The sequence below is a fragment of the Trachypithecus francoisi genome, unplaced genomic scaffold, assembly GCF_009764315.1.
Source record: "Trachypithecus francoisi isolate TF-2019V2 unplaced genomic scaffold, Tfra_2.0 Lachesis_group9, whole genome shotgun sequence".
In the NCBI taxonomy this organism is placed as follows: domain Eukaryota; kingdom Metazoa; phylum Chordata; class Mammalia; order Primates; family Cercopithecidae; genus Trachypithecus; species Trachypithecus francoisi.
In genome coordinates, this window is record NW_022681474.1 from 51,424,754 (window position 1) to 51,496,842 (window position 72,089).

General features: G+C 43.4%; 1 pseudogene; it reads left to right on the forward strand.

Moving 5' to 3' along the window:
* The first annotated feature begins 8,480 nt into the window (after nt 1–8,480).
* Nucleotides 8,481–24,495, forward strand: LOC117082249 (annotated as a pseudogene).
* Nucleotides 24,496–72,089: the final 47,594 nt, after the last annotated feature.

Sequence of the window (72,089 nt, forward strand, 5' to 3'; positions counted from 1 at the left end):
ATATTTCCTAGATTTTCTTCTAGGGTTTTTTACACTTTTAAATATTAGGTTTAAGTCTTTAATCCATCTTGAGTTAATTTTTGTATATGGTATAATGAAGTGGTCCAGCTTCAATCTTCTGCATATGCCTAGCCAGTTATCCCAGCACTATTTATTGAATAGGGAGTCCTTTCCTTATTGTTGGCTTTGTGAAAGATCAGATGGTTTTAGTTGTGTGGCTTTATTTCTGGGTTCTCTAGCCTGTTCCATTGGTCTGTATGTCTATTTTTGTACCAGTATCCATGCTCTTTTAGGTATTATAGCCTTATAGTATAGTTTGAAATCGAGTAATATGATCACTCCAGCTTTGTTCCTTTGCATAGAAAGCTTTGAATATTCAGCCTCTTTTTTGTTTGTTTCAAATAAGATTTTTTATTTTTAAAAAATTCTGTTAAAAGTGTTGTTGGTAGTTTGATAGGAATAACATTGAATTCGAAAGTAAATTTCTTTTGGTAGTATGGCCATTTTAGCAATATTGATCCTTCATATCCATGAGTGTGGAATGTTTTTCTGTTTGTTTTTGTCATCTCTAATTTTTTTTTTAGCAGTGGTTTGTAATTCTCGTTGTAGAGATCTTTCACCTCCCTGGTTTTCTATGTTTCCAGATATTTCATTCTTTTTGTGACTATTGTGAATATAATTGTATTTTTGATTGGATGTTGTTGGTGTATAGAAATGTTACTGATTTTCATACATCTATTTTGTATGCTGAAACTTTGCTAAAGTTCTTTATCAGATCTAGGAACCTTTGGGCAGAGACTGTGGGCTTTTCTAAGTATAGAATTATATCATTTGTGAAGTGAAATTGTTTGACTTCCTCTCTTCCTATTTTGGATGTCTTTTATTTCTTTCCCCTGCCTGATTGCTCTGGCTAGGACTTTCATTATTATATTTAATAGGAGTCGTGAGAGTAGATATTCTTGTTTTGTTCTGGTTCTCAGAAGGAATGTTTCAGGCTTTTGCCCTTTCAGTGTGGTGTTGACAGTGAGTTTGTTATAGATGGCTGTTATTATCTTGAGGTACATATCTTTGATGCCTAGTTTTTGAGGGTGTTTAACATAAAGGGATGTTAAATTTTATTGAAAGCCTTTACTGCATTAATCTTAATAAATTCATGTGATGAATAACATTTAATTTTATATGTTGAACAACTGTGCATCCCAGGAATAAAGCCTACCTGATCATGGTGGATTAGCTTTTCTGATGGGCTACTGGATTCAGTTTGCTAATTTTTTTGAGGATTTTTGCATCTGTGTTCATCAGGGATATTGGCCTGATAATTTCTTTTTTATTCTGTTTCTGGTAGTTTTTGGTGTCAGGATGATATTGGCCTCATAGAATGAGTTAGGATGAAGTCCCTCCTCCTAACTTTTTTGGAATAGTTTCAGTACGGCTGGTACCAGCTCTTCTTTATATGTCTGGTAGTATTTGGCTGTGAATCCATCTGGTCCAGGATTTTTTCTGGTAAGCTTTTTTATTATTGATTCAATTTCAGAACTCAGTATTGCTCTGTTCGTGGTTTTAATATCTTCCTGATTCAATCTTGGGAGGTTGTATGTTTCCAGGAATTTATCCATTTCTTCTGTGTTTTCTAATTTGTGTGCATAGAAATGTTTATATTAGTTATCTAATTGTTTCATGTATTTCTGTGGCATCAGTGATATTTCTTTAGTCATTTTGTATTGTATTTATGAAGATCTTTTTTCTTTAATTAGCAGTCTATCAATTTATTCTTTCAAAAGTCATTTTAATTGGATTTTTGTACAGTTTTTTTAAAAATCTGCATTTAGTTCAGTTTTGATATTTCTTGGCTTCTATCTTTGGGGTTGATTTGCTCTTACGTTTCTGGTTCCTTTGTATATCACCAGGTGCAATGGCTCATGCCTATAATTCCAGCACTTTGGGAGGCCAAGGCGGGTGGATCACCTGAGGTCAGGAGTTTGAGACCAGCCTGACCAATATGATGAAACCTTGTCTGTCTCTCCTAAAAATACAAACACTAGCTGGGCATGGTGACACAAGCCTGTAGTCCCAGCTACTCAGGAGGCTGTGACAGGAGAATTGATTAAACTTGGGAGACAGAGGTTGCAGTGAACTGAGATTGCACTACTGCACTCCAGCCTGGGTAACAGAGACTGTGTCACAAAAATAAATATACAAATACAATAAAATAAAAAGATACAATATCAGGTTGTTAATTTGATATCTTTCTAACTTTTTAATGTGGGTGTTTAGCGCTGTAAACATTCCCTTTAACACTTGTTTTTAGCAGTTTCCCAGTGATTTAGGTATGTTGTATATTTGTCTCTATTAGTTTCACTTAATTTCTTGATTTTATCCTTAATTTTATTCTTTACCCAAAAGTCATCCAGGAGCAGCTTATTTAGTTTTTATTAAATTGTATGTTTTTGAGAGATCTTCTTGGTATTGATTTCTATTTTTATTGCACCATATTCTGATAGTGTGGTTGGTATGATTTTGATTCGTTAGAATATGTTGAGAATTACCTTATGGCCAAGTATGTGGTGGTCAGTTGTAGAGTATGTGTGATGTGCAGATAGTGTATTCTGTTTTTGCTGGATGGAGTGTTCTGTGAATGAGTGTTAGTTCCATTTGGTTAAGTGTCAAGTTTAAATCCTAAATATTTTTGTGAGTGTTCTGCCTTGGTGAATTGTCCGGTACTTTCAGTGGGGTTTTAAAGTCTCACAGTATTATTGTATGGTTATCTAAGTCTCTTCATAAGTCTCTAGGAACTTGTTTTATGAATCTGGATGTTGCAGTATTGGGTGCACACACATGTATATATGTGTGTGTGTGTATATATGTGTGTATATATACAAATTTATGCATATATATATTTAGGATAGTTAAGTCTTCTCATTGAATCAACCCCTTATTATTGTGAAATGCCCTTCTTTGTCTTTTTTGATCATTGTTAGTTTAAAGTCTGTTTTGTCTGAAATAAGAGTAGTAACTCCTCCTCTTTTTTTTTTTTCTATTTGCTTGGTAGATCTTTCTCCATCTCTTTTCTTTGAGCCTATGCATTTCCTTGCATGTGAGATGGGTCTCTGGAAGACAGCATACAGTTGGGTCTTGGTTCTTCATTTAACTTGTCGCTCTGTGCCTTTTCAGTGGGGAATTTGCCCATTCTTTTTCAAGGTTAATACTGATATGTGCAGGTTTGATCTTGACATTGTGTTGTTAGCTGTTTGTAATGTAAACTTGATTGTGTATTTACATTATAGTGTAAATAGCCCATGTACTTAAGTGTGTGTTTTTTTTTGTTTTTGTTTTTTTGTTTTTTAATATGGAGTTTCACTCTTGTTGCGCAGGTTGGAGTGCAGTGGTGTGATCTCGGCTCACTATAACCTCCACCTCCTGGGTTCAAGTGATTCTCCTGCCTTAGCCTCTGAGTAGCTGGGATTACAGGTGTGCACCACCACACCCCGCTAATTTTTGTATGTTTTTTAGTAGAGATGGGGTTTCACCATGTTGCCCAGGCCCTTAGTTGTGTGTTTTTTTTTTTTTTTTTTTTTTTTTGTGGTAGCCAGTAGTAGTTATTCATTTCCATGTTTAATACACCCTTAAGAATCTCTGTTATTTATTTATTTATTTATTTATTTATTTTTGAGATGGAGTCTCTCTCTGTTGCTAGGCTGGAGTGCTTTGGCACTGTCTCAGCTAACTGCAACCTCTGCCTCCCAGGTTCAAGTGATTCTCCTGCCACAGCCTCCTGAGTAGCTGGGACTACAGGTGAATGCCATCACATCCAGCTTTTTTTTTTTTTTTTTGTATTTTTAATATAGATGGGGTTTCACCATGTTGGCCAGGATGGTCTTGATCTCTTGACCTCATGATCTGCCTGCCTCAGCATCCGAAAGTGCTGAGAATACAGGGGCGAGCCACCATACCTGGCCAAGAATCTCTTTTAAGGCAGGATGATGTAATGAATTCCCTTAGCATTTGCTTGAAAGGATCTTTTCTCCTTTGTTTATGAAGCTTAGTTTAGTGTGATTAGATTCTTGGTTGAAGTTTGTTTTCTTTGAGATGCTGAATATAGGCCCCCAAATTGTTTTTGTTTTGCATGGTTTTTTTTTTTTTTTTTTTTTTTTTTGAGATGAAGTCTCGCTCTGTCGCCTGGGTTGGAGTTCAGTGGCGCGATCTCGGCTCACTGCAAGCTCTGCTTCCCGATTTCACACCGTTCTCTTGCCTCAGCCTCCTGCGTAGCTGGGACTACAGGTGCTTGCTATTATGCCCGGCTAATTTTTTGCATTTTTAGTAGAGACAGCGTTTCGCCGTGTTAACCAGGATGGTCTCGATCTCTTGACCTTGTGATCCGCCCGCCTTGGCCTCCCAAAGTGCTAGGATTATAGGCATGAGCCACCGTGCCCGCCCTTGTGTTGCATGTATTTTTTCTGGAAGGTCTGTTGCTAGTCTGATGGGGTTTCCTTTATAAGTGACCTGCCCCTTCTCTCTAGTTACCTTTAATATTTTTTTCTTTCACATTGACCTTGGAGAATCTGATGACTGCATGTCTTGGGGATGGTTATCTTGTATACTATATCCTGGGGGTTCCCTGAATTTTCTGAATTTGAATTTTATTTTATTTTATTTTATTTTATTTTTTTTTTTTGAGGCGGAGTCTCGCTCTGCCGCCCAGGCTGGAGTGCAGTGGCCGGATCTCAGCTCACTGCAAGCTCCGCCTCCCGGGTTCACGCCATTCTCCTGCCTCAGCCTCCCAAGTAGCTGGGACTACAGGCGCCCGCCATCTCGCCCGGCTAGTTTTTTGTATTTTTTAGTAGAGACGGGGTTTCACCATGTTAGCCAGGATGGTCTCGATCTGCTGACCTCGTGATCCACCCGTCTCGGCCTCCCAAAGTGCTGGGATTACAGGCTTGAGCCACCGCGCCCGGCCCTGAATTTGAATTTTAAACCTCTCATGGAAGGTTAAGAAAATTCTCATGGACAATATCCTCAAAAATGTTTTCCAAGTTTCTTGTTCTCTCTCCCTTTTTTTTAGAGATGCCAGTGAGTTGTAGATTTTGTGTCTTCATATATTCCCATATTTATTAAAGGTTTTGTTCATTTAAAAAATACGTTTTTCAGTTATTTTTGTCTGAATTAATTCAAAGAATTGGTGGTTGAGCTCTGAAATTCTTCCCTCAGCTTGATGTAGTCAGTTGTTAATATTAATGATTGTATTACAAAATATTTTTTGTGAGCTTTTCAGCTTTATCTGATCAGTTTTGTTCCTTCTTAAGGCGATTTTATCTCTCATCTCTTGAATAGTTTCACTGAATTTTTTAGATTCCTTGAAATGGGTTTCAACTTTCTCCTGATTCTTGATGATCTTCATTGGCATCCAGATTCCGAATTCTCTGTCATTTCAGCGATTTTATTCTAATCAAGAACTATTGTTTGGGAGCTAGTGTGGTCATTTGGAGACACTCTGACTTTTAGCATTGCCAAAGTTGCATTGTGCTGGTTTCTTTTCATTTGTGTAGGCTGATGTTTCTTTAACTGTGTTGTAATTTCAGTACAGTTAGCTTGTTTTACTCCTTGATGTTTTCAGAGGCCCCAAGACTTTGCAAAGTGTCTTTGAGGCTGAATTCTTGTCTTTCATTTCACAGGGGGACATATTAGCAAAGTATTATTGGTGTTAATGTTTGAGCTGCAATTGAGTAGATGGCCCGTAAGTGTAATGGCCGGCGGATAGGCTCTTGGCAACACTGGTCCTCTGTATTTTCTTGTGTTTGCAGCCATTCCCCTTTTCAGTGCTGTGAGAGTGGGGGCTCCTCCTCCACTTGAGTACTAGCCACAGGTCTTGGCTTGGCACTCCCAGGCTGGCATCATAGCCCTGGGGTTAACTCAAGTTTTTGATTCCCTCCCCAGCTTGGGAGCAGCAGGGATGGGGACCTTGGCCTTGGCAATGGCAGAAGGCCTTTCACTTGTTTCTTGGGGTACCACCTCAGAGATATGCAGACCTGCTGCCAATCAGATTGATCAGTCAGATATGGAGCAGCTACGTTGTGGGCCCATGCTGGGACCCCTGCCTGGTAAAGAGCAGGGGATTTGGGGCCAATAGGGAAGGACTGGGCTCCCCTCCATCTGTTGGCTGTGGCCTGCTAGAGGCGTGAGCAAAACACTCAGGCTGTTTGTTTCTTCCCCAGCCTGAGGGCAGCAAGGGCAGGATCACTGCAGCAGTAATGGCAGAAGGGTTGTCAGTTGCCTCCGGGAACTCCAACCCAGAGAGACACAGAGCCTCTGTCAGTGAGAATGTTCAGCCAAGGGTGAGGTGGCTGCACTGTGGGCTTAAGCCCAGGGTTCCACCTGGTGGAGAGAAGGGAGCTAGAAGCCCACAGAGAAGAGAGACTGGGCTTCTCTCCATCTTGTGGTTGTGGCATGCTGGAAGTGCTGGCAAAGCAATCAGGGTCTTCATTCTTTTCCCAGACCAAGGCCAGCAGTAGTGGTACTGCTACAGTGGTAATGGCAGGGAGCCTATGGGTTGCCTCTGAAAGCCCCATTGTGGAGAGATGCAGAGATGGCCACTGACTGAAGTAACCCATGGGAGTAGTCGGGGGCAGAATGGCTGTGCTGGGGGCCCACGTCAGGAGACTCTATACAGTGAAGAGTAGCAGGGAAGGGGACCCACGTGGAAAACAGTTTGTCCACTTCTTCTGTAAGGTAGCTGTGGTATGCTGGAAGCCTTTAATAGTTCTTGGGCTCTTCAGTTCTTCCCTAGCCTACAAGAGGCAGAGCCTGGGGCCATGGCAATTGCAGAAACAGCAGGCTTGTCAGTTACCTCTGGGAGCTCTGTCTGCAGAGTTGCAACCAGCCCGAGTGCTTAGGTGGGGGCTAAGTGGCTGTGCTGGGACCCAGGCCAGAGGGCATTTCCAGGCGAGGTGTAGTGAAGGTGGGGCCTCTATAGGAGATAGAGACAGGAGGTGGGTCTGCTCCTCAGCACTGTAGGTATGACCCCTATCCTGGGGGCATATGAGAGAGCCTGTCCTCCCCTAGTGGCAGAGCTTTAGCAACTGGCACTATTGTGGTCAGGAGTCCAAGGCCCTTAGGATTCCATGTGGCTCTGACTGGAGGGTCTGCCCAGACTCCATGCAGCTTTCTGTGTCAGTTGCGGAGCCCTGTGGGGAAGGTGTTGGGGGATTTTCTGGGCCCAGGATTTCAAAGATCCATAGCAGAAGGGTGAGTCACCAGCAGTTCTTGCTTACTCACCATTTTCCTGCAGTGGAGAGCCCCTCTTAGCTCAACACCAATTCTGGCTCGGTGGCTTTCCTGTTTCACTCCTCTCTGCTCTTTGTGGGTCACATTTCTTCCTTGATAAATTCTCCATTTTAAAACTTTACATACATTTATGGAATACAAGTGCAATTTTGTTACATGCATAGATTGCATAGTGCTATCAAGGTTCATCTATAGCATTATCAGAATTTTATTTTTTTAAAAAGATTTATAGAGATGAAGTTTTGCTATGTTGCTTAGGCTGGTCTCGAACTCGTGGGCTCAAGCTGTCTGCCTGCCTTGGCCTCCCAAGGTGCTAGGATTAAAGGTGTAAGCCACCGAACCTGGCTAGAATTGTTTTTTCTTTGTATAGCTGAATAATATTCTGTGTATGTGTATATCACATTTTGCTTATCCATTCCCCTATTTATGGGCATTAGGGTTGGTTGTACCTTTTTCACCATTGTGAATAATGTTGCTGTGAACACAAGTGTACAAATACCTGTTTGAGTCCTTGCTCTCAGTTCTTTTGAGTATATACACTGAAAGGGAGTTGTTGGATCATATGATAATTCTATGCCTAATATTTTAAGGAACTGCCAAACCATTTTCCACAGGGGCTGCACCATTTTACATTCCAAAAAGCAATGCATAAAGGTTCCAGGTTTTTGATATCCTTGCTGACAGTATTTTCTGTTTATGTGTTATATATTTATAGTGTTTGAAATTCATTTGAGGGTCTCTGCTGTTAACAAAATGTTACAGGTTTTTTTCAAAGAGAACAATATGCTGTATTATAAAGAATCTCACATGTTACTTGATGCCTGTGATCTATTTCTTTTTAGTAAAAAGAGGAACTTATCTCCACCCAGCCTCAGTCCACTGCACCCACTCTTTGCTGTGTCAGGATGTGCAGGGGAGAAAAGGAGCTTGGCAGCTCTGTCCTGTGTTGAGCTGTGGTAGCCCATCACTGGGTTGTAAAGCACCTCTCCTCCTCCTCCTCCTTGGGAGAAATTTCACTGATTGACTCAGCCATCTGGATTTATTTTGGGTGTAATGTTGATGTAATTTTATTGAACTAACACTAGGTAGAAAGTTAGGGGATGGATTCTCTAGCTGGTGACAGTTTTGTACATCAAATCAAGTACATAATTTCTGAGTCTTATTTTTTCTCTTAGGCAAGAAAACTGTAAATTTGGCAGCCCATGGGAGACCCTCGAACCCTTGAATGTGGGTGTAGGACACCAGATTTCTACCACTCACTTTCTGATTTCTTCCCTTGCACAAATATCATGGCCCAAGTAGCAATGTCCACCCTGCCTGTTGAAGGTGAGAAGTCTTCACAGAGCAGGATGGTGGTGACATTCCTCATGTCAGCTCTTGAGTCCATGGTGAGACCTTCTATTCTGACATTCCATAGTTGGGTAGGACTGGGCTATAGATAAAGTTGATTTGTTTTTGTAGAATATATAATTTTATGTTTTTTTAGTTTTAAGGAATAGTTTTTTTCTTGAATAGTAGTTACAGATTTAAGCCTTTCAAATCACATTTTATTACCATACTTCAAAATGTTTAGTTTTTATTTTATTTATTTATTTAGAGATGGAGTCTCACTCTGTTGCCAGGCTAGAGTGCAGTGACGCGATCTTGGCTCACGGCAACCTCCGACTCCCTGGTTCAAGCAATTCCTGCCTCAGCCTCCCAAGTAGCTGGGATTACAGGCACATACCACCACGCCCAGCTAATTTTTGTATTTTTAGTAGAGACAGGGACTTCACCATGTTGGCCATGAGGACCTCCATCTCCTGACCTAGTGATCCGCCCACCTCAGGCTCTCAAAGTGCTGGGATTACAGGTGTGAGCCACCACAGCTGGCCCAGGTTATTTAATTTTTACATTTAGTCTCAAATATTTTTCTATGATTATTTTAGGCAGTCATTTGTTTTGCAACTGTTAACTTTGAAATTATGTATAATATTTTTGGTTACTCGGAATGAGTTTGTATACTAGAGAATGATGCTAGAGTTTTATTGTATCTATATGTAGAAGATTCCCAGAATTTGAGGCCATCAGGGCATCTTTACTCTTTTATATCTATGTTTTCTTCTGCTTACACATTCACTATTGCATTAACCACCTGTTTCCAAAGCTGTTTACTTTTGTTTGTTTGTTTGTTTAAGACGGAGCCTCACTGTGTCACCCTGGCTAGAGTGCAGTGGTGCGATCTCAGCTCACTGCAGCCTCCACCTCTCAGGCTCAAGTGATTCTTCTGACTCAGCCTCCCTGGTAGCTGGGACTGCAGACATGTGTCACCACACCTGGCTAATTTTTTTTTTTTTGGTAGAAATGGGGTTTCACAGTGTTGGCCAGGCTGGTCTTGAACTCCTGAACTCAAGTGATCTGTCTACCTTGGCCTCCCAAAGTGCTGGGATTACAGGTGAGAGCCACCACACCTTGTCAATCTTTCCTTCAAAAAAAAGCCCATCATATGCATAATTACAATGAAATATTGAGTGCTGATTATATAGTTTTTATTTTTGTGTTACTATCATAGTAGTTAACAGTTTATCATATTTTTATAGGTAGGTAGCTGGAAATAGTATTTATTTTAAAAAGTATCAGGCTAAGGTATTTTCTATTATTCTTTTACTATTTTTTTTTTTTGAGTTGGTGTCTTACTCTGTTGTCCAGATGGGAATGCAGTGGTGTAATCATGACTCGCTGCAGCCTGGACATCCTGGGTTCAAGTGTTCTTTCCACCTCAACTTCTGAGTAGCTGGGACTGCAGGCATGTACTACCACATCTGGCTACTTTTTTTGAGTTTTAGTAGAGATGAGCTCTTACTATGTTGCCCAGGCTGGTCTCTAACTCTTGAGTTCAAGCGATTCTGCCTCAGCCTTTCAAAATCCCGAGATTACAGGCATGAGCCACTGTTCTGGCCTAGCTAATTTTTAAGCTTTTTTGTGTAGATGGGGTTTCCTTATGTTGCCCAGGCTTGTTTCAAACTCCTGGGCTCAAGCAGTCTTTCTGCCTTGGCTTCCCAAAGTGTTGGGATTACAGATATGAGCCACCATGCATGGCCTTAGGTATTTTCTGACACATTAAATGTAAATATTTTAAGGAGGAGGAGCTATGCATTTTCTTCCTCTTAAGTGGTTGGAAGGTATTAGATAGTGCTTAACCTCACAGAGCTCTGTGTGACATAGTTTGTGGATGCTTTTTTTTTTTTTTTTTTTGAGACACGATCTGACTCTTTCTTTTAGAATGGAGGGCAGTGGCATGGTCGTATCTCAGTGCAGCCTTGACCTCTTGGGTTCAAGCAATCTTCCTACTTCAGCCTCCCAAAGTGCTGGGATTATAGGCTTGAGCCACTGTGCTTGGCCACCTGTTTTGTTTCCTTAAATGGAAATTATTTTTGCATAATTAAAATTTGCATTAAAAATTGTTTTAAAAACTTGATAAAATTATCTCCTTAAAGATATTTTAGAATGGTTAGTGGTTGTATGCTGTTATTTTATTAATGTGACTTGTTTCTGCCTTGTGATCATAAAACCAGCCAAAATTTGTGACTGTTAATGTTAAATAAAAATTTAGAGATGAAATGCTGTTCTGTTGTTGATAATAAAATAAAATAAATAAATTTTTTTAAATACAAATTTCTACATAGAGTACCATAGGGTCATTTACGTCCTTACAATTTCTTTGTAGTCCCTTTATCTTTAGCATAGGCATTTCACTATTCTCAGGCTTTATCTCTTCCTCCCCAGCATTAGTAAGACCATTTCTCCTCCTATTCCTATTTGTATATTACACAGTATAATTAAAGGTGTAGGAACTATTGAGTTCTTGACTGGCTTGTCAGAATGCTAAACAGACCTAGGCTGACTTCATCTCTTCCTTGGCTGGTAGACTTCTTTTGTCTTATCCGTGGATAGTACATGAATCTTGATTTGCTCTTTCATAAACTGCCTTTGCTGACAGGATTGTTTAAGTGTGGATAGTGAAGCGAAAATGCACCCTCACTTACCACAAGGTAAGTAAATAATAGTTCCTTACAGGAGAGCAGCCACAGCACATTTCATGTAAGTGCAATGGAAGGAAATTACCGTGCCCTATCATTCTTCACGCTGGGGCACTGTTGGCTCACTTCTAGGCCAGAAGTTCTCTAGCATAGCTTTATTATAGTTCAAAAGATTTCTGATCACCTTGCTAGCTGCTAAATTAGTTACTGAAGATAACACTTTAAAGCAATATTATGCAAAAATAATTTCCATTTAAGAAATTAGAGGGTGATTATTGCACAAATCAAAAACAAATAGTGGGAAGCTTATAGTTTTCAACAAATGATACTGAGAAAATAGGGTATTTGGTAAAAAATAAAAAAACTTCAATGTATAGTCCTCATCATGTGATGAGTTCAGTCTGGGCACGGTGGCTCACACCCATAATCCCAGCACTTTGGGAGGGCAAGGTGGGTGGATCATTTGAGGTCAGGAGGTCCGAGACCAGCCTGACCAACATGGTAAAACCCCGTCCCTAGTAATAATAGAAAAAAATTAGCTGGGTGTGGTGGTACACACCTGTAATCCCAGCTACTCAGAAGGCTGAGGCAGGAGAGTTGCTTGAACTCAGGAAGCAGAGGTTGCAGTGAGCCAAGACCATGCTAAAATAGTTATACTAAGACACATTTTAAAACTAAATCAAAATATAATTATTGTGTAATTATTTAATTCCATAAATGGCTTTTCTATGCCTAAAATAAGTGATGTACGTGTATGGATCAGTAGGAAAATACACTAACACATTTGAAAAATAGGCAAAGGATATGATAATTTTCAGAAAATTATGCTACAGTGCTCTTTAATTTTAACAACACTCAGTGGAGTATGTTTATGATAGTAAGATACCCCTTTTCAAGGTTTCTGGAAAAGTTGCATGGTAGCATTTGCTAGGATATTATGAACCTTATTAGGAAGCGAATTTTAGTAAATTTTGAATATATGGAGTATTTCCTCTCAATGTTTTTTTTTTCTTTTGGACTCTCATGTCTCTGATTCTTTTGAGAAAGTCATTCAAGATGTACATATTTTGTTCCCAGTTTATTACAGTAGTGTTCTTTTTAAGAGGGAAAATTGGAATCACTGACCTTTGAAATAATGTTAGCACTAAATGAATTATGGTATATACATAAAATGGAATACTATATACTCTACAACATTTTTAAAGAATATTTAATCCTAGAAATATACTTAGTCAGTAAGTACTCACCTAAATGTGATTCTGGCTATGTGTAGATGTGGGAGTACTTCTGGAGGAAGGAATTACGTAGTGAATGCTGTAACGTGAGTTCCAAACCCTTCTTTGAATACTGACGGCACTAATTTCCCCAGCTGCTGTAAGTGTTTGAGTCACCTTGCCCACCCTTGCGCCGAGGAGGGCCACATTGGCTTCTGAGCTCTTGGTGCAGCTGCATCCCTGTTCAGTGCTTCCCCTGTTCATTCCTGCCCGCCTCCCACCTCCAGGGTGCTGTTACTGACAGTGCTCCCAGCAAGCATGTGTAAAATCTGTGTCTATTTCTTGGAGAATCTGAGCTATAATAGATTAAAAGGGATTTCTGCATTTTTTTCTTTTAAATTCTGTGTTGTCTTTTGTTTAAAATCAGACAAAAATCTATTTAGGAAGAATAGTACCTTTAAAAATGCTGTTAGATTTGTGTTAGATTTTTTAATTCATCTAGCAGAAATGGTGTTTTTAAATGTCTGCCTTTAACGTTTGCTGTTTGTATTGTTTAAAGCACTGATTAAGTTTAAGGCCGAAGTGACCTGCATCACAGTTTACAAAACAGATGTGTTTGCCTTCAGAACTGAAGGATGGAGGACATAGTTTTTTTCAGTACCAGAAAGGATATTTAAATAGATTTCATAAAATATTGTAAGCATTTTTTTTTTTTTTTTTTTTTGACAGAGTGTTGCTCTGTCGCCAGGCTGGAGTGCAGTGGCGTGATCTTGGCTCATTGCAGCCTCCACCTCCTGAGTTTGAGAGATTCCCCTGCCTCAGCCTCCTGAGTAGCTGGGACTACAGGCACACGCCACACACCCAGCTAATTTTTTGTAATTTACTAGAGTTGGGGTTTCACCATGTTGGCCAGGATGGTCTCAATCTCTTGACCTTCTGATTTGCCCCCCTCAGCCTCCCAGAGTGCTGGGATTACAGGCATGAGTCACTGTGCTAGGCCAGCATTGTGTTTTTATCATTTTTTATTGTATTAATTCTAAACCTAAATATTTATATATATGTCATTTTCTTCTAAAGCAGAATGAGGTTTAAACTATAAAAGATTTCCTCCCTCCCTCCCTCCCTTCCTTCCTTCCTTCCTTTTTTTTTTTTTTGAGACAGACTCTCACTCTGTTGCCTAGGCTGGAGTGCAGTAGCATGGTCTTGGCTCACTGCAACCTCTGCTTTCTGAGTTCAAGCAATTTTCCTGCCTCAGCCTTCTGAGTAGCTGGGATTACAGGTGTGTACCACCACACCCAGCTAATTTTTTTCTATTATTACTAGGGACGGGGTTTTACCATGTTGGTCAGGCTGGTCTCGGACCTTCTGACCTCAAATGATCCACCCACCTTGCCCTCCCAAAGTGCTGGGATTATGGGTGTGAGCCACCGTGCCCAGACTGAACTGTAAAGGATTTTCTGAAATGTTCATGGAGACATTTCAGAATACTCAAAAGGAATCACAGTAGTGGTAGTATGTCGGGGTAAATACTGAAGAGTTAAGAAAAATGGAAAGTGTTAATTGTATGGGGTTTCTTTCTTGGTTTTACTCTGGATTAATGAGACACATTAGAGAGAAGGAATGAAAGTAGAGAAATTTTGAATAGATTAAAAGTTCTTACTCGGATAATGAGTTCTTTTCTAAGTAAATATTTGGTGTATTGAAAACAAGAAATTCACTTTGCAAATGAGTTTGTTTAAGGAAGATGCAAAATTAAACAGTTCTCCTCAGCTCACTCAGTGGAATCACCTTATCAGAATCTTCAGTGGGTTTTGTAATCCTCATTTAGAGAAGCGTTGAGCTTATTTGACATTGGAACATGGGCTTAAAATTTACTATAGGGTGTTAGTACTTACGACCTTTCACAGTATGACAGTTTTCCTGTCTTCGTGTAACTGAACACTTAATAAAGTTTCATGTTAACTGAGTGGTACAGCATTTTCTTAAAAACATAGAAAGGAAACAAAAAGGTAGGGTGCCTATAGGCACAGAATACATACAGGCATACCTCATTTTTTGAGCCCTGCAGATACTGCAGTTTTTACAAATTGAAGATTTGTGGCAACGTTGTGTCAATCAAGTCTATTGTGCCATTTTTCCAACAGTGTGTGCTTGCTTTGGTTTTCTGTGTCACATTTGGTAACTCTTTACAATATTTCAAACTTTTTCATGATTGTTATATGTACTGTGGTGAGCTGAGATCAGTGAGCTTTGATGTTACTGTTGTAATTGTTTTGGGACTCCATGAACGCACCCATATGAGATGGCAAACCTAATTGTTGAATGTTGTGTGTTCCCATCATTTTCTCTCCTAAGGCCTCCCTAGTCCCTGAGGCACAATATTGAAATGAGGCCAGTTAGTAGCCCTCAAGTGGCCTCTAAGTGTTCAAGTAAAAGAATAGTTGCAGGCTGCTCACTTTAAATCAAAAGCTAAAAATGATGAAGCTTAGTGAGGAAGACATGGTGGCAGCTGAGAAAGGTTGAAAGCTAGGCCAGTTTGCCAGGTGGTGGGTGCACAGGAAAAATTACCAAAAGAGATGAGAAGTGCTGCTCCAGTGAACACACAAATGATAAAAAAGCAAAACAGCCTTATTGCTGATATGGAGAAACTTTGGGTGGTCTGGATAGAAGATCAAACCAGCCACAATATTCCTGAAAGTCAAAGCTTAATCCAGATCAATGCCTTAACTCCCGTTAATTCTGTGATGGCTGGGAGAGGTGAGTAAGCTGCAAGAGAAAAGCTGGAAGCTAGTAGAGGTTGGTTCGTGAATTTTGAAGAAAGACACAGTCTCTATAAAAGTGCAAGGTGAAGCCTAAAGTGCTTGATGTAGAAACCACGAGTTCTCCAGAATATCTTGCTGAGATAATTCATGGAGATGGCTACGCTTAAGAAACAAATTTTTAATGTAGACAAAATAGCCTTATATTGGAAGATGCCATCTAAGATTTTGCTAGCTAGAGAGAATTCCATTGCTGGCTTCAAAGCTTCAAAGGACAGACTGAGACTCTTGTTAGGGGCTAATGCAGCTAGTGACTTTAATTGAAGCCAGTGCTCATTTATCATTCCAAAAATTCTAGGACCCTTAAGAGCTATGGTAAATCTGCTCTGCATGTGCTCTGTCAGTGGAACAATAAAGCCTGGATGACAGCACATCTCTTTATAGCATTGTTCACTGAATATTTTAAGCCTACTTTTGAGACCTAAATCCCAATCTTTTCTGGGATTTAGAGAAGTGCTGTTGAATAGAACTAGATATAATGTGAGTCATTCACGTGATTTAAACTTTCTAGTTATGACATTAACATTTGACACCTTTCAAAATATTACTGCTCATCAGCACTGCACCCAGTCACTCTGAGAGCCCTGATGGAGGTGTACAAGGAAATGAATGTCCTTTCCATGCCTGCTAATGCAGCATCCATTATGCAGCCCATAGATCCAGGAGTAATTTCAACTTTCAAGCCTTAGGATTATTACTATCTTCTTCTTTTTTGAGAAGATCATCTCACTGTCACTCAGGCTGGAGTGCAGTGGCACAATCACAATCACGGAAGCCTCAATCTCTTCAGGCTCAGGTGGTCCTCCCACTTCAGCCTGCTGAATAGTTGGGACCACAGGTGGTGCACCAGCTAATTTTTGTTATTTTTTTGTAGAGGTGTTTCGTTTCCATGTTGCCTAGGCTGATCTCAAACTTCTGGGCTCAAGTGATCTGCCCACCTTGTCCTTCTTCAGAATTTGAGATTACAGGTGTGAGCCACTGCACTCAGCCTTCAAGTTTTATTCTTAAAGGAATACACTTCGTAAGGCTGTATCTGCCACACAGTGATTCCTCTGATGAATCTGGGCAAAGTAAATTAAAAATCTTCTGGAAAGGATTCACTGTTTTAGGTGCCATTAGGAACATTTGTGATTCATGGGAGTAGACCAGAATATAACAGGAATGTGGAAGAAGTTGATTCCATCCCTCATGGATAACTTTTAGGGATTCAAGATTTCAGTGGAGAAAGAAACTGCCGATGTGGTGGAAATAGCAAGCGAACTACAATTAGAAGTGGAACCTTCAGATGGGACTACACTGCTTCCATTTTATCATCAAATGTGAACAGATAAGGAGTTGCTTCTTATGATGAGCAAAGAAAGGGATCTCTGAAATGAAATCTATTCCTGGTGAAGATGCCGTGAATATTGTTGAAATGACAACAGAAGATTTAGAATATTGTGTAAACCTCCTAAAGCAATGGCAGGCTTTCAGAAAACTGACTCCAATTTGGAAAGAAGTTCCACTGTGTATAAAATGCTATTCAATAGCATGACACCACTGAGAGATCTTTCAAGAAAGAAAGATTCAATGTAACTTTTAAATGCATTGGGAAACCAACAAATTTGTGTGACTTCACTTTATACTTGCATGATTGTGGTGGTCTGGAATTGAACCTACAATATCTCCTACAGATGCATATATGCCACTAAGGTATAAACTTGAATTTCTGTTGTCAGATTAGATTCAGTTCATAATAAATTGAGATTACCAGTGAATAAAAAGTTTTGTTAATTCACTAATTTTAATTCCCACTAGAATTTTAACTTCTTTAAAAAACTATCCCAGCACTTTGGGAGGCCGAGACGGGCGGATCACGAGGTCAGGAGATCGAGACCATCCTGGCTAACACAGTGAAACCTCGTCTCTACTAAAAATACAAAAAACTAGCCAGGCGAGGTGGCGGGCGCCTGTAGTCCCAGCTACTCGGGAGGCTGAGGCAAGAGAATGGCGTGAACCCGGGAGGCAGAGCCTGCAGTGAGCTGAGATCCGGCCACTGTACTCCAGCCCGGTGACAGAGCCAGACTCCGTTTCAAAAAAAAAAAAAAAAAAAAAAAGTATTTAAAAAAACTATCCTCTGCCACTGTATCCCTCCCCCAACCTCCTGTGTTATAATCTTCCAAGCTTTTATGGTAGTAACCTATTTTTAAAATTTTGTCAATAGTGTAATTTTGAGAAATGTTAAGGCCTTGATTATGAGTGTATGTTTCTTTATACTAATAATGCTGTTTTGATTGTGTATGTATCAGCTGCCCTCTGTCCTACAGATACCATAACCCTGTCAGTAGCTATGTTTATTCTCCTCATCCTGTGCTGCCTGGCTTACGTGGTTCTCCGGTGATTATAACTAAGTATTAGGGGAGTTGTCCTCAGTTGTGAGTTGTAGTCCTTGCCCATCGGTATTTGTACTTTGTTTACATTGTTAATAATTTGATACCATGAAGAATGGTTTTTTAAATCTAATTCTCAAATACCTTTTATTTTTTTGCAATAGTGTTTTCTGAAACATAATCCATAGGTTCATGAGGCAGTTGTAGAAATTCTTCAGGAGAATTCTAAGCTCTTTTCTGGGATTTAGAGAAGTGCTGTTGAATAGAACTAGATACAATGTGAGTCATTCACGTGATTTAAACTTTCTAGTTATGACATTAGAGAAGAATACAGAGAAACTTGTGAAAATCATTTTAGTGGTAACTTTAACTTAATGTATCTAAAATATTTCAACATGTAATCAAAATGGAAATTATTGAGATATTTAGAATACTTTTTTGTATCAAGTTTTCAAAAGTCAGTGTGTATTGTACACTTACAGAACATAAGTTTGTACTGGTCACATTCCAAGTGTCACATGTGTTTAGTGGCTATTGTGCTGGACTTTGTAAGCCTAGAATTTGTTTTCTGATGATGATCTTCCCGTGTTTAAATTTTTAGCCAATAAATTGCTCTTATTTTAGGTTTTTATTTTAAAAGCACTCTTTAAAATCTTCCCCATTTTTTTTTCTTTTCTTTTATTTTTTTAAACAGGGTCTCTTTCTGCGACCCCAGCAGCTGGAGTGTACTGGTGCAATTATAGCTCATTATAACCTTAAACTCTTGGACACAAGGAGTCCTCTTGCCTCAGCCTCCAGAGTAGCTAGGACTACAGATGTGCACTGCCATACCTAACTAATTTTATTTATCTTTTTTGTAGGGATGAGTTTTTCATATGTTGCTTAAGCTGGTCTTTAACTCCTGGGCTCAAACAATTCTGCCTCAGCCTCCCAAAGTGGTGGAATTATAGGTGTGAGCCACCTCACTTGATGTATTACTTGTTTGTATAACAAATCACACATTTTAGAATACAGGAAAAATTATTTTTACTAAAAGCCAAATAAAAAGATAATAGATAATGGCTATGCACCTTTTTATTATTTTTTACAGGTGTTGAAGAGGAAGAAAAGGTTGCAAAGATGTGTAAAATAAAGTCTGCAATCCAGGTGTATCAGATGGTGTAGATGCTGTAGAAATGGCAACCCTCAGAAAAACAGTTGAGGACTTTTTCTGCTTTTGCTATGGTAAAAGCAATATACTTAAATTTTCTAAAAGATACATGATGTAATAGTGGTATGCCATTGATTTAACAGTCATGTAACACACATTTTCACAAACTGAATGAATGAGGAATAACCTTACTTTCCACTTGCATTTTGAAGGAACCCAAGAAGAAATATGCCAGGGTAGGACGATCTTAAAGAAAGACAACAGTGCAAGAAACCAGCCATCGCTCTCTCCTTTTGTGTAGTTTTTAATGTCAAATATTTAATATACTTTTCATTTTGGCCCTTTGGATTGGTGTCAGGTTTAGAACTTCTTACATGGGTATAGGGTGCTGTCGTATTAGCTAATTTTAAAATCACACATTACAACAGATTATGTATGCCTTTATTAAACCACAATCAGTAATGATTTTGTGTTTTTTGGTGTTTTTTATTATACTTTAAGTTCTAGGGTACATGTGCACAACGTGCAGGTTTGTTACATATGTATACTTGTGCCATGTTGGTGTGCTGCACCCATCAACTTGTCAGCACCCATCAACTCGTCATTTACATCAGGTATAACTCCCAAAGCAATCCCTCCCCCCCGCCCCCATGATAGGCCCCGGTGTGTGATGTTCCCCTTCCAGAGTCTGAGTGATCTCATTGTTCAATTCCCACCTATGAGTGAGAACATGCAGTGTTTGGTTTTCTGTTCTTGCGATAGTTTGCTGAGAATGATGGTTTCCAGCTGCATCCATGTCCCTACAAAGGACACGAACTCATCCTTTTTTATGGCTGCATAGTATTCCATGGTGTATATGTGTCACATTTTCTTAATCCAGTCTGTCACTGATGGACATTTGGGTTGATTCCAAGTCTTTGCTATTGTGAATAGTGCTGCAATAAACATATGTGTGCACATGTCTTTATAGCAGCATGATTGATAATCCTTTGGGTATATAATGGGATGGCTGGGTCAAATGGTATTTCTAGTTCTAGATCCTTGAGGAATCGCCATACTGTTTTCCACAATGGTCGAACCAGTTCACAATCCCACCAACAGTGTAAAAGTGTTCCTATTTCTCCACATCCTCTCCAGCACTTGTTGTTTCCTGACTTTTTAATGATTGCCATTCTAACTGGTGTGAGATGGTCTCTCATTGTGGTTTTGATTTGCGTTTCTCTGATGGCCAGTGATGACGAGCATTTTTTCATGTGCCTGTTGGCTGTATGCATGTCTTCTTTTGAGAAATGTCTATTCATATCCTTTGCCCACTCTTTGATGGGGTTGTTTGTTTTTTTCTCATAAATTTGTTTGAGTTCTTTGTAGTTCTGGATACTAGCCCTTTGTCAGATGAGTAGATTGCAAAACTTTTCTCCCATTCTGTAGGTTGCCTGTTCACTCTGATGGTAGTTTCTTTTGCTGTGCAGAAGCTCTTTAGTTTCATTAGATTCCATGTGTCAATTATGGCTTTTGTTGCCATTGCTTTTGGTGTTTTAGACATGAAGTCCTTGCCCATGCCTATGTCCTGAATGGTATTACCTAGGTTTTCTTCTAGGGTTTTTATGGTTTTAGGTCTAACATTTAAGTTTCTAATCCATCTTGAATTAATTTTCGTATAAGGAGTAAGGAAAGGATACAGTTTCAGCTTTCTACTTATGGCTAGCCAATTTTCCCAGCACCATTTATTAAATAGGGAATCCTTTCCCCATTTCTTGTTTTGGTCAGGTTTGTCAAAGATCAGATGGCTGTAGATGTGTGGTATTATTTCTGAGGGCTCTGTTCTGTTCCATTGGTCTATATCTCTGTTTTGGTACTAGTACCATGCTGTTTTGTTTACTGTAGCCTTGTAGTACAGTTTGAAGTCAGGTAGCATGATGCCTCCAGCTTTATACTTTTGACTTAGGATTGTCTTGACAATGCGGGGTGTTTCTTGGTTCCATACGAACTTTAAAGTAGTTTCTTCCAATTCTGTGAAGAAAGTCATTGTTAGCTTAATGGGGATGGCATTTAATCAATAGATTACCTTGGGCAGTATGGCCATTTTCACGATATTGATTCTTCCTATCCATGAGCATGGTATGTTCTTCCATTTGTTTGTGTCCTCTTTTATTTCACTGAGCAGTGGTTTGTAGTTCTCCTTGAAGAGGTCCTTTACATCCCTTGTAAGTTGGATTCCTAGGTATTTTATTCTCTTTGAAGCAATTGTGAATGGAAGTTCATTCGTGATTTGTTTGTTTGTTACTGGTGTATAAGAATGCTTGTGATTTTTGCTCATTGATTTTGTATCCTGAGACTTTGCTGAAGTTGCTTATCAGCTTAAGGAGATTTTGGGCTGAGACAATGGGGTTTTCTAAATATACAATCATGTCATCTGCAAACAGGGACAATTTGAGTTCTTCTTTTCCTAACTGTGAATACCCTTTATTTCTTTCTCTTGCCTGATTGGTCTTAGCCAGAACTTCCAACACTATGTTGAATAGGAGTAGTGAGAGGGGGCATCCCTGTCTTGTGCCAGTTTTCAAAGGGAATGCTTCCAGTTTTTGCCCATTCAGTATGATACTGGCTGTGGGTTTGTCATAAATAGCTCTTATTATTTTGAGATACGTTCCATCAATACCGAATTTATTGAGAGTTTTTAGCATGAAGGACAGTTGAATTTTGTCAAAGGCCTTTTCTGCGTCTATTGAGATAATCGTGTGGTTTTTGTCTTTGGTTCTGTTTATATGCTGGATTATATTTATTGATTTGCATATGTTGAACCAGCCTTGCATCCCAGGGATGAAGCCCACTTGATCATGGTGGATAAGCTTTTTGATATGCTGCTGGATTCGGTTTACCAGTATTTTATTGAGGATTTTTGCATCGATGTTCATCAGGGATATTGGTCTAAAATTCTCTTTTTTTGTTGTGTCTCTGCCAGGCTTTGGTATCGGGATGATGTTGGCCTCATAAAATGAGTTAGGGAGAATTCCTTCTTTTTCTATTGATTGGAATAATTTCAGAAGGAATGGTATCAACTCCTCCTTGTACCTCTGGTAGAATTCGGCTGTGAATCTGTCTGGTCCTGGACTTTTTTGGTTGGTAGGCTATTAATTATTGCCTCAATTTCAGAGCCTGCTGTTGGTCTATTCAGGGATTCAACTTCTTTTGGTTTAGTCTTGGGAGAGTGTAAGTGTCCAGGAAATTCTCCGTTTCTTCTAGGTTTTCTAGTTTATTTGTGTAGAGGTGTTTATAGTATTCTCTGATGGTAGTTTGTATTTCTGTGGGGTTGGTGGTGATATCCCTTTTATCATTTTTTATTGCATCTATTTGATTCTTCTCTCTTTTCTTCTTTCTTAGTCTTGCTAGCCATCTATCCATTTTGTTGATCTTTTCAAAAAACCAGCTCCTGGATTCATTGATTTTTTGGAGGGTTTTTTGTGTCTCTATCTCCTTCAGTTCTGCTCTGATCTTAATTATTTCTTGCCTTCTGCTAGCTTTTTAATGTGTTTGCTCTTGCTTCTCTAGTTCTTTTAATTGTGATGTTAGAGTGTCAGTTTTAGATCTTTCCAGCTTTCTCTTGTGGGCATTTAGTGCTATAAATTTCCCTCTACACACTGCTTTAAATGTGTCCCAGAGATTCTGGTATGTTGTATCTTTGTTCTCGTTGGTTTCAGAGAACATCTTTGTTTCTGTCTTCATTTCGTTATGTACCCAGTAGTCATTCAGGGGCAGGTTGTTCAGTTTCCATGTAGTTGAGTGGTTTTGATTGATTTTCTTAGTCCTGAGTTCTAGTTTGATTGCACTGTGGTCTGAGAGACAGTTTGTTATAATTTCTGTTGTTTTACATTTGCTAAGGAGTGCTTTACTTCCAACTATGTGGTCAATTTTGGAATAAGTGCAGTGTGGTGCTGAGAAGAATGTATATTCTGCTGATTTGGGGTGGAGAGTTCTGTAGATATCTACTAGGTCTGCTTGGTGTAGAGTTGAGTTCATTTCCTGGATATCCTTGGTAACATTCTGTCTCGTTGATCTGTCTAATGTTGACAGTGGGGTGTTGAAGTCTCCCATTATTATTGTATGGGAGTCTAAGTCTCTTTGTAAGTCTCTAAGGACTTGCTTTATGAATCTGGGTGCTCCTGTATTGGGTGCATATATATATAGGATAGTTAGCTCTTCCTGTTGAATTGATCCCTTTACCATTATGTAATGGCCTTCTTTGTCTCTTTTGATCTTTGATGGTTTGAAGTCTGTTTTATCAGAGACTAGGATTGCAACCCCTGCTTTTTTTTGGTTCTCCATTTGCTTGGTAGATCTTCTTCCATCCCTTTATTTTGAGCCTATGTATGTCTCTGCATGTGAGATGGGTCTCCCGAACTGATGGCCAGACAAAGCTCTGGAAGCTTTGTCTCAGGGGTGTACCCAGCTATGTGAGGTGTGAGGTGTTGGTTTGCACCTAGTCAGGGATGTCCCCCGGTTAGGTTACTTAGGGGTCAGGGACCCACTTGAGCAGGCAGACTGTCCGATCTCAGATCTCAGCCTCCATGCTGGGAGATCCACTGCTCTCTTCAAAGCTGTCAGACAGGGTCATTAACATCTGCAGAGGTTTCTGCTGCTTTTTTTTTTTTTTTTTTTTTTTTGCTATGCCCTGTCCCCAAAGATAGAGTCTACAGAGACAGGCAGACCTCCTGGAGCTGTGGTGGGCTCCACCCAATTCAAGCTTCCTGGCTGCTTTGTTTACCTACTTAAGCCTCAGCAATGGCGGACACCCCTCCCCCAGCCTCGCTGCCGCCTTGCAGTTAGATCTCAGACTGCTGTGCTAGCATTGAGGGAGGCTCCCTGGGCATGAGACCCTCTGGGCCAGGTGTGGGATATAATCTCCTGGTGTGCTAAGACCCTTGGTAAAGTGCAGTATTAGGGTAGGAGTTACCCGATTTTCCAGGTGTTGTGGGTCTCAGTGTCTAAAGGGATTCCCTTCCCCATTGCACTTCCCAGGTGAGGCGATCCCTCCCCCTGCTTCAGCTCTCGCTGGTTGCGCTGCACTAGCTGACCAGCACCAATTGTCCGGCACTTCCCAGTGAGACGAACCCGGTACCTCAGTTGAAAATGCAGAAATCACCCGTCTTCTGTGTCTCTCGCGCTGGGAGCTGGAGGCTGGAGCTGTTCTTATTCGGCCATCTTGCTCGCACCAATTTTCTTTTTTAATCTTATCATTTAATGACATTTATCTGCCTTTCACCTCCCCCAGGGAAAGTTTAGAAAAATCCACGGTGGTACCTGAACCATGTGAGGAGATGCTATGAGACCAGTCAGCTGTGGTAGTACAGGGGCTTCCAGAAGATGTTGCCGTTAAACATCCTGAGAATTATTACCTTGCAGCCCTAAAATAGATTTTCAAGAACACAGCAGGGATTTCATTTATAATTAAGAGGTGAGGTGCTTTCTCCCTTTGTGCCCATCAATGGTTTATTCATATAAATTTAAATATTCAGCTTATGTTAAATTCTTGGTTAGCAAAAGTCATTTGAATTTATGCTGTTAATCATTCTGTGTATTCATGTTTAGTTTTATTATGTTTTGTTTTATTGCAGACCTTTCTTAGGGCCAAAGAAACATCTAGGTTAATGATTGCTTTGCTTCCTTGATAGCTGGCTGACTTTGTAATCCCATTTTGCTAGATTTCAATACACGTTAGTGGTGTCTCCTTTATTTTCTTTGAGGATACGATGTAAGACATTTTCAGATGGGCTGCTTAGATGTTTACATAATCCAAGAAAGGTTTGTTGAGCTGAAAAAGTAGAGACTTATTTTTTGTTTTCAGCACTATTTGTTGTTTTCTATGTAAGATCATAGATCTGCCCTCACTTCCCAGCATTACGAGTAGGATTAATTGACCTAATGTCAGTGAATAAGCAAGGCATTATTGGGCACAGCATTGGGTTAGGAGGGGATACATAACTCTATATAAGCATTATGACTTTAGCATGCTGGGAGTCTAATGGAAGAGAGGAAAGTTCATAAAATGACCATGGCAAGAGCCTCACATCGCTACTGTAAGAATAGTTCTGAGAAAGTGCTGTGGTGTTCATTAGAGGTTGGATTCCTTTATAGTTCAGGAAGAATTTCATGAGGAAGAGGGAATTTAGATGAGCCCTTGGAGGATGAGAAGGATTTCAGTTTCATTTAGGGAAGTCTAGACATTTCATTTGAAGAGAAAAAATGATTAAGAGTCGTACTCTTTGGAGCCAGAATTTTTTTTTGACTTTTCAAAGTAAATAACCAGTATCATTGGCATACTCTTTACAATGTAAGGATGAAAGGGAAAATAGTATGTACATAAACACACCCAGTTTATTTTCTGTTTACCTTTGTTTTATTCTCATTGTAGTGAAAAGGGTAATTTTTAGCACCTTTATGGAAGTATAATTGATGCACTATAAAATTCACCTGTCTCAAGTGTATAATTCACTGATAGTAAGTTTACAGTCTTAAAATTTTTTAGAAAGATTTCACAGACATCACAATCTAATTTTAGGATACTTTCATTATCCCTATCTCTGTTATTTCATGAATTATGGTATAGAAATGGAATGCATAGTGTGTTTACTATTGAAATTAGCTTTTTTCACTGAGCATAATTCACTTAACACTCATTGGGCTTGTTGAGTGTATCAGTAGTTACTTTTTATTGCTGAGTGTTAAATATTCTATTATATGAATATACTGTCTGTTTATCCAATCATCACTTGATAGATATTTCTGTTTTTTTCATTTTCTGCTATTAAGAGTAATGCTACAGTGAACGTACTTTAACAAGTTTTTGTCTGGACGTATACCTTAGTATCTCCTATATATATATATATATATATATATATATACCTAGGAGAGTAATTACTAAGAAGTGAGTAAATTTACACTGAACTGTTAAGAAACTGACCAGCTGTTTTCCAGAGTGGCTGTACCGTTTTCTATTCTATCAGCACATTATGAAGGTTGCAGTTTCTTTACATTGCTGCCAACTTACTGTCTTCTTGATGTTAGCCATCGTAATAGGTATGAAATGGTATCTCATTTTGGTATGATTTTTTTGTTTTTATTTCTCTAGTGACTACTAATGTTGTGTTATCTTTTAGTTGTTTTGGATTTTTTTTTTTTGGATTCTTTTTGTTTTTTTGAGACAGGGTCTCGCTGTGTCACTCAGGCTGGAGTGCAGCTCAGTGCATCTGTAACCTCCCTGGCTCAGGTGATCTTCCTGCCTAAGCTCTGGAGTAGCTGGGACTACAAGTGTACACCATTTTACCTGGCTAATTTTAAGATATTTTTTGGTAGAGGTGGGGTTTCCACATGGTGCCCAGACTGGTCTTAAACTCCTGGACTCAAGCAATCCACCCGCCTATGCTTCCCAAAGTGCTGGGATTACCATTTTGTGTTACCTTTCAATGTGCTTATTCGTCATCTATATATAAAATATTATTTGGAGAAATATCTATTTAGATCTTTTTTCCATTTTAAAATTGGGTTTGTCTTTTTATTTTGAGTCATAAGATTTTTTTTACATAGTCTTGATATAAGTTCCTAATTGATTGATAATTTGTTAAAAAAAATTTGTGTGTGAGCCAGTGTCAGTCTTTCATGCAGGCTGTAGTGTAGGATTTGGAAATATTTTCTCCAGTTCTAACAATTCTGCATTATTCTTAATATGTAATTTGTCTTCTCTGCTTGGTAGTACTTTTTGAGGCAGAAAAGTTTTTAATTTTGATAGAAACCAGTTTATTCTCTTGGCATTTGTGCTTTTGACTTTATATTTAAGAAACCATTGCCTAACCCAAAGGCATGAAGATTTTATTTTATTTTACTTTTTTTGGTGACATGTCTATATAAAAAGTTTTCGGCCCTTTTAAAAATTGAGGGTTTTTTCTTGTTTTATATGCTATAAGAGTACTTGATATATTCTGGATACAAGTCTTTTATCAGAAATAAGATTCTGCACATAGTATTTCTGTCTGTGGCTAGCTGTCTCACTTTCTTGGTGGTGTCCCTTCTAGCTCAAAAGTTTTGTTTTGGAGAAATTCAGTTTTTCAGGTTTTCCTTTTATTGCTATGCTCTTGGTGTTGTATCTAGAGAATCTGTCCAACCTAAGGTCGCAAAGGCTTAGACTTAGATTTTCTTCTTGAAGTTTATAGTTTTAGCTTTTATGTTTAGGGGTATGATCCATTGTGAGTTATTTTTTGCACATATCGTGAGGTAAGGGTTTAATGTCATTGTTTTGCATGTGGTGTACCAGCAGCACCTGTCGAAAAGAGCATTCCTTCTCCATTTAATTGCCATAAAACCTTTTTCAAAAATCAACTCCTGGTCTCAAGTACTCCACTCAACTCCACCTTCCAAAATTCTAGGATTATAGGCATGTATCATGTATATTCCTTTAATATAGAATTTATAGCTTACATGTTCCTTTAAGCTGTATAACCTGCCTTTAGGTTATATATGAGGTCCAAAATTTTAATCATATGAAACACAATTTTACATTGTTGACAAATAGTTGATGTCTCTGAGTTTAATCTCTTGTAGAGGAGTTTTCAATTGTGTTATATCTGAATTCTCACTGTTGCAGATCCTGGCATTGTGGGGCTTTTAACGTTGCTTTACATGAGTTCAAACGTTACCTTATGGTTGTGTGTGGTGGTTCATGCCTGTAGTCTCAGCACTTTGGGAGGCTGTGGCATGTGGATTGCTGGAGTTAAGGAGTTAAAGACCAGCCTGGACAACATGACAAAAACCCATCTCTACAAAAAAACAAAAAACAAAAAAACAAAAAAAACCCACAAAAATTAGGTGTGGTACTGCAAGTCTATAATCTCAGCTGAAAGGTTGAGGCAAAAGAGTCGCTTGGGCCCAGGAATTGGAGGCTGCGGTGAGCTAAGATTATGCCATTCCACTCCAGCCTGGGCAACAGAGCAAGATTCTGTCTCTACAAAAATAAAATAGTACATTCTTTAGTGAACTTCAGATTTAAGATTTATCCAGAAACATAGGATGATTTTATTTAAAAAGCTAATTCATTTTCTCATATTGTTGAACTAACTAGAAATAATATATCATCTGGGTATCTAATGAAAAAGCAGCAGAAATCTAACATCATTGGTTGGAATATTACTTCTTCAAATGGATAAATTGCAAATTTTTCTCTTATTCTGTAGTTTATTCTGATGATAGTTTCTTCTGCTGTGCAGCAGCTGTTTAGTTTATTTAGATCCCATTTGTGAATTTTTGCTTTTTGTGTAATTTCTTTTAGAGTTTTTGTCATGAAATCTTTGTTCGTGCATATGTCCTCAGTGGTATTGCCTAGATTTTCTTCTAGGGTTTTTATAGTTTTTGGGTATTGCATTTAAGTATTTAATCTGTCTTGAGCTAATTTTTATATAAAATGTAAGGAGGCAGTCCAGTTTCAGTTTTCTGCATATGGCTAGCCAGTTCTCCCAGCATCATTTATTAAATAGGGAATTCTTGCCTTATTGCTTGTTTTTGCTAGTTATTGAGGGTCAGATTGTTGTAGGTGTGTGTTTTTGTTTTTTTTTTTTGTTTTGTTTTGTTTTTTTTTTGTTTTTTGAGTTCTCTATTCTATTCCATTGTTCTATGTGTCCTTTTTCTACTAATAGCATGCTGTTTTGGTTACTGTCGTCTTGTAGTATAGTTTGAAGTCAGATATGCTTCCACGTTTGTTCTTTTTGCTTAGGATTGTCTTGGCTATTCAGGCTCTTTTTTGGCCTCATGAATTTTAAAATAGTGTGTTCAAATTCTGTGAAGAATGTCAATGGTGGTTTAATGGGGATAGCCTTGAATCTATAAATTATTTGGGGCAATGTGGCCATTTTCACGACGTTGATTCTTCCTGTCTGTGAGCATGGATGTTTTTCTATTTGTTTGTGTCCTCTCTGATTTTTTTGAGCAGCAGTTTGTAGTTTTCCTTGAAGAGGTTTTTCAATTCCCTTGTTAGTAGCCGGATTTTTAGGTATTTTATTCTCTTTGTAGCAATTGGGAATGGAAGTTCATTCATGATTTGGCTCTCTGCTTGTTTGGTGTTGGTTATAGGAACGTTTGTGATTTTTGTACATTAATTTTGTATTCTGAGACTTTGCTGAAACAGCATTAACATTTTCTTACACAGCCATGGTCTTATCACATCTGACCAAATTTATGATGATTTTTTTGATATGAGCTTATATGAGGTTTTTAGTCAAGTTTCCTCTCTTATTTGAATAGTATTTCATTTCCTCCTTTATGTGAAAAGTATTGCTTTAAATATGGGTCTAAACAAACATGATATATTAACTTTGGTTGTTATGGCTCTTTTAATCTCAACCAGCCTTTGCTAACCTTTATTATTTTACATTCCATGAATTCAATGTGGAATGTTTTCTTTAAAATGGTATGCTCGCTAGGTTGAAGGGGTAAAGAACATTAGTCTCGTGTTTATAGTGCAGATGAAAGTGTAGCCTGAAATGTGCCAGTGTGCAGCAGCCAATGGAGTAGGGTTATTAGGGCCAGGAGCAGTTAGTAGCAACAGGCTGCTTCCAGGTTGTAGTTAGGTTGTATTCTGTATTGTCTATCATGCTTTTCTTTCTCTTTTTTCTTCCTGAGGATACTGAGCAACAAAGATCAGGGTTTTGAGATTTTAGAGCTGTTAAGATTATCTTAGGATCGGGACACTTAAATCTGCCAAACTCTGGCTGTTAATGATGGGTCATTTCTGCTTGTCTTTGCTGTATTGCCTATTTCAATATTTAGTAAGTTTATTTCTACAATCTTTCCAATTAAAAAAAATTGACGTGCCTTGCTTTGTATTGTACTAAAATCTGATTTCAACATATAGTCTCTTGAATTGCTTTAATTTTGTTCAGTTGAAGAATTGGGGAGCACCGAAGCCAAGGCTGTCCTGTACCAACAATTTGAGGCACACCTGAACGATCTGTGTGTGGAAGGACTACCAGAAAACATTCCTTTCAGAAGTCCCTCATGGCATGGTCTCAAGGATGGAAAATGTTGTTCAAGTGGGCAGTCAAATTAAATTTGTTATAAAAGGTAAGATGATAATCTGAAGAAACAAATTCGATGTGTTCAGTAGGAAAAGATTAATTTGATGAAGAAAGGCCTCTGGTTCCCCTCTCATCACAACTAATCTATATTTGATAATTAACTTTTAGATTCATTTATTAAACAAATATTTATTTAGTATAAGCATCAGATGTGCAAAATTGGGTCTAACAAGAACCCTGTGCTTGGGAGACTTCATATGAACAAAAATGCAATAGAGAATTACTGAGCATTTTGTGGGGAGAAGGTGAGGATGGCACACCGAGATCGGTCACTTGTGCATACAGAAAAGAGGGGAGGTGTTTTAAATAAGAAAATCATCTAAGTATGCTTACATATTCACATTAACTCACCTGTTCTGTGTAGAGTAAGGAGTGCCATGTGGGCGTGGTGGGACTGCATCAATAGACTTGGGTAGCTATGTGGAGGAAGACCTCAGATTCTGTGAAAACAGTGGCAGTCACTAAATGGTCTCGAAGCAGATCCCTCTTAAAATAATTTGGTTCTGCCCTTTAGAAAGGTTATTCTGGTTTAATTTTGAAGGGTAAAAAACTGGGTAGTTTGAGTGTAGGGGGTAGAAACAGAAGGCCTCTCTCTACTTACGGAAAGAGCGTTGAAGGGTAAATATTGCTTACTCATCGGAGTTGTGCATCTGTGTATGTTTGTTGGGACTGAGTTACAAGGGAGAGGAAACATTTAAGATGATACAGCAAACTGCTTCTGCCTGTGCTGTAGTACAGTTTAAGATTCAGAAACATAATTGAGCTGGTTGGGGAAAAGTGGCTTTTGCATATTTATCTTAAATGTAACATGACTTTGGAGACATTTAGGTAGTCTCACCTGAGTGACTGAAAATTGCCATTTTCAAAACAAACTCAAGTCACCATAATGATTTTTTAACTAAAATGAAGGCAGAATGAACCATATTTCAAAATAATTGGCAATGAACAGCTGTATGAGAAAGGCCTGTGAGTTGCTTCTAAATGCTTTTTTACTAATATCAACTGTATTTTTACAGACAGGAACTTCTGACTCACAGTACAACAGAAGTTACTCAGCCAAGAACAGATACACCAGGCAAATAGTTGTGAAATCTTTTTAAAAGCACAGATCAATAATTTCTAAGATTTTAAAAATTACTTTAATCTTTTAAAATTATGGAACTCTTCCTGCCATAGTCTCCCCAAAAATTCTTTTGCAGAAAGTCAATATTAGCACTCCTTGATACATCAATATGATCACATGCAGTTTGGGGATAACTCAGGCTTTGAACTTAGACTAATGCTATTCAAGAGAAATACAGCATGCACCGCAAATGTAAGCAACATATGTGACTTTAAATTATCTAGTTCAATTCTATTGTAAATACACAATGAAGTATTTCACGTTCCCTATTTTACGTGCATATATTCTTTGACAATTGGAGTGTCTTTCATACAGTGTGTTTCAGTTCCAAGTTAGCCACATTTTAACCACTCATGGATTGCAGCTACCATACACATTTAGACCTTAATGTTTCTTAATATGCACCCTGCTCCTGAAATGGAAAATACTGTAACTCTCTGGTATGCACACTAATACCACAACCTAATAGAAAAGATCTAAAAAGTCTCCATTGAATGAATGACATTATTTTATTATAGCTCTAAGTTTGGCTTTATTTTTTCCCACTTTTTGTTTGCCATTAAGTAGTGTCATAGTGAGTGACCACAATTTGTAGATTGTCTACCACCTTAGGAACTTTTGTTGCCACGAACCAACAAATAGTCATATCCTGTAGTGTGAAGTGTTACGTTGTCAGGCAGTAAGTGTTTGGAATTGTGTGAATTTAGTATGTGTATTAGGTTTTTACAAATTTATGCAGTTAGTCATTCTGATGAATACTAAGGTGAACAAGGATTCTCAAGTTCGGTTTATAGGTGTGTCCTAAAATACTGCTCTTTCAGCTTTCACAGTACCTTGGAGAAATTTGTGATGGTCATTGTGCCAAGTAGATTTAGTATGTATAATGAATGGAAAGTGGTTGAGAAATTCTGTACTAGAGTAACAAAATTATCCTGTTCGAGGAGCCCTGCAGTGGAGAAGATGAAGTCAATGCTTAACGCATAGGTTAATCTACTCAGCATGCTTTTGATTTGGGCAAAGAATCAAAGTATTGAAGAAGAAAATGGGAAGTGACATTTTTTGCTCTCAGCCAACCTCCCAGCCAAGCAGCTACTCATCCAACCTCTTAGTAAACCTCTGAGACACTCTCAGTCAGACAGTCTTTTGGCCAGCTCCACAGCCAGCCAGCCTCACGGTGAGCCTCCCATGCAGCCAGTGTTTTGAATAGCATTTTAGCAAGCCTCTTGCCCAGTGAGAAAACCTGGAACTTGGTCAGCCTTCTAGCCAGCCTCTTGGTTTAGCCTCCCATGCAGCCAGCCTCTAGGCCAGCCGCCTAACAATCCAGCCTGACACCCAGGCTCTTAGCTAGACTCAGCCTACCAGGCTCTCAGCAAGCCATTTAGCAAGAATTTAAAGCAGGCTCTCAGACAGACAGACTCTCACACAGGCTCTACGCCAGCCTCCTAGTTGGCCAGCCTCTCATCCATGTTCTTGGCAAGCCTCCCAGCAAGCATCTGTTGGCTTCCTAGCCATTTAGCCTGAAGACCAGCCTCCCATGCAGCCAGCATTCCAAAAAGTGTTCCAGCAAGCCTCTCTTCCTGCCATAAAAACTGTCATTCGACCAGCCTACCATGCAGCCAGGCTGTAGTCTGGCCTCCAGAAAAACGGCCTGCCACCCAGCCTCCTAGGCAAATTCATCTTGCCAGACACTTGGCATGCGTTTCAGGAAGCATGTAAGGCAGTCTGTCGCACAGACTCTCACACTGTCGCCCAGGCTCCCAGACAGCCAGCCTCTGATCCAGCCTTTCAGAAAGCCGCTAAGCAAATCTCCCACCCAGCCTGCTTCAAGACCAACCTCTTATGCAGCCAGCGTTTTTAACAGCCATCCAGCAAGCCTCTTGCATAGCCAGACAGTCTGCCACTCTGCCAGTTTCCTTGCCAGAATCTGGCTTAGCCTCCTATGCAGCCAGTCTCTAGGCCAGGCTCCTAACAAGCCAGCCTTCCATTCAACCACTTAGCCGGAATCAGCCTGCCAGGATCTCAGCAAGGCTTTTAGCAATCATTTAAGGTAGCATATCAGACAGAAACCCTCTCACACAGGCTCTCAGCCAGCATCCTGGCCAGTCAGCCTCTCAGTAGGCCTCTAAGCCAGGCTCCCAGCAAGTGATCCTCAAGATTGCCATTCCATACAGTCAGCGTCTCAGCCACCCTCCTAGCAATGCTTTCATCCATCCAGCCTAACTGCCTCTTGGCCTGCCTCCTAGCCAACCAGCCTGCTGGCCAGACTATTAACAAGCTTGTCAGCCATTGAGCCTCTCAACAAGCCAGACTTTTATTTGGCCTTTGAGCCAGACTCCACATGCCAGGCTCTCACTGTGTCTGAAGTTGGTTCCTGCCAGTGGGTTTGTGGTCTCACTGACTTAAAAAATGAAGCCACAGACCTTTGTGGTGAGTGTTTCAGCTCTTAAAGATGGCACAGACCCAAAGAGTAAGCTGTAGCAAGGATTATTTTGAAGAGTGAAAGAACAACGCTTCCACAGCATGGAAGGGAACCTGAGTGGGTTGCTGCTGCTGGCTGGGGTGGCCACATTTTATTCCTTTATTTGTCCCTTCCCATGTTGTGTTTCTGTTGTATCAGAGTGCCTTTTTTTCAATCCTCCATGCGATTGGGTACTTTTAGGATCCTGCTGATTGGTGTGTTTTACAGAGCACTGACTGGTACATTTTACAGAGTCCTCATTGGTGCATTTCACAGAGTGCTGATTGGTACATTTTACAATCCTTTTGCTGGCTACAGAGTGCTGATTGGTGCATTTTTACAGAGCAGTGATAGGTGCATTTTACAATCCTCTTGCTAACTACAGAGCACTGATTGGTGTGTTTTACAGTCCTAGCTGCAGAGTGCTGATTGGTGTGTTTACATTCCTCTTACAAGACAGGAAAGTTCTCCAAGTCCCCACTCGACCCAGGAAGTCTAGCTGGCTTCACCTCTCAATGCTCCCTCTAAACAGAACACCCCAATTGCTGTTGGGAATTGGGTGATGACCACTCTAGCTACTTCCTGCTGGACAGGGGTGAAGAAGGAGCCCTGCAGTTGTAGTGTCCTCCAGAAGGGAAATCTCTAGGCCAAAGGACCAGTGGGTCAATCTCAGGGTCCTTGGTAGAAGTTGTGCATTGAGCTCATTTGGGGTTCCATTTATAAGACCATCTGTAGCTTGATGGCCTTGATCCTGGAGGAAACAAATTCGACAAGGAGGTTAAAAATGCAAGGCCCAAAGGTGAGTAATAGCAAGATGACTGTCATGGGACCTAGAATGAGGAGAACCCATGTTGCCCAACTCTAGAGATTGGTATTAAGAGTTTGAGAGGCGTCTGATTTCAGAAGCCTTTTCCTGTGAATGCCAGGCAGTGTCTCGTACTATCCCTGATTGGTGAATGTAAAAGCAATACTCTTCCCCTAAGAAGGTTCAAAGTCCTCCTTTCTCAGCAGTGAGGTGGTCTAGGCCTCTGTGGTTTTGCAGAGTCACTGCTGCCAAATAATCTGTTTGAGGTTTGTAGAGTAAGGATAGATTTTGTTACTTCTTGCAAACTGAGAAATCCTTTGAGAGTGTGTGGTAGTAGGATAGTGAAGTGAACAAACTTGCTATTCCGATTCCTGTAGCAGTAGTCATTCACAACCCTATAAGTAGGGGTTTTAGTCCTACACTGATGGACTTTAGCCTTGAGGGGCACTGATAGGGTCTGATTTCCTGGTGCAGTGTCAATGTTGGGACTTAGCTAAGGTGCAGGTGCCTGTCCAGTTGGTGGGGAGGCAGATATAGGTTGAAATTCCACATAAGAATTTCATGCCTTGACTGGGTAGGCAGAACTGGTTGTGTATGTTAAAAGGCTTTTGGTGTGTGGGTTAGTTGTTTTCATTTTCCCATACTCCTAGAGTACTTCCTGAGGTAGCTCCAGTGAGTGGCTAGAAAGAGGTGTTGGGAGCAAACGGAGTGACTCCTTGTGTTCTATTTTCCCATTGGAGAAAAAAACCATTTTGTATCTTAGTAGGAACCATTCAAGAGAGTGATTGAGAGTGGATGAGAAGGTATTCATTAGTGGTGCGGACGCTGCTGCAGGTGGTCCAGGGGTTACTGGTCATGCAGGGAATATGTTTACCATTACAAAACCCAGACTTCGTTAAGCAGGGAGGAGATGATAATTCTTAGGGGCCGTGAAAGTGGACAGGCCATCTGAATGGAGCTGTTTGGATGACTTGGAAGTTACTGTGATCACTTGGGGTTTGAAATTGTAGGGTATAATTACACTGATGGGATAGTAGGATCCCCAGGGACAGGCCTGATAACAGGTTGCACTGGATGCATAAAGGGGCTTGGAATGTTAAGATGATATTAATGGCTATAGGGCCATGTATGGGCTTTTCATTGCTTGTGTATTAGGTGAGGTTGGAAATGTAAGAGTGTAAAAGCTGCGTTGCACATCCTGTTAGCGTATTTTTGGTCCTATCAGAGATGGGGAAGTCAGCTAACGATTGCATATTTAGAAGTTGGAAAGGGTCTTTTCCTTCATAGTTGGGGTGGTAGGTTAAGTCAGTAAAGACCACTTCCTGAGCTTTCTCTTGTCTTGAAGGGGAAGGGTTCTATTAAGTTTGTAAAGGTATCAACAGACCAATAAGTATTGAAATCCCCTTGATTTAGGCATATTGGTGAAGTCTAACTGCCAGTCCTCTTTGGGATAGTGCCCTATTTTTTGTTCCCCAAGAGAGGCCTTACAGTGGACCAAGGGATTATTTGTTTGGCACACCTCATAGGCTTTGACTATTTGCAGGATGGTCCAGAGGAGATTTAGCCCTGTAAATAGGGATTTGGCCATTTGATGAGTATTCTCAATGCCCATATGAAAAGTTTGGTGGAGGGTCATAAGACCTTAAATACTTAAGTATTTTCCATTGGCTGGCTTTGGGTATGAGTATTTTTCCCTTTTCTGTTGTTAACCACCCCAAGGGGAGAAAACTATGCGTCCATGAAACTTCCCATTCTGTTTCAGTTGGGAAATACTGGGACTTAATCTCTTGGAGAGGGTTGTTCCACACCAAGGGTCCTTCCATACGTATTTCTAATGGGAGGTTCTGCCTGGCAGCAGTTTTGGCTTCAGCGTCTGCCCAACGGTTTCCTTCTGCCTTTTCTCCTTCACCTTTTTGATCGCTTCAGCTGTGTAAGACTGCTACTTCCTTGGGTTTTTTTCACTGCGTGCAATAACTCCATGATTTCTTTGTGGTATTTAATGGGGGTTCCCCCAGAGGCTCGGAACTCCCTTTCTTTCCATATTGCAGCATGGGCATATAGGAATAGATAAGCACTTGATATCTGTATATGCATTTATTCTTTTTTCCTTTCTTAGTTCTAGGGCTCGGGTAAGGGCCACTAGTTCTGCTAACTGGACTCTGGTCCCTGGGGGAAGAGGCTTATTTTCAAGTACTGTTACATCACTAACTGTGGCATAACCTGCCCTTCATATCCCATTCTCCACGAATGAACTTCCATCAGTATATAGGTTAAGGTCAGGATTAGCCAAGGGGATTTCTAAGATCGTCTCGGGTTGCGTAAGTCTGGGCTACAATTTGTTGGCAGTCATGCTTGATTGGCTTTCCATCCTCTGGGAGAAAAGTGGCAGGGTTGAGGGCTGCACATGTGCCTATTCGAAGCACCGGTCCCTCAAGGAGTAGTGCCGGGTATCTAAGCAGGTGATTGTCTGATAGTCATAAACTTCCTTTGGCACCTAGTGTGCCATTTACATCATGAGTAGTCCAGACAGTGAGATCCTTTTCTTGTATTATTTTGATAGCTTCTGATACTAAGACAGCCACCACCACAACTACACATAAACAGTGAGTCCAGCCTTTTGCTGCTACATCCATTTCCTTACTTAGGTATGCCACGAATCTGACTATGGATTCCAAGAGGTATTCCCGCTCTCTCTGTGACATATAAAGATAAATTTTGTCCTGTGGGAAGGCTTAAGGCTGGAGCTTATACTAGGGCCTCCTTTAAAGTTTTGATGGCTGTTTCTGCCTCTGGTTCCCATTCTACTAGATGAGTATTTGCCCTCTGGGTCTCCTTGATTAGAGTGTAGAGTGGCCTGGCCATCTCGCTGTATCTGGGGATCCATAGTCAGCAAAAGCCAGTGATCTCAAGGAACACCCACAACTGGTTTTTTTGTTTGTTTGTTTGTTGTTTTTTTTTGTTTGAGACGGAGTCTCGCTCTGCCACCCAGGCTGGAGTGCAGTGGCACAATCTCGGCTCACTGCAAGCTCTGCCTCCTGGGTTCACACCATTATCCTGCCTCAGCCTCCCAAGTAGCTGGGACTACAGGTGCCTGACACCACGCCTGGCTAATTTTTTGTATTTTTTTTTAGTAGAGACGGGGTTTCACCTTGTTAGCCAGGATAGGTCTTGATCTCCTGACCTTGTGATCCACCCGCCTTGGCCTCCCAAAGTGCGGGGATTATAGGCGTGAGCCACCGTGCCTGGCCCACAACTGTTTTTATGTCTTAGGGTGAGGATAAGTAAGTATGGCCTGTGTTCATTCTTTGCTGAGGGCACTAGTTCCCCTGGCTAAGTGACGCCTAGATATTTAACTTGTTACAGGCAGAGCTGGACCTTCGATTTCGATGCCTTGTACCCTTGATTAACTAGAATGTTCAAGAGATTTAGAGTAGCCTGCTGGCATGAGGCTTCCAAACTGGCAGCCAAAAGTAAATCATCGACATACTGAAGGACCAGAGTGCCTGTACTTGAGAAGTGGCCTAGATCTTGGACCAGTGCCTGACTAAACAGATGAGGGCTATCCCTAAACCCTTGGGGCAAGACCGTCCATGTGAGTTAGGATGTATGGTCTGTGAGATCCTCAAAGGCAAAGAGAAACTGGGAGTCAGAGTGCAGGGGAATGCAGAAGAAGGCAAGGTCCAGAACAGTAAGCCATTCTGATTCCTCTGGTATTTGAGAGAGCAGGGTATAGGGGTTGGGTACAACTGGATATAGAGGAATTACTGTCTCAATGATGAGTCTAAGATCTTGCACTAGTCTCCACTGACCCATTTGGTTTTTTATTCTTAGAATTGGGGTGTTGCAGGGACTGTTGCATTTTCATACTAAGCCTTGAGCTTTTAAATGTCTAACAATATCCTGTAATCCTTTGTGAGCTTCAGGCCATAAGGGATATGGCCTTTGAGAAGGAAAAGTGGTGGAGTCTTTTAGCCTGATTTGAACCGGGCAGGCATTTTCTGCCCTTCCAAATTGTCCTTCCAATGCCCAGACTTAAGGGTTGATTCCTTCCTCAAGTAGGGGAGAACAAATGGGTAACTTTTCACCTGTATTCATGTAGATAATAGCTCCAGCTTTCGCTAATATGTCCATCCCTAATAAGGGTGTGGGACTTTCAGGCATAACAAGAAAGGCGTGTGAAAAGAGCAAAGTCTTCCAATTACAACTGAGGAATTGGGAGAAATAAATGGTTACAGGCTGTCACAGGATTCCTTGGATAGTAACAGACTGCAGGGACAGCCGTCCAGGGCAGGAGATTAACACTGAGAACGCTGTGCCAGTGTCCAGGAGGAAGTCAATTACCTGGCCCTCAGTGGTTAAATTTACCCAGGTCTCAGTGAAGGTGATAACATGAGCTGGTGCTTGCCCTGGGAACCCTCAGTCCTGTTGTTGGATCATCTGGTTGGGGCTTCTGGCCCAGAGAACCTTTGTCCTCTAGGGCAGTGTGCCTTTCAGTGATTGCCTTGGCATAGTGGACATGGGCAAGGGGGTGGCTTGTTTCTCATTGGACAGTCTTTTTTAAGTGTCCTTGCAAACCACACTGATAACAAGCCCTACCGGATAGTTGGCCTACTCAATTTTCTGTCCTCTCTGAACCACCAAGGTTGGTTTGTCTGAGGGCCATGACTAAGGCTGCAACCTTTCTCTGATCTTGCTTTTCCTTTTCAGCCTGTTTCTCTTTGTCCCTGTTATAGAACACCAAGGTGGTTAGGTTTAATAATACTTCCAGATTTTGTTCAGGGCCCAAGGCTCACTTTTGGAGCTTTCTCCTGATATTTGTGGCTGATTGGGTAATAAACTCATTTTGAGGATCAGTTGACTCTCAAAGGAACTGGGTGATAGGGGAGTATATTTTCTTACGGCCTCCCATAGCCGCTCAAGGAAGGCGGAATAATTTTCTTCCTTTCCCTGAGTTACAGTGGACATTATTGAATAATGCAAGGGGCTTTTTCCTAATTCTCCTTAGTCCTTCTAGAACACCGGTCAACAGATGTTTGTGACTCCAATCCCCATGATCTGAGTCTAGGTCCCAGTGGGGATCCATACTGGAGATGGCTTGCTGACCAGTAGGGAATTTCTCCATTTCTTTGGCTGTCATTTTGTCATTTACTTGGATAAGATACCAAGTATCTCCAAACTCAGGCTGCAGCTAAAGCCCCGTTCTTTTCACAAAAGACCAGGATTTGAATCATCTAACAATAGCATGACATCTCCCTAAGTGAGGTCTAAGGTTTGCTCTAGACCCTGTAGGACATCTATATACCTATCAGAATCATCTGAAAACTTCCCCAGGTCTACTTTCATCTGCTTTAAATCAGAGAGGGAGAAGGAGATTATGTACCCTGGTTGGGCCAAATTCCCCTCACTCTGCAGCTTGAAGGGGACATGATCAATAGCCCAGAGGTTTTGTGGTCCCTTAGAGATTCTTTGCTTGTTTCCTTCTGGGTGGGGGAGATTAGAGGTCGCTTATCATTAATAGGAGCTGTAGGAAGGCTAGGATATAGAGGTAACTGAGAGGTCCTGCTGTGGAATGTAAACCACAAGCTTTGCATAGTTGTGGATATACTTCAACGAAAAGAAAGCTTGGACATAGGGTACTTCATTCCATTTGCCTGCCTTCTTACAGAAAAGGTCAAGCTACAGGGTATGGTTGTAATTTATACTTCCCTCAGGTAGCCATTATGACCCATCAGAGAGAGAATTGGGGCCAGCCATAGTGAAGAAAAAAATGAGCCGCTTCTTTTTCATGGTTTGTGTGTCAAATTGGTCCCCAGTGCTTAGGATGCATTTTAAGGGTGAGCCTTGTTGATGCCTGAGTGTACCCCATCTGAAATAAAAAAAAACACCTGTGATTTTTTTTTTTTTTTGCACTGACCAAGAACTCGCAACGGTCCCTGGACCCTTGTGTTCAGAGTAGTGGAGCTCACCAAAGCAGCAGCGGAAACACTAGTTTTCCTCCTAGACCACAAAAAGGACTGAGGAAGGTATGATTTAATGGCCCTTACTGATGCATTCTCAAAAACCTGCATCCTTGCCTTTCTCTTAGACCACAAAGAGGACTAAGAAAGTTCAGTTTAGTGGCTCTTACCGACGCATTCTTGAAAACCTGTTAGAGTCCTAAGCATTTTCTCCTGTTGGTATTGGGACCTTACCCTTGTCCTATAAAGATGATGTGCTTCAAAATGGAGTGGAGGGCCACTACCTTGAGGGGGGAAGGGATCTTCAGGATTGAAGAGTGACACCTTTTATTCTCATTTCTTATCAAATGAATAGGAAGGATATCCCAATTTTGGAGTTTGTAATTTCTGAGGCTCCCTGTATTCTAGCTTCGGAATAGCCTTTGTTAGGTCTGCTAGTCTGAGGAGGGATCCTAAAAGGATAGATGGTCACCCCAGTGGGCTTTGGCCAAAAGTTGTGTTTTTCTGATTGGTGATCCCAGGTGCCTAAGGAAGGGAACAGAGTGCCAGAATTGATACTAGAAATCATCCTTATGGGATAAACTAGAAAAGCACCAGAGACAGGGCGTGGTTTTTAGAAGCAGGACTAGCCTTCTAGAAGAGAGGCAAGAGGAAGTTTGTCTGACAAGCGTTAGGACCCAGGAAGCAAGTGTCCAGATAGATAGATGAGCAAGTCTCGCTTGGGTGATTTAACTTTGAGAGTTCTGCTGACGGCTGCAGGGTCAACCAACTTTTTGTCAGGACTCTGGAGCTGAGTGGCTTTCCTCTGTTGACCCTCGGCTCAGCCCGGAAGTGCAGAAAAAGCAGAAGGTGGTTCCAGGCAAACTAAAGCTCCTGGTTCAAAGAGTCGGGGTTGTTAGAGAGCCCTTTCCCAGAAAGCCTGACATGACGTGTCTTTAGTCCAGCAGCCGCACTAGTCACTTCTAACTAGCTAACAGGTGCCCAGTGTTTAACCCCCGAATTCAGAGTAAAAATAGAACAGAATAACAAGTGAAAGGGGTCCGATGGTACTCACCATGTGACAATGTCCTGGTCGAGCCCCCAAGATGTGTCCAGACTTGGTTCCTGCCAGTGGATTCTTGATCTCGCTGACTTCAAGAACGAAGCCACAGACCTTCACGGTGTTATAGCTCATAAAGATGGCAAGGATTCAAAGAGTGACCAGTAGCAAGATTTATTGTGAAGAGTGAAAGAACAAAGCTTCCACAGCATGGAAGGGGACCTGAGCAGGTTGTTGCTGCTGGATGGGTTGGTCAGCTTTTATTCCCTTATTTGTCCCTCCCATGTTCCATTTCTGTCCTATCAGAGTGCCCTTTTTCATTCCTCTCTGTGATTGGTTATTTTAGGATCCTGTTGATTGGTGCATTTTACAGCACTGATTGGTATTTTTTATGATCCCCTTGCTAGCTACAGAGTGCTAATTGGTGCGTTTTTACAGAGCACTGATAGGTGCATTTTACAATCCTCTTGATAACTACAGAGCACTGATTGTATGTTTTATAATCCTAGCTACAGAGAGCTGATTAGCGTGTTTTACAATTCTCTTGTAAGATCAAAATGTTCTCAAAGTCCCCACTTAACCCAGGAATTCCAGCTGGCTTCACCTCTCACCAGCAGGGCATTTAGTATGCCTGTAAGGCAGCCTACCAGCCAGCCAGCCTCTCATCCAGCCTCACAGCAAACCTCAGCCAGGCTTCCAGTCAGTAGGCTTCAAGACCAGCCTCTCATGCAGCCAGGACCATGGCTAGCCTCCCAACAAACCTCTTGGCCATCCAGGCTGCCTGCCTTTTGGCAAGGCTCCTAGACATCCAGCATGCTGGCCAGATTCTTACCCAGCTGCTCGGTCATCTAGTCTCTCAGCAGGCCTGTAAACCATCCTCCCTTGCAGCCAGACTCAAGAGCAGAATCCCACACAGCCAGTGATTCGAAGCAAGCTTTCTTGTGCAGCCGGACAATGTGCCACCTGGCCAGCCTTCTAGCCAGCCTCGTGGGTAGCCTTTCATGCAACCAGTCACTAGGCCAGCCTCCTAAACAGTATGCTTTTTATTCATTCTATTAGCTGGATGCAGCCTCCTAGGCTCTCAGCAAACCTTTAAATAAGCCTTTTAGGCAGCCTCTCCGAAAGATGGACTCTCAGGCAGGCTCTCGGCTGTCCTTCCAGCCGACCTGCCTTGCATACAGCTTCTCTGCAAGCCTCTCAGCAAAACTTTAAGCCAGACTGCCAGCCAGCCAACCTTAAGACCAGTCTCACGTGGAGCCAGAATCTCAGGCATCTCCCCACCAAGCCTCTCAGCAAGTCTCTCAGTAAGCCCCTAAGCCACCCTCCCAGCCAGCCAGCCTCAAAACCAGCCTCCCACATAGCCAACATCTTGGCCATCCTAGCAGAAGCCTATTGCCAAGCCAGACAACCAGCCACTCAGTCAGCCTACTGCCCAGCCTCTCAGTCTGCGTCCCATTCAAACAGTATCTAGGCCTGCCTCCTAAGAAGCCACTCTTCCACCCCACCTCCTAGCCAGAACCCAGTCAGTTTCTCAGCAAGGCCGTTAGAAAGACTTTAAGTCTGGCTGTCAGACACACAGCCTGTTGGTGATTCTTCCAGCCAAGCAACCATTTATCCAGCAACTCAGTAGAAGTCTCTAAGCCAGCCACCTAGACAACCAGTTTCAAGAACATCCTACCATGAGGCCAGCGTTATGAACAATCTTCCAACAAGCACATTACCCAGCCAGCCAACCTGCTACTCAGACAACCTCCTAGCCGTCCTGTCAAGTAACCTTTAATGCAGCCAGCCAGTGGACAGCCTCCTAACAAGCCAGCCTTGCATTCAGAATCTTAGCTAGATTCAGCCTGTCTGGATATCAGCTGGCCTTTTAGCAAGTGTTTATGGCAGCCTGTCAGCCTCTCATTATACAGGCTCTCAGCCAGCCTCATCCAGCCCGTCAGCAAGGCTCTACGCCACTTTCCAAAACAGTCCCTCCCAAGACCGGCTTCTGATGCAGCTAGCGCCTTGGCCAGCCTTCCAGCAAGCCTCTCAGTAATTCTGTTAGCCAGCCGCTTAGCCAGCTAGCTTCAGAACCAGCCTGCCATGCAAACAAGGTCATGGCCAGCCTCCCAGTATGCCTCTCAGGGAGCCTTTAGGCAGTCTCCTGACTAGCCAGCCTCAAGACCAGCTTCCCTTGCAGCCAGCATTTCAAACAGCCTCAGTGGGAGTGAAGGAAAAATCATCAAAAGTTTGGGGTTGCCTACAAGGTGGGGTGGTCCCTCCGCCCTGCAGAACTCCCCAATCCCAGGCCTGGGGGATCTACCTGGGAAGAAGGCCGAGACCCCGGGGTCCAGGATTGCCACCCTGCCACCGCCCCACTCCTCTACCTGCTCCCTTCGTTTCCAGGCCACCCACAACCCAAGCTGAAGGGATGATCCTCCTTCAGCTGTCACCACCTCCTGCAACCCTAGCTCAGGCAGGGCATGGCACCTCTTCTTCACATCTCTTATGTTCAGATCCGTTGTCTTCATCTTTACCATCATCCCCTGCAGCTTCCAGCTGTACCCTCAGGAGGCAGCTTTGTGGATCTTCCTGAGTTCTCCATAGTGGATTACTTAAGAGTCTTTTGTGTAGACCAGTTGACTGAAGGCGCTTGGGTGCTCTGGACTCATCACGCCCTTGACAGCAGCGGCAGAGAGCTTCTCCATGGCCACTGCCACCTGTTGAGAGCTTGTGCCTCCTTCTCACCCTTTCCCAGGTGGCACCACTCATCCTCGTCTTTCTCATCGACACACCCGGCCTGATACCAGTTGAAATCACAGTCTGGCAAAGCCCTTGGACACTCCAGTCTCTTCTGGGAGAATTTCCTTGAGCACAGCCATTAGGCTTTCACAGTACCTTGCAGTCACCCTCTAGGCCAGCTCCTAACAAGCCAGCCTAACACGCAGTCCCTTAGCTGGACAGCCTACCTGCCTCTCAGCAAGCCTTTTAGCAAGAATTTAAGGCAGCCTCTCAGACAGCCTCTCCCACAGGCTCTCCAGCAGCCTGCTAGTCAGCCAGCCTCTCTAGGTTCTTGGCAAGCATCCCAACAAGCCTCTGTGTCGGTCTCCAGTGAGTTAGCCTGCAGACCAGCCTGCCATGCAGTCAGCATTCCGAATAGCCTTCCAGCAAGCCTCTCCGAGACCCTGCCAGAAAACCCATCATTTCGACCATCCTTCCATGCAGCCAGGCTCTAGTCCAGCCTCCAAAAACAGGCTTCCAACCCAGCCTTCTAGCCAAATTCATCTTGCCAGAGTCTTAGGAAGTGTTTTAGGAAGGATTGAAGGCAACCTCTCAGACAGCCTCTCACAAAAGCTCTCAGGCTCCCAGCTAGCTAGCCTCTGATGCAGACTTTCAGAAAGGCTCTAAGAGAATCTCTCATCCAGCAGCTTTCAGACTAACCTCCCATGCAGCCAGCATTTTTAGCAGCCATCCAGCAAGCATCTTGCACAGTCTGCCACTCTACCATTTTTGTTACCAGCCTCTGGGTTAACCTTCCATGAAGCCAGCCTCTAGACCAGATTCCTGATAAGCCAGCCTTGCTTTCAGACTCTAAGCCACATTCAGCCGGCCAGGATGTCAGCAGGACTTTCAGCAAGCGATTGCGGCACCCTGTCAGACAGAACGTCTAACACTGGCTCTTGGCCAGCCTCCCAGTGAGCCTCTCAGCAAACCTCTACACTGCTTTCCAAGACAGTCCTTCACTAGAACAGCCTCCCATGCAGCCAGTGCCTTGGCCAGCCTTCCAGCAAGCCTCTCAGTACTGTTAGCCGCTTAGCCAGCCAGCTTCAGAACCAGCCTCCCATGCCACCAGTGTCGTGGCCAGCCTTTTTGTAAACCTTTGAGAGCCTCTTAGGCAGCCTCCTAAATAGCCAACCTCAAGATCAGCCTCCTTGCAGCAGCATTTTGAACAACCTCAGTGGGACTGAAGGAGAAAGCAGTGAATGTTAGGGTTGCTTTTAAGCTGGACTGGTCCCTCCACCCTGTAGGGCGCCCCCATCCCAGGCCTGGGGGGACTACCCGGGAAGAAGGCCCAGACCCCAGACCCAGGATTGCTTCCCTGCCACCGCTTCACTCCTCCACCTGATCACTCTGTGCTCGGGCCCCCCATGCCCCACTCTGAAGGGACGATCCTCCCACAGCTGTCATCTCCTACAATCCCAGCTCAGGTAGGGCATGGCACCTCTTCTTCGCATCTCTTATCTTCAGGTCCATTGTCGTTTTCACCATCATCCCCTGTAGCTTGCAGCCATGGCCCGGGAGACAGCTTTGTGGATCTTTGTGAGTTCTCCTTAGTGAATGACTTGAGTCTTTGGTGTAGACTAGCTGAATGAAAGTGCTCAGGTGCTCCAGACTCATCCATCCTGCCCTTGACAGCAGCAGCAGATAGCCTCTCCATGGCCACAGCCAGCTGTTGAGAGCTCGCATCTGCCTCTTGCCATTTCCCAGGCCCCACCCCTCATTCTCGCCCTTCTTCATCGACAAACCCGGCCTGACACCAGTTGAAATCACAGTCTGGCAAAGCCCTTGGACACTCTGGCCTCTCCTGGGAGAAATTCATTGAGCAGAGCTGTTAGGCTTTCACAGTACCTTGCAGCCAGTTACTTGGCCTGCCTAACAAGCCAGCCTGACACCCAGCTCTTAGCCAGACTCAGCCTACCAGGCTCTCAGCAAGCCTTTTAGCCAGAATTTAAGGCAGCTTCTCAGACAGACAACCTCTCACACAGGCTCTCTGCCAGTCTCCTAGTCGACCAGCCTCTCTAGGTTCTGGGCAAGGCTCTGTCGGCCACCTAGCCAGCCTGCCATGCAGTGAGCTTTCTGATCAGCCTTCAAGTAAGCCTCTCCTCCTGCCAGAAAACCCATCATTCGACCATCCTTCCATGCAGGCAGACTCTAGGCTGGCCTCCAGAAAACCAGCCTGACAGCCAGCTTCCTAGCTAAATTCATTTTGCCAGACTCTCAGGAAGCATTTTAGGAAGCATTGAAGGTAGTAGCCTCTCAGACAGACTAGACGGACTCTCACACAGGCTCTCAGACAGGCTGTCGGACATGCAACCTCTGATATAGCCTTTAAGAAAGCCTGTAAGCGAATCTCCCATCCAGGCAGCTTCCACACCAACCTCCCATGTAGCCATGGTTAACAGCCATCCAGCAAGCCTCTTCCACTGTCAATCTGCCACTCTGCCACTTTCCTCGCCAGTCTCTCAGACTTCCATGCAGCCAGCATCTAGGCCAGGCTCCTAACTTGCCAACTTTGCATTCAGATTCTTAGCCAGAATCAGCCTGCCAGGATCTCAGCAGGCCATTTACCAAGTGTTTACGGCAGCCTCTCTGACACAGAGCCTCTCACGTAGGCTGTCAGCCGAGCCTCCCTCCAAGGCAGCCTTTCAGCAAGCCTCTATGCCACTTTCCAAGACACTCCTTCACTAGACCAGCCTCGCATTCAGCCAGCCCTTGGCCAGCTTTCCAGCAAGCCTCTGTTAGCCAGCCGCTTAACCAGTCAGCTTCAGAATCAGCCTCCCATGCCACCAGTGTCGTGGCCAGCCTCCCCGTAAGCCTCTCAGCCCCTTAGGCAGCCTCCTGACTAATCAGCCTCAAGACCAGCCTCTCTTGCAGCCAGCATTTCAAACAGCCTCAGTGAGAGTGAAGGAGAAAGCAGCGAATGTTTGGAATGTTTGGGGTTGCTTTTAAGGTGGCCTGGTTCCTCTACCCTGCAGGTGCCCCAATCCCTGGCCTGGGGGGCATGCCTGGGAAGAAGGCCTAGACCCCAGGTCCCAGGATTGCTGCCCCGCCACCGCCCCACTCCTCCACTTGCTCGCTTCGTCCCTGGAACCCCCACAACCCATGCTGAAGGGGCGATCCTCAAAAAGCTGTCACCTCCTCCTGCAGCCCCAGCTCAGGTAGGGCATGGTGCCTCTTCTTCATATCTGTTGTGTTCAGGTCCATTGTCTTCGTCTTCACTGTCATCCCCTGCAGCTTCCAGCCGTGTCCCCAGGAGGTAGCTTTGTGGGTCTTCCTGAGTTCTCCACAGTGGATGACTTAAGAGTCTTTGGTGTAGACCAGCTGAGTGAAGGTGCTTGAGCGGTCCGGGCGCATCACACCCTTTACAACAGTGGCAGAGAGTCTCTCCATGGCTGCAACCACCTGTTAAGAGAGAGCCCCTGCCTCCCGCTTGCCTTTCCCTAGCCCCAGCTGCTCGTTTTTGCCCTTCCTCACCACCATACCTGGCCCCACACCAGTAGGAATTGCAGTTTTTTGAAGCCCTTGTACACTTTGGCCTCTCCTTGGAGAAATTCGTTGAGCAGAGCCGTTAGGAGGCTGGCCTAGAGGCTGGCTGCAAGGTCCCATAAAAGCCTAACCAGCCAGCCTGACACCCAGGCTCTTAGCCTAACTCAGCCTACCAGGCTCTCAGCAAGCCTTTTAGCCAGAGTTTAAGGCAGCCTCTCAGACACACAGCCTCGCACACAGGCTCTCTGCCAGCCTCCCAGCATGCCAGCCTCTCAGCAGCCTCTATGCCTTTCCTAGACAGTCCTTCACTAGACCAGCCTCCCATACAGCCAATGCCTTGGCCAGCCTTCCAGCAAGCCTCTCAGTAAGTCTGTTAGCCAGCCGCTTAGCCATCAGTTTCAGAACCAGCCTCCCATGCCACTGATGTCGTGGCCAGCCTCCCCATAAGCCTCTCAGAGAGCCCCTTAGGCAGCCTCCTGACTAGCGAGCCTCAAGACCAGCCTCCCTTGCAGCTAGCATTTCGAACAGCCTCAGTGAGAGTGAAGGAGAAAGCAGTGGATGTTGGGGGTTGCTTTTAAGGTGGCCTGGCTCCTCTACCCTGTAGATGCCCCCATCCCTGGCCTGGGGGACATGCCCGGGAAGAAGGCCCAGACCTTGTGGCCCAGGATTGCTGCCTTGCTGCCGCCTCACTCCACCTGCTCACTTCGTCCCCAGAACCCCCAAAACCCACGCTGAATGGGCAATCCTCAAACAGTTGTCGCCTCCTTCTGCAGCCCCAGCTCAGGCAGGGCATGGCACCTCTTCTTTGCATCTCTTATGCTCAGGTTTGTTTTCTTTGTCTTCACCGTCATCCCCTATAGCTTCCAGCTGTGTACCCAGGAGGCAGCTTTGTGGATCTTCCTGAGTTTCCCACAGTGAATGACTTAAGAGTGTTTGGTGTGGAGCAGCTGATGGAAGGTGCTTGGGCAGTCCAGGCTCATCACGCCCTTGACAGCAGCGGCAGAGAGCCTCTCCATAGCTGAGGCCACCTGTTAAGAGAGAGCCTGTGCCTCCCACTCACCATTCCCAGTCCCAGCTGCTTGTTTTTGCCCTTCTGTGCCACACCTGGCCCCACTCCAGTAGGAATCGCAGTCTGGTGAAGCCCTTGGACACTGTCTTCTCCCGGGAGAAATTTGTTGAGCAGAGCCATTAGGCTTTCACAGTACCTTGCAGTCTCCTAACCAGCCAGCCTGACACCCGTCTTAGGTGGACTCAACCTATAAGGCTCTCAGCAAGCCTTTTAGCAAGAATTTAAGGCAGTCTTTCAGACAGAAAGCCTCTCACACAGGCTCTCTGCCAACCTCCTAATCAGCCTGCCTCTCATCCAGGTTGTTTACAAGCATCTCAGCAAGCCTCTGTGTTGGCCTCCTAGCCAGCCAGCCTGAAGACCAGCGTCCCATGCAGCCAGCATTCTGAACAGTGTTCCAGCAAGCCTCTCCCCCTGCTGTCATTCGACCAGCCTCCCATGCAGCCAGGCTCTAGGCCAGCCTCCAAAAACCGACCTGGTACCCAGCCTCCTAGGCAAATTCATCTTGTGAAACTCAAAAAAGCGTTTTAGGAATCATTCATCTTGTGAAACTCAAAAAAGCGTTTTAGGAATCGTTGAAGGCAGCCGCTCAGTCTCTCAGACTCTCGTCCAGGCTCCCAGACAGCCAGCCTGTGATCCAGCCTTTCAGAAAGCCTCTAAGCAAATCTTTCATCCAGCCAACTTCCAGACCATCCTATGCAGCCAGTGTTTTTAACAGGCATGCAGCAAGCCTCTTGCACAGCCAATCTGCCGCTCTACCAGTTTCCTTGACAGCCACTGGGTTAGCCTCCCATGCAGCCAGCCTCTCGGCCAGACTCGTAACAAGGCAACCTTGTATTCAGACTCTTAGCCAGATTGGGCCTGCCAGAATCTCAGCAGGCCTTTTATAAAGTATTCATTGCAGCCTCTCAGCCTCTCACAAGGCTCTTGGCCAACCTCGCAGGGAGCCACCCTCTCAGCGAGCCTCTATGCCACTTTTCAAGACAGTCCTTCACTAGACCAGCCTCCCATGCAGCCAGCACCTTAGCCAACCTTCCAGGAAGCCTCTCAGTAATTTTGTTAGCCAGCCGCTTAGCCAGTCAGCTTCAGAACCAGCCTCCCTTGTCACCAATATCATGACTAGCCTCCACATAAGCCTCTCAGAGACTCCGTCAGGCAGCCTCCTGACTAGCCAGCCTCAAGACCAGCCTCCCTTGTAGCCAGCGTTTCGAACAGTCTCAGAGTGAAAGTGAATGTTAGGGGTTGCTTTTAAGGTGGTCTGGTGCCTCTGCCCTGTAGGTGCCCACATACCTGGCCTGAGGCACATGCCCGGGAAGAAGGCCCAGACCCTGGGGCCCAGGATTGCCACCCTGCTGCGGCCCCACTCCTCCACCTGCTCGCTTTGTCCCCAGAACCCCTACAACCCATGCTGAAGGGGGCAATCCTCAAAGAGGTGTCACCGCATCCCGCAGTCCCAGCTCAGGCAGGACATGGCACCTCTTTGCATCTCTTATGCTCAGGTTCGTTGTCTTCATCTTCACTGTCATCCCCTGCAGCTTCCAGCTGTGTCCCCAGGAGGCAGCTTTGTGCATCTTCCTGAGTTCCCCACAGTGAATGACTTAAGAGTGTGTGGTGTAGAGCAGTTGACTGAAGGTGATTAGGCCGTCCGGGCTTGTCATGCGGTTGACAGCAGCAGCAGAGCGCCTCTCCATGGCTGCAGCCACCTGTTACAGGAGCCTGAGCGTGTTCCTCACCTTTCCCCCAACACAGCTACTTGTTTTTGCCCTTCTGCGCCACACCCGGCCCCACTCCAGTAGGAATCGCAGCCTGGAGAAGCCCTTGGACACTTCAGCCTCTCCCACGAGAAATTTGTTGAGCAGAGCCGTTAGGAGGCTGGCCTAGAGGCTGGCTGCAAGGTCCCATAAAAGCTTAATCACCCAGCCTGACACCCAGGCTCTTAGCTGAACTCAGCCTACTAGGCTCTCAGCGAGCCTTTTAGCCAGAATTTAAGGCAGCCTCTCAGACACACAGCCTCGCACACAGGCTTGCCGCCAGCCTACCAGCTTGCCAGCCTCTTAGCAATCCTCTACGCTACGTCCTAGACAGTCCTTCACTAGACCAGCCTCCCATGCAGCCAGTGCCTTGGCCAGCCTTCCAGCAAGCTTCGCAGTAAGTCTGTTAGCTGCTTAGCCAGTCAGCTTCAGAACCAGCCTTCTGTGCCACCAATGTCGTGGGCAACCTCCCCAAAAGCCTCTCGGAGAGCCCCTTTAGGCAGCCTCCTGACTAGCCAGCCTCAAGACCAGCCTCCCTTGCAGCCAGCATTTCGAACAGCCTCAGTGAGCGTGAAGGAGAAAGCAGCAGATGTTGGGGGTTGCTTTTAAGGTGGCCTGGTGCCTCCGCCCTGTAGGTGCCCCCATCCCTGGCCTGAGGGGCATGCCCGGGAAGAAGGCCTAGATACCGTGGCCCAGGATTGCCACCCTGCTGCTGCCTCCTCCACCTGGTCACTTCGTCCCCGGAACCCCCACAATCCACGCTGAATGGGTGATCCTCAAACAGCTGTCACCTCCTTCTGCAGCCCCGGCTCAGGCAGGACATGGCACCTCTTCTTCACATCTCTTATGCTCAGGTTCGTTTTCTTCATCTTACCGTCATCCCCTATAGCTTCCAGCCGTGTCCCCGGGAAGCAGCTTTGTGGATCTTCCTGAGTTCCCCACAGTGGATGACTTAAGAGTGTTTGGTGTAGAGCAGCTGACGGAAGGTGCTCGGGCAGTCCAGGCTCGTCATGCCCTTGACAGCAGCGGTAAAGAGTCTCTATGGCTGTGGCCACCTATTAAGGGAGAGCCCGCAGCTCCCACTCACCTTTCCCCAGCCCCAGCTGCTTGTTTTTGCCCTTCGGTGCCACATCTCCCCCCACCCCCAAGTAGGAATCACAGTCTGGCGAAGCCCTTGGACACTACAGCCTGTCCTGGGAGAAATTTGTTGAACAGAACCATTAGGCTTTCACAGCTCCTTGCAGCCAGCCTCTAGGCCAGCCTCCTAACGAGCCAGCTTGACACCCATTCTTTTTTTTTTTTTTTTTTTAAGTGCATATAACAACATTTTTATTGTACTTACAGAGTTGTGCAGTTACCACCAGATTCAAGTTTAGAACATGTTCATCACTGCAAAAAGAACCCCATACCCATTAGCAATCACTCCCAATTAGTCCCAGTTCTCCCACAACCTAGACACCATCAGTCTTCTATTTTTTTTTTTTTTTTTTTTTTTTGTTGTTGCCTACCCGGTTTTTATTCCCTCACTTTTCTTTTTTTTTTTTATTTTTTATTTTTTTTTATTATTATACTTTAAGTTCTAGGGTACATGTGCATGACGTTTATATCATGTATAACTCCCCAATGCAATCCCTCCCTCCTCCCCCCTCCCCATGATAGGCCCCAGTGTGTGATGTTCCCCTTCCCGAGTCCGACCAGCGTGAGTTGACACCCATTCTTATGCGGACTCAACCTACCAGTTTCTCAGGAAGCCTTTTAGCAAGAATTTAAGCAGTCTTTCAGACAGAAAGCCTCTCACACAGGCTCTCTGCCAGCCTCCTAATCAGCCTGCCTCTCATCCAGGTTGTTTACAGGCATCCCAGCAAGCCTCTGTGTTGGTCTCCTAGCCAGCCAGCCTGAAGACCAGCGTCCCATGCAGCCAGCATTCTGAAGAGTCTTCCAGCAAGCCTCTCCCCCTGCCAGAAAACCCATCATTTGACCAGCCTCCCATGCAGCCAGGCTCTAAGCCAGCCTCCAAAAAAACTGGCCTGGCACCCAGCCTCCTAGGCAAATTCATCTTGCGAAACTCACCAAGTGTTTTAGGAAGCTTTGAAGGCAGCGTCTCAGACAATCTCTCACTCAGGCTCTCCTCCAGGCTCCCACACAGCCTGCCTGTGATTCAGCCTTTCAGAAAACCTCTAAGCGAATCTCATCCAGCCAGCAAGCCCAACCTCTCATGCATCCAGTGTTTTTAACAGCCATGCAGCAAGTTCCTTGCTTGCATGGCCAGATAATCTGCCACTCTGCCAGTTTCGTCACCAGGATCTGGGTTAGCCTCCCATGCAGCTAACCTCTAGGCAAGGCTCCTAACAAGCCAGCCCTGCATTCAGACTCTTAGCCAGATTCAGCCTGCCAGGATGTCAGCAGGCTTTTTAGCAAGTATTTATGGCAACATCCCAGACAGAAAGCCTCTCACACTGCTCTCGGCCAAGCTCCCAGCGAGCCAGCCTCCAGCAAGCCTCTACACCACTTTTCAAGACAGTCCTTCAGTAGACCAGCCTCCAATGCAGCCAGCCCCTTGGCTAGCCTTCCAGCAAGCCTTTCAGTAAGTCTGTTAAGTAGCCACTTAATCAGCTTCAGGACCAGCCTCCCATGCCACCAATGTCATGGTGAGCCTCCCAATAAGCCCCTTAGAGAGCCTGTTATGCAACCTCTTGACTAGCCAACCTGAACACCAGCCTCCCTTGCTGCCAGCATGTGAACAACTTCAGTGGAAGTGAAGGAAAAAGCAGCCAAGGATTGGGATTGCTTTTAAGCTGGCCTGGTCCGTCCGCCCTGCAGGGCATGCCCATCGCAGGCCTTGGGGGCCTGCCCAGGAAGAAGGCCTAGATCCTGAGTTCCAGGATTGCGCCCCTCTGCCACTCCACTCCTCCACCTGCTCCATTCGTCCTCAGTCCCCCCATGCTTCACGCTGAAGGAGAGATCTTCCAACAGCTGTCACCACCTCATGCAGCCCTGGCTCAGTCATGGCCTGGCACCTCTCTTATGTTCAGGTTTTTTGTCGTCGTCTTTATCATCATCCCCTGCAGCTTCCAGGCCTGGTTCCGGGAGGCAGCTTTGTGGCTCTTCCTGAGTTCCCCTGACTTAAGCGCCCAGGCGACATCTGTCTCTGGTCTGCGCTGCCTGGGTTCACAGGGGAAGAGGACTGTTTGGGGTTGTTTGGCCATATTTGCCTGTGTGCCAAATGCGGGTAGCAGCTAGAGCCCAGATGGGCATGGATGACAGCATCCCTTTTGGAACGCTTCAAGGTTGCTGAGTGCACTTGCTGCTAGGCCTGAGGATCCCTTCCTCATTGACCCACATCTGGAGAATGACAGTGGTGTGGTGTAATCTGCAGCCATCCTGGATGGGGCAGTGCTGCGATTCTCTCCTTTCGACTGAGAACGAGACTTCACTGAGTAGAGCAGATGGAGAAACAGTTAAATTGAACTCATCCTATTTAAAGACTTCGGGCCTGGGTGCAGTGCCTCACGTCTGGTCTTCCAGCGCTTTGGAAGACGGGGATAGGAGGATCACCTTATCCCAGGAGTTTCAGATGAGCTTTGACAACAGTGGGAGATTTCATCTCTAGAAAAACAAAACAAATCAGCCAGGCGTGATGGTGCATGCCTGTGGCCGTAGCTACTTGGGAGATTGATTGTTGGAGGATCACTTGGGCCCAGAAGTTCATGGGTTTGTGGGTACAGTTATGTGTGATTGTGCCACAAACAAGGAATGAGAAGTTCTGTTGCTCCACATCCTTGACCGCTTTTGACGTTTTCAGTCTTACGGATTTTGGTTATTGTTTGGTTATTCATGCTGCTACACTTCAAGCGTGGGCAACAGAGACTCTAAATAAATAAAATATTTCTAGTTACTGTACCATATATATATATCATATTTACACAGCAAACTTGCAGAGCTAAAACCCACAGCACCCTTTAATTATGTGATAAGGACCATGTGATTAAAGTGGGTGCCCATGTTCTTGCTTTTGGTCATTCTAATAGATGTGCAGTGGTAGCTCATTACTGCATTTCCCTAAGGAAATATTACATGGAGCATCACTACATATGCTTAATTTTTATTTGTATATTTTATTTGTTGAGATGCCTATTACAGTCTTTAGTTCACTTTTTAATTGGGTTGTTTGTTTCTTATTCAATTTTAAGAATATTGGTGTATTTTGGATAAAATTCATTATTCAAACATGGTTTTTCAAATATTTTCTTCACCTGTGGCTTGTCTTCACTTTCAAAGGCTTTAACAGCACAGAAATGTGACATTTAAGTCAAGTCCAACTTAGGATATTATTTCTTTTTGTACTGTAACTTTGGCATTTTTTTCTAGAAATCATCATACCCAAGGGAGTCTAGAGTTTCCAGAAATTTTATAGTTTTGTATTTGACATTTAGGTCTGTGATTCATTTTGAGTTAATTTTGGTGGGGGAGTGAGATCTGATTCATTTTTTTACATGTGGATATTCAAGGTATTCTAGCACCACTTTCTGAAGAAACCAATCTTTGTTTTATCATATTGCCTTTACTTTTTCATCAAAGACTAATTAAATATATTGATGTGTCTTTTTTTCTAAACTATCTTATTTCGTTAATCTGTCTGTTCTTTCATCAGTATGATACTGCCTTGATTACTGTAGCTTTATAGTAAATCTTGAAGTTGGGTACTGCCTATCTTTCCTCCAACTGTGTTCTCCTTCAGTATTGTGTTAGCTATTCAAGGTCTATTTCTTCTTCATATAAGCTTTAGAATTAGCTTTTCTGTATGCATAATATAATTTTCTTCTGTTTTGATTAGAAGTGCATTAGATCTCTACATTGGGAAGAACATATATCCTGATGATAATGAGTTTTTCTAATCATGAATATAATGTGTTTTCTCCATGTGTTGTTTGTGGATTTCTGTCATCACATATGGACAGTTTATGAAATTGCATAACTCCCTCTATCTTGACTAAAGGACAATGATGAATTTTTCATTCTGCAGCCAACAAGTCACCTCTGAGGGCCATGTGTCTAAACATAGGAGCATAAGAAAATGACAGACATCCTGGGAAAAATATGGATTTCAAGAATCAGCAACTGTGTCTAAGTAACGCCTTTCCATTTCCCCAGGGTACCTGTTGTTTCAACTAACACCTGCTGGCGTGTGCCAAAGTTGCTGGTGCTTCTGGCTTTCCCAGCCTTGCCCTCGGAGCTGCCTTCCAGTGTGTGCCTCTTGACTTTTAACGAGAATGTTCTTCTTCATCCCTACCATGGGTGAAAAATTTTCACAAATAAATACTTTTTAAAATAATGTCTAGCTGGGCATGGTGGCTCATGCCTGTAATCCCAGCACTTTGGTAGGCTGAGGCAGGCAGAACATGAGTTCAGGAGATCAAGACCATCCTGGCTAACATGTTGAAACCCTGTCTCTACTAAAAATAAAAAAAAATAAAAAAATAAAAAATTAGCCGGGCATGGTGGCGGGCGCCTGTAGTCCCAGCTACTCAGGAGGCTGAGGCAGGAGAATGGTGTAAACCCGGGAGGCGGAGTTTGCAGTGAGCCAAGATCACGCCACTGCACTCCAGCCTGGGTGACAGAGCAAGACTCCATCTCAAATAATAATAACACCAACTTTTATTTTAGACAGAGGTGCTGTGTGTGTGCAGTTTTGCATATGTCTTTTTGGTAGAACATTTTCTTTTGGGTATATGCCCAGTAATCTGATTGCTGGGTCAATTAGTAGCTTTGTGTTATATTTTTTTGTGAAATCTCCAAACTGCTTTCCGTAGTCACTGACCTAGTTTACATTCCAAGTGACAGAGAATAGGAGTTTCCTATTTTCTGCAGCCTTGCCAGCATCTGTTAACAAATAGCCATTTTTATTCCAGATCAATTGTTAGTTTTGATTTTAGCACATCCTTGGAAGAAGATAGTGTTTTTCACAACCAAACATGATTCCACTTTCCAAACATATTTCTTTTTCTTCTTTTTCTGATGGCATGTAGAAGTTTCTGTCTGCATCAGTTTGAGGTGTATGTTAAGAGCATTGTACCTTGAAGTGACCCATCTCTGTGTCCCTATGCAGTGTTCTGTCCCAGATGGACAGATGATGGAACATGATAAAGATGCCCGCTGTCACCACTGTTATTTACCATAGTACTGGAAATCCATCTAGATCTATTAGTGCAGCACCCCCATACCACCCCAACCCACCTCTTGCCACCGGGGGTTTAGCTTCTGATAGCGCACCCAACTCACTGCCATGGGCAGCGCAGCTTTGGGTACACTCCTACCCAACCACCTTTCAACCGTTTCAGCCACGCTGCAGTCTCCTCACAGACACCAGCCTCAGTAAGGCAAGATAAGGTGTCACAGGTTCCAGCCTCCAGTCTATAGCAGGGGCTACCCCTTCTCCTTTTCCTGTAGCAGGGCACCAGGCAGCTCCCGCTGCTGGCAGCCCTCCTATGGCTCCTGCCACGCTGCAGTCTCCTTTGCCGACACTCACTGCAGTAAGCCCAGCCATGAAGCTGCAGGCTACAGCCTCCAATATGCAGCAGTTGGCTCTTTCTTCCCCCCCCCCCTTTTTTTTTTGGCAGAGTCTTGCTCTGTCACCTGGGCTATAGTGCAGTGGTGTGATCTTGGCTCACTGAAACCTCTGCCTCCCAGGTTTAAGCAATTCTGCCTCAGCCTCCCGAGTAGCTGGGATTACAAGCACACCACGCCCAGCTAATTTTTGTATTTTAAATAGAGAGTAGGGTTTCACCATCTTTGCCAGGCTGGTCTCGAACTCTTCAGCTCGTAATTCACCTTGGCTTCTCATTGTGCTGGGATTATAGGCATGTGCCACCATGCGCAACCCATTCCCCCCTTCCAAGCCAGGCATGCACCAGCAGAACAGACAGATGCAGAAGAGTCTGGAATGGCCTGACTTCCCATTAGCATGCTTTATATGCTGAGGTTTCTGGACTGCATGTTCTGATTGGATGAGAGCAAGTCTTAGGATAACCAATCAGAACACGATAATAAAGTCCAATCACAGTAGGCCTAGAGGTTTTCTCATTGAATCAGAACATTGGTGGTGAGGAGCCCGACTGAAGCCAGCCAGAGCATAAGATGGTGGAGCAGCCCCTGCAACTCTTCCATGCTCTGCTGTGGGAGGAGGAGAAGGTGGTTTTCCCTGCCACAAGTTGGAGGGTGGAGCCTGTGGCACTGCAGCTCACCTCACTGAGGCTAGTGGATGCGACAGAGACTGCATTGCTGCTGGAGGGGTAGAAAGGCGCCTGGGGTAGGTGCATATTTTCAGCTGCACTGCCGCAGTTGGGAGCGTGTTGGGGGTGCTATTCCGGGTATCACTGCCCTCAGCAGGGAGCGGGTTGTGGTGCTATCCAGGGCTGTGCTGCCTGGAGGTGATGGATGGGCTGGGGTGCTATCCTGGGCATCACTTCCCATGGTGGGGGGTGGGTTGGGAGCACTACTGGTGCTGCAGTGTTTGAGGTGGGGAAGGGTTGGGGGCGCTGTCAGGGGGATAGACTGCTGGGGAGTGGGAAGGTGTTTGGGGCACGGTCAGGGCCTTCACTGCCAGTGGGGGGTTAGGGGTGCTATCAGAGGCTGCACTGCTGGTGGTGGCAGGTGGCAGAGGTTGTCCCCATAGTGATGGCCTCCAAGGAAGGAGCTGGACTCCAGACTCTAAAGGGAGACCACCTCCTGCTTGTCATGGTGCTCAGCAGGTGCACAGTGTTTCCATGGGAATCATGAGTGTGGCAGGGCTCCCACACTCGCCATGGTTCCCAGTCTGTGTCCTCTTGCTTTGTGTTGAGACAACCTAGGATCCCTGGGCATGGAGTCACAATCATGGGGGGACTGGGCTATTTGGGGAAATAACCCCAAAGCAGTCATTTGTCTTTGTTTTTGTAACAGAAAAGTATTGTGATGTACTCAATAAGCCATAGTTCTCTTAAGAATTTTTAAAACTCTGTATTCAAGAAGGATGAATCAATTTTCATTCTTTCTTATAATCAAGGTGTAGTTTATTCATTAGGTTGCTTCTGTGATTACGCTGACATTTTTTTCTCAGTAAATAAACAAGTAGATAGAGAAGACAATAATATTGTAAATAGTATGTAATCATTCATACTGTCAAAGTTTTGCTGAGTTCTGTGTTATCCAAAAAATTAAAGGAAAGGAGGCTGGGCTTGGCACAGTGGCTCATGCCTGTAATCCCAGCACTTTGGGAGGCAGAGGCGGGTGGATCACGAGGTCAGGAGATTGAGACCATCCTAGATAACACAGTGAAACCCGTCTCTACTAAAAATACAAAAGATTAGCCGAACAAGGTGGCAGGCCCCTGTAGTCCCAGCTACTCGGGAGGCTGAGGCAGGAGAATGGCATGAACCTGGGAGGTGGAGCTTGCAGTGAGCCTAGATCACGCCACTGCACTCCAGTCTGGGTGACAGAACAAGACTCTGTCTCAAAAAAAAAAGAAGTGTGCTCTTAAGATAGATAACTTGATTTTCTCTAACCTCTATAGTCTGGAATATTGTCTCTTTGGCCTTTCTGTAAATGCTATATAGACCAATAATATTCTTAACTTTAATTTTGAATTTCTTCACTCATGAGTTCTAATTCCATATACCCAAACTAGCTAGTCCTCTCACCTGATACCCCAGATGATAAATTTAATTAATTAATTAATTTATGAGATGGGAGTCTCCCTCTGTCTCCCAGGCTGGAGTGCAGTGGCTCATTCTCTGCTTACTGCAACTTCCACCTACCAGGTTCAAGTGATTCTCCTGCCTCAGCCTCCTGAGTAGCTGGGAATACAGGCACGCGCCACTACTCCTGGCTAATTTTGTGTTTTTAGTAGAGATGGGGTTTCAGCATGTTGGTAAGGCTGGTCTCGAACTCCTGACCTCATGATCTGCCTGCCTTGGCTTCCCAAAGTGTTGGGATTACAGGTGTGAGCCACTGCACCTGACCTCCCAGATGATAAATCTTATTGCTTGGTGTATAAAGAAAATGTGGCACATATACACCATGGACTACTATGCAGCCGTAAAAAAGAATGAGTTCATGTCCTTTGCAGGGACATGGATGAAGCTGGAAATCATCCAGCTCCTGCTGCTCCTGCCATGCTGCATCACTGGCACTCACTGCTACAGCCTCCAGCATGCAGCAGGTGGCTCGCTCTTTCCCCCTTGCATTTTTTCTTTCTTCTCCGAGATGGATTCTTGCTCTGTTACCTGGGCTAGAGTGCAGTGGTGAGATCTTGGCTCACTGCAACCTCCGCCTCCTGGGTTTAAGTGATTCTCCTGCTTCAGCCTCCCAAGTAGCTGGGACTACAGGAGCACCACTCCTGGCTAATTTTTGTATTTAGCAGAGATGGAGGTTTCACCATCTTGGCCAGGCTGGTCTCAAACTTGACCTCGTGATCCACCGACCTCGGCCTCCCAAAGTGCTGGGATTACAGGCATGAGTCACCATGCCCAGCCCCTCCCCATTTCTAAGAGGGGCACACACCAGCAGAACAGACACAAGCAAAAGAGCCTGGAACTGCCCGACTCCCGCTTAGCATGCTTTGTATACCAAGGTTCCTGGACTACATGTTCTGATGGATGAGAGCAAGCCCTAGGCTAACCAATCAGAACATGATAGTAAAGTCCAATCAGAATAAGCCTAGAGGTTTTTTCATCCAATCAGAACACTGGCGGCGACAAACAGAGACTTAAGTGCAGCCGGAGCGGTAAGATGGCGGACGAGCAGCTGGTTCCGTGCTGTGCTACAGCGGGAGGAGAAGGTGGTTTCCTCTGACACAAGCTGGAGGCCGGAGCCTATGGCACAGCGGCTTGCCTCGCTGCGGCTGGTGGCTGCAACAGAGACGGCACAGCTGCCGGAGTGGTAGAAAGGCGGCCACGGTAGGTGAGTATCCTCAACTGCACTGCCCACGGCGTGGGGGCGCTATTCCGGGCATCACTGCCTGCAGCTGGGAGCGAGTTGGGGTGCTATCCAGGGCTGCGGTGCCCGGGGACGGAGGGGGTTGGGGGCGCTGTTCCAGGCGTCATTTCTTTGGTGGGGGGGCGGGTTGGGGTCGCTATTGGGTGCTCGAGGTGAGGACGGGTTGGGGGCGTTATCGGTGGTTACACTTCTGGGAGTGTGGGGTGTTTGGGACACTATCAAGGGCTACACTGCCAGCGGTGGGTTGGGGGCACGATCAGGGGCTGCACTGCTGGTGGTGGCAAAGGTGGCCACCACAGCGGTGGCCTCCAAGGAAGGAGCCAGGCTCCAGAATCTAGAGGGAGACCTCCTACTGCTCGTGATTTAGCCGGTGGGGGCACAGCGTTTCCATGGGAATCACGAGCATGGCAGGCCTCGACACCTGTCACGGTTCCCGGTTCTGCGTCCTTTTGCTCTGTGTTGAGACAACCTGGGATCCCTGGGCACGGAGTAGCAGGCGTCATGGGGGGACAGGGCCCTCTGGGTGGAGGCGTTAGGAATGGAAACTGGCACGCGGATTGGGCGGGGGGCACGGGGGGGGGGACAGGGCAGGCGGGGTGGTGGTGGCTGGGTCTGAGTTCCGCTGTTCTTGCTCGCCCAGGAGCCGCAGCGCCGGTTGGCCCAACGGCTCCCGTGGATGGGGAGCAGGCCACTGTGGAGTCTCCAGTTAACTGAAACTTGTAACTGCCACCCAGTGGCCGCTATGAGGAGGTTAGGTTCTAACGTTACCACTCCCTGCATCATGTTCTAGGCTTTTCTGACTTTGTTGGCTCAGCTGCTCCGTGCCAGAAGGAGGAACAACCTGCCACACGCTGGAAAGTGGAGGCTGGAGGCTGGAGCCTGGGACGTGGCGGCTGGCTTGGCTGCGGTGGGTGGTGCTTTGGAGCAGTAGGTAGGAGGGCCGCCGTCTGTGGCCAGGTTGGGGGGCAGGGCTGTGGCTGTGGCTGTGGCCAGGTGGTAGGAGCCTTGTAGGGAGCGCCGGTGCGTCGAGGGTGACAGCAGCGGTGGTTGTATTGGCATTGGCCCTAGTGGTGGCAGCAGCCGCAAGTCTGGGGTCCTGGGAAGTGGGAGTAGGAGCGCTGCGGGCCACCTGGCCTGGCATGGGTAGGAAGCTGTGGATGCTGTGCCGTGGGCCTCGGTGGCAGCAGTGGAGGTGCCGTCAGGGGGAGGAGGAGTCCTCCCCCTTCTTCTGTAGAATCTGGAGGGTCCCTTCCTTCTGCTGGCACCTGAGCCAAGCGTGAATGGAGCATTATCTCAGTCTTAACATAATTTAGGGGGTGATTGTGGGTCTTTTTGCTTTTTTGTTGTTGTTATAAAAAAGTCTTGAACTTTTTCAGTTTTCATGAACCAAGGAAGGGAAAAAAGATATCATAACAGGCCTTCCGGTTCCCTCACCTGTTCTTTTTCCTTTCTTCCAGTCTGTTTTATTCTCATCATCATCATCTCGTTCCTCTTTACTTGCTTATGCTGCTGCTTCTATTTCTTGTTTCTATTCTTGTTTCTCCTTCACCTGCTCCTGCTTTTTTTTTGCTTTTTCCCAAGCAATGGCATTAACAACAAACCAAAACTGAGTTAAAAACAAACTACTTGTCAGTGTGTTGTACTTTAAAAATAATTGGTCCATTACTATGTCTTAGAGATTTGCATAATTATTTAGTTACTTGAATAGCTATGCTTTCCTGTTCCTGTTAACGCATTGTAGGTAGTTATTCAAGGAATAAAAAAAAATGAAGCATCAAATAAAATACTGGTAGCAAACAGCCATTTCATATCTCTTATATATTAGTCTGGAGATATGCAAGAGGCATGGGGTAATAAGTTCCAATTTAGGAGGTCATTAAGTAAACTATATTCCCTTCATGTTATTTCTCTGCCACTATTTTCAAGATTATTATCTGCATGAGCAAACCTGGTTTGTCACCACATCTTTACAATAGGAAAAGGAAGGGGAGATCATGTGAATAATGTTTTAAGGCCAGGATTCACAACCAAAACAAGGCTTTATTTACTTTTGCCTTTAAGAACCTGCAGTATTGAGCCCTCTTTCTTAGTATTACAACCTTAAGTATGAACTCTTTTTTCAGTGATTGCTCTAGAAGTTTATGCATTTTATTGAATACTTTAAAGAAGCAAATGTATATTGTATCATTTTTCAAGCCCACAGAAATGGATTAAGGCTTATAATTTTGACACTTTTAAAATGATTGTTAAGATTATGGCATGTAAAATCTTGGGCAGACACTGTGCAAACACCATTCCTGACAGGATAGACACTTCTAGCAATACTGCCGTGGTCAGGTTTGTCACAAACGGCTCTCTGACTGCCTCAGGATTCAGACTGTGATTTGAATCCAGCATGGAAGGTGATGTCTTTGATTCATTCAAAATAACATTGAGCACCTGCATTGGACAGACACTGTGCTAGGCACTGGTGTTACAATAGTTTGAAAAACAAAACAAAACATGACCCCTGTCTTCTTGGAGCTTAATCAAAAAATCACAGTGATAAACGAAAAATTACAGCTGTGATCAATGCTATAAGGGAAAATAACTAGTTTCACGAGAGATATAATACGAGGATGAGAGTCACACTGCAATGCCCGCCTTAAGAAAGTCCTGTAGTTACTCAGAATTTGCCTTACTGCAAATCCGACAAACTCAGATGTAATAAAGATCTTGTTTGGAAAAACTGGATACTTATATTAACCTTCTGTATTTCCTGATTTTTTTTGTAAAGATGGGGTCTTGCCTTGGCCTCCCAAAGTGTTGGGGTTACAGGCATGAACCACTACTCCTGGTTGCTTTTCCTGATTCTCTTTTTTTTTGAGATGGAGTCTCGCTCTGTCACCCAGGCTGAAGTGCAATGGTGCGATGTTGGCTCACTGCAACCTCCCCGTCCCGGGTTCAAGCGATTCTCCTGCCTCAGCCTCCTGAGTAGCTGGGATTACAGGTGCCTGCCACCACACCAGCTAATTTTTGTATTTTTAGTAGAGACGGGGTTTTACCATGTTGGTCAGGCTGGTCTCAAACTCCTGACCTCGTAATCTGCCTGCCTTGGGCTCTCAAAGTGCTGGGATTACAGGTGTGAGCCGCCACACCCAACCTGATTTTCCTGCTCTTAACTTCATTATATTCATTGGTTTCTCATATTTCTTGGGCCGTGATGATAATTAAATTGCTGTCTGTGGACTAACATCCATGGAAGCCAGGGTTAAATATTAATAGAGAGAGGAAATGCATGTATATATTCACTAAAATCCTCACACACATAAATACGGAGAATAATTTTGTCTAGAAGGATAATTTCTAAATACCTGAATTTTGAGAGCTTCCCTGATGGAAGGAGACATTTCGATTTGATTGGAAGTTTTCTTAGCTTTTTCCCCCCACATCAGAGTGTGGTGGGGGTCTTCAGGGCTCTGCTGGAACTTCTACTTCTCCCAACTACCAGAACCCAAATCCTCATGCCTGTATCTACGAGTGGATAATCACCACCCCAGAGGGAAGGCGGATCACCCTAACATTTAACAACCTGAGGCTGGCCACGCACCCATCCTACAACAATGAGCATGTGATAGTAAGTGTTCCCTGCAGCCTGAGATGTTATATTCCATCATTTAAGGAGTTTACTGACCCATAAATCATAGTCAGAAAACTAGGTCAGGAAAATTGCCGTCTATGCAACTATAACTCCGACAAATTCTAAGTATTGTTGGGAGACCAAAACATGGTAAACTGTCAAAATAATTGTAAAAGTTGTTTTAAGAGGCTAACAGCTATCACTCCATGCATCGGGGTCATAGAATAAATTTTAAGAGTGAGTGATAATGACAAATGGCAAAACTGGGGAGGCTGTGGGAAGCTAAGCCTACAGCAGCACATAGGTGAATGGGACCAGAGTCACAGCACAAGCCACCACCAAAAGTTCTGAGCAGATGGGTCGTCCTGCATAATGGCTGCTCTCTCCGGGGATGCAGAGGGACTCCTGGTGGGAGAGCACTGCTACCTGACCTCCAGTGGTTTCAGGTAAAGGGGAGGGTCCACCACAAAAGTTTGAGAACCAGTAGTTTAGAAATATTCAGAGTCAACCACCTACAATTTGCTACTCAATCAATTTTCTTTTTTCTTTCTTTTTTTTTTTTTTTTTTGTTGTTTCAGGAGATGGGGTCTCATTCTGTCACCCAGGCTGGAGTGCAGTAGTGCTAACACAGCTCACTGCAGCCTTGAACTCTTGTGCTCAGGATCCTCTCCCATCAGCCTCCTGAGTAGCTGGGCCTACAGCTATACACCACTGTGCCTGGTTAATTTTTTTTTTGGTAGACATGAATGAGGTCTCACTTTGGTGCCTAGCCTGGTCTCAAACTTCAGACTTCAAGCGATCCTTCCACCTCTGCCTCCCAAAATTCAAGGATTACAGGTACGTATGAACCACCATGCCTAACACTTGCTCAATTTTCTGAAATAAGACTGTGGGATGATAGCAGGAAGGTAAAGGTAGAAAAACAGGAGTGAGTTCTAGTATGACTATGCATGCCTACTGATTCTTTTATAGCAAGAAGAACTTTCAGTGGATACATTCCTTACAAACAAAGGCAACTGAACAATATTGTACAGGAACTGCATGAACATGGCCAGTGTCATCCTTTCAAACACGTAGAATGCTTCCCTAATTTCTTCTTTACTCTCTTTCTCTGTGTCTTGCAATTTTTGCCATCATTGTCATAAACTGCAGAAGGGTAATTTTTCTATTTTATCACCATGTGCTTCATTAATCTGTACTTTGCTTGTATGGAATTTTGCCCAACACACCTCATTACAATTACAGTTTCTAACCTTTTTTTTCTTTTTTTTTTTTTTGAGACTGAGTTTCACTCTTGTTGCCCAGGCTGGAGTGCAATGGTGCAATCAATCTTGGCTCACTGCAGCCGCCGCCTCCCAGGTTCAAGCGATTCTCCTGCCTCAGCTTCCTGAGTGGCTGGGATTACAGGCATGTGCCACCATGCTTGGCTAATTTTGTATTTTTAGTAGAGACAGGGGTTTCTCCATATTGGCGCGGCTGGTCTCAAACTCCTGACCACAGATTATCCACCAGTCTTGGCCTCCCAAAGTGCTGGGATTACAGGCGTGAGCCACTGTGCCCGGCCAAAACTTTTTTGTTTATGAGACAAGGTCTCACTGTGTTTTCCAGGCTGGAGTGCAGTGGTGCTATCACAGCTCACTGCAGCCACGAACTCCCAGGCTCAAGCAATTCCTTCACCTCAGTCCCCCAAGTAGCTGGAAATACAGGTGCTTGCCACTATGCCCAACTAATTTTATTTTTTTACTTTCCTACATGTGAGTTCCAGAGGGCTTACTGCAAAATGTGAGTATATGTGGATTTTTGTATACACAGAGATGGTAGGGAGTGGGGGCTGGAAACAATCTTCTTTGTATACTGAGGGACAACCGTATATGTTTATATTAATACAGTTATATGGTAGGACACATACTGTTCTATAGACTTGACTGATATTATTAATGATAAATAATTTTAAATTGAGTGGAATGATTATAATAACAGTATTAATAATAAAGTAGCAGCTGGCTGGGTGTAGTGGCTCAAAACATAATCCCAGAACTTTGAGAGGCCAAGGCAGGAGGATTGCTTGAGGACAAGAATTGGAGAGCAGCCTGGGCAACACAGTGAGACCCTGTCTCTACAAAAAAAAAAAAAAAAAAAAACAAGAACTCGCCTAGAGTAGTTGCATCTGCCTATAGTTTCAGCTACTTGGGAGGTTGAGGGGAGAGGATCACCTGAGCCCAGGAAGGCAAAGACTGCAGTGACTCATAATCAGGCCACTGCACTCCAGCCTGGGCAACAGAGTGAGACCTTGTCTCAAAAAAAAAAAAAAAAAAATTTAGCTTACTTCTTACCAGGAGCCTGTAAATACTAGGGATTGTTTAGTTCCCCATAACTCTTCCTTATTTCACTTAACCACTCTATCTTAATTGCTCCCAGATTTCACTGTGCTTATGCATATGACTTTTTGTTTAGGTTGAATTTTCTCCAAAGATATCTCCAGAAATGAGATGACTGTGAGTCAGCAGGGTATGAACATTCTTACTACTTTGATGTAAATTGCCAAGCTTTTGGGCATCTCACAGTTATAATCCCAGCACTTTGGGAGGCCAAGATGGGAGGACTGCTTGAGGCCGGGAGTTGGAGAAGGCAGTATGGTGAGATAGTTCTCTGTTATTAAAAAAAAAAAAATTGCCAAGCTTTAGCCTAGAAGGCTTATATAAAATTCAAATGCCAGTAATAGTATAATAAAGTGCCCATTTTTCATTGCACCTTTTCCAACACAGGGTATTATAATTTAACCAGCTAGTTTTTGTTTATTTTTAGTAGATAAAAGACCTCACATTACTTTATTTTTATTTATCTGTCACATTTCAGCAACTTTCCTTATGTTAGCTTATTAGCTCTATTTTTTGTCTGTTTATGGTTTTTGTTTTGTTTTTTGAGACAGGGTCTCACCCTGTCACTTGGGCTGGAGTATCGTGGCACGATTATGACCCACTGCAGCCTTGACCTCCCAGGCTCAAGTAACCCTCCCACTTAAGCTTCTCAAGTAGCTGAGACCACAGACGTTTGCCACCATGCCCAGCTATTTTTTGTTGTTGTTGTGGAGATGTTTATGTTACATTGCCATATTTCCCAGAATGATGTCAAACTCCTGGCCTCAAGTGATCTTTCTGCCTCAGTTTCCCAATGTGCTGGGATTATAGGTAGCCATGAGCAACCTGTGCCCAGTCCCTATTTTCATTTTTTAGTAACAATTTTATTGCAGTATAATTCACATACCATACAATTTATCTATCAAAATAGACAATTCAGGCAGGACACAGTGGCTACCGCCTGTAATGCTAGTACTTTGGGAGGCTGATTGCTTGAGCTCAGGAGTTGGAGACTAGTCTGGGCAAAATGGCAAACCCCATCTTTAGAAACATACAAAAATTAACCAGGTATGGGGGCTCATGTCTGTAGTCCCAGCTATTTGGGGTCCTGAAGCCAGAGGATTGCCTGAGCCTAGGATGCATAGATTGCAGTGAGCTGAGATGGCGCCACTGCACTTCAACCTAGGTAACAGAAGAAGACCTTGTCTCAAAAGAGAGAGAGAGAAAGAGAGAGAGAGAAATCCAGTGGTTTTTGGAATACTCACAGAGCTACGCATCCATCACTACAATCACATTTAGAACGTTTCATTACGCTGTAGAGAAATCCTCAGCTCTTAGCCACTACCTTCTACTTTCCCCACGTCCCTATGTCTTCATAGGCAATTACTGATTTATTTTCTGTCACTATAGATTTGCCTAATCTGGATCTTTTAAAAATGTGATGCTTTGTGACTGGCTTTTTTTTTTTTTTTTTCCTCCTAGGGTAATATTTTCAAAGTTTCTTCTTTTCAGCCTGTATCAGTATGTGTTTCCTTTTATAGCTGAATAATAGTCTATGTTTATCCATTCATCAGTTCAGAGGCATTTGAATTGTTTCTACTTGTTGGTCATCATGAATAATGCTGCTATCGAGATTCATGCACAAGTTTTTGTGTGAACATATATTTTTATTTCTCTTAGATTTATATCCAGGAGTGAAATTGTTGCATTATGTAATTACTGCACATTTGTTTTTCCAAACTGGTTACACCAGTCAGGTGTGGTGGCTCATGCCTGTAATCTCAGTTATTCAGGACTCTGAGGTGGGAGGATCATTTTAGTCCAGGAGTTCAGGACCAGCCTGGGCAACAGAGAGAGAGACTATCTTGATTTTTTAAAAATCAAATGACAAGAAAAGAAACACCCAAAATGATTACACCATTTTATGTTCCCACCAGTAATTTATGGGGGTTCCAATTCTTCCACATTTCACCAACTTTTTTTTTTGAGACAGAATCTTGCTGTCATCCAGGCTGAAGTGCGTCAGCATGAACATGTCTCAGTACAGCCCTGACATCCCAGGCACAAGTGACCCTCTCACCTCAGCCTCCCGAGTAGCTGGGAGTTACAGGAGCACGCCATCATGCCTGGCTAATTTTTGCATTTTTTTTTTTTTTTTTTGGTAGAGATGAGGTTTTGCCATGTAGGCCAGGATGGTGTCAAACTCCTGAACTCAAGTGACCTGCTTTGGCCTTTCAAAGGTCTGGGATTACAGGTGTGGGCCAACCATGCCTGACTGGTATAACTGCTTTGGAAAACAGCTGCCATGCCTGGCCTTCACCCACATTTATATATCTTTTTTTTTTTTACTTTCTATTGTTTCATTAAAAAATTATTTTATCTGTCTCTTTAATTATAATAAACAACAAATAAATTTGCAGTAGAGTTGTGTTCCCCTGAAAGTATTTGTTGTTTAACTGAAATACAGGTTTTTTTACCTAGATATTTTGGTTTTATTTTCATTTTATTTTTAATTCTTTTAAAAATTATTTGTTCATTTATTTTTATTTTAATAGGTTTTTGGGAAACATGTAGTGTTTGATTCCATCAATCAGTTATTTAGTGTTGATTTCTAAGATTTTCTAGCACCCATCAACCATGCAGTGTACATTGTACCCAGTGTGTAGTCTTTATTCTTCACCCTCCCACCCTTTCCCCAGAGTTCCCAGAGTCCACTGGGTTATTCGTATGCTTCTGCATCTTCATAGCTTAGCGTCTACTTATGAGCGTGAACATACAGTGTTTGATTTTCCATTCTTGAGTTAATTCACTTGTTATTTCACTTAGAATAATAGTCTTCAGTTTCATCCAGGTTGCTGAAAATGCCATTATTTCATTCCTTTTTGTGGCTCAGTAGTATTCCATCATATATATGTGAGATATATATATATATATTATATATATATATATATATATATGTATGTGTGTGTATATATATATGTATATAATTACAGTTTCTTGTTGATTGATGGGCATTTGGCCTGGTTCCATGTTTTTGCAATTGTAAATGGTTCTGCTATAAATATACGTGTGCAAGTATCTTTTTTTTTTTTTTTATAATAATTTACTTTCCTCTAGGTAGATACCCACTAGTGAGATTGCTGGATCAAATGGTAGTTCTACTTTTAGTTCTTTAAGGAATCTCCACACTGTTTTCCATAGTGGTTTTAATAGTTTACATCCTCACCAGCAGTGTAAAACTGTTTTTTTTTTCATTATATCAATGCCAAATCTTGATTTTTTGATTATGGTCATTCTTGCAGGAGTAGGTGGTATTGTATTGTGGTTTTGATTTTCATTTTCCTTGATCATTAGTGATGTTAAGCATTTTTTTCATATGTTTGTTGGCCATTTGTATATCTTCTTTTGAGAATTGTCTATTCATCTCTTTAATCCACTTTTTGATGGGTTTGTTTGTTTGTTTGTTTTCTTGATTTGTTTGACTTCCTTGTAGATTCTAGATATTAGTCCTGTGTCAGATACATAGATTGTGAAGGCTTTCTCCCAGTCTGGGTTGTCTGTTTACTCTGCTGATTGTTTATTTTGCTGTGCAGAAGCTTTTTAGTGTAATTGTTTCAATTTTTGTCTACATTATTATATAATCACAATTATTTTGCTTATTCAGCTGGTGATAAATATTTGGGTGGTTTACATTTCTTGGGAATCATAAAGAAAGCTGCTATGAATATTTGGGTGCAAGTCTTTATCAGGACATATGTTTTCTTTATTTCTGGGTAATGCCTCTAATTGGTAGGGCTGGATCCTCTAGTAGTTTTAGGTTTAACTTTTTGAGAAACCAACAAACCAGTTTTCAAAGCAATCCTTCCATTTTACATTACTGCCAGCAGGGGGTGAAAGTTCTAGTTGTTCTACGTCTTCATCAACATTTGGTAGAGAGGGTGGTCTGTCTTTCAGTGTTTTGTAGTTTCTTTCTTTCTTTTTCTTTTTCTTTCTTTCTTTCTTTCTTTCTTTCTTTGAGTTTTAAAATTGGGATAGAATTCACATAACATGATTACCATTTTAAAGTGTACAGGTCACTTAGTGTTTAGTATATTTGCAAGCTGTGCAACTATCACCACTAATTCCAGAACATATTTCTCACCACATAAACCTTGTTTCTGTTAGCAGCCACTCCTTTCAGTTTTTCTAAGCCAGACGAATTCTTTGTAGCACTCCAGGGTTGGGCACAATGGCTCATGGCTGTAATCCCAGCATTTTGGGAGGCCAAAGTGGGAGTCTTCCTTGAAGCTAGGAGTTCAAGAGCAGCCTCGGCAACATGGAAAGATCCCATCTCTACAAAAAAATAGAAAAGAAATTAGCTGAGTGTGGTGACGTGCACATGTAGTCCCAGCCAGCTGGGAGGCTGAGGTGGGAGGATAGCTTCATCTTGGGAGAGGTTGAGGCTGCAGTAAGCTGTGGTCATGTCCCAGCACACTAGTCTTGGCAACAGAGTAAAAGACCCTGTCTCAAAAAAAAAAAAAAAAAAAAAAAACTATATTGTCATTTATACATCAGCAGAGTATTATCTGTGTATTGTATCTTAACTGGAGAAATGGTATGCTTCTGTATTTCTCTCACTGACAAAAATAAGAGCTTTTTCATTAAAGGAAGGTGCAGGTGGGAGACAGGATGAAAAGCTGTGAGATTATTATATTTCTCTTTCTTACAGGAGAAAACAAAGTACACTCTGATAACTAACACAGTGCCTATTCTCATATGACTCAGAGCTGCAAAACCTTGTTCAATCCCCAGTTATCCTATATGTAAAGACTTTGGAAATATTAGTTATATTTAAAAGATTGAAAAAATTAAATCTATTCAATTTTTTGTACATAAGTGGTCGTGTAATGGTAACAGATGCTGACATGTCAATAACATCTTTAGGTGAAAGGTAAAAATCTAATTTCATCACTACTGTTTTTAACTTCCTTGCTTCAAAATGTTTTGGTTTTTAGAGTATTGAGAGTTAAGAATGTTTTTAAACATTCTTATGTCACACATTTCAAAGTTTAATAGGCAAGAAAATCATTTGGAGATGTTACGAACATGCCCTCTTTGACTTGGTATTTCTGAATAAGAGTGTTCTTAGGTAAACCCCGGGGGATTGGTGACACTGTGAATTGGAAAGCCTTAGAGCGGGTTTGTAAGTTAATATACAACTCTAGTATTTTGTTGTACTTTTGTCCACAAAAGATAGATTGGAATTAAAGTACCAAATCCAGCTGACACGTGTTATTCATGTAAGAAATAAACATTTCAGTTTTCATTTGAGTCAGTTTTGCAATCACCTTGGTCAAGTGAGTGATGTTACACTTTGAGGTCCAGAGTATTTGAATGCTGTGGGAGTGGCTGTCACCAGCTCAGGGCTTGTTCAGGGCTTACGTCTTAATTGTAATTGTGTCCCCAGCAGAGTAAAATCTGAACCCACAAAAGATCCTGGTACATACTAGTGCTTTTAGAACTGATTGTGAATTTAAGGAAAACTTTTTCTTAGAGTGTTATATTTTGACTCAATTATTGTTTTAATGAAAAACATGCAGTCGCTATAAATGTATTGCAACCGTGACACTGTTTTCAGGATTTTCTTGGAATCTGTCCTGAAAAATGATTTCTTTGTTTCATACTGAATAGGAGCCGGGAAAGGCAGCTCCAATGAGAGGTTTGGTAATGGATTTTAGTTGGTGAGGA